A 72089-nucleotide genomic window follows, 5' to 3' on the forward strand; every position below is an offset into this window, starting at 1 on the left:
ATATAGTGCTAATGATATTGCTATTAAAGGTACATTGATCTGTGGGAATGAATCAGTATATTACATTATATCGAATGTAGATATAGTACTACTGATATGGGTATTAAATATATTGATCTGTGGGAATGAATCAGTATATTACATTATATCGAATGTAGATATGGTGATAATAATATTGTTATTAATTGTACATTACGTATGTAATGTAGATATACTACTATTGACGTTGTTATTAAATGTACATTGATCAGTGGGAATGAATCAGTATATTACATTATATCGAATGTAGATATAGTGCTAATGATATTGTTATGAAAGGTGTATTGATCTGTGGGAATGAATCAGTATATTACATTATATCGAATGTAGATATAGTACTAATGATATTGTCATTAAATGTACATTGATCTTTGGGGATCAACCAGTATATTACATTATATCTAATGTAGATATGGTAATAATGATATTGTTATTAATTGTACATTACATATGTAATGTAGATATACTACTAATGATATTGCTATTAAATGTACATTGATCTGTGGGAATGAATCAGTATATTACATTATATCGAATGTAGATATAGTGCGAATGATATTGTTATTAAAGGTACATTGATCTCTGGGTAATAATCAGGATATTACATTATATCTAATGTAGAATTGGTAATAATGATATTGTTATTAATTGTACATTACATATGTAATGTAGATATACTACTAATGATATTGCCATGTAATGTACATTGATCTGTGGGAATGAATCTGTATAGGACATTATACCCAATGTAGATATAGTAATAATGATATTGTTATTAAATGTACATTACATATCTAATGTAGATATGGTACTAATGATATGGATATTAAATGTACATTGATCTGTGGGAATCCATCGGTATATTACATTATATCGAATGTAGGTATGGTACTAATGATATGGTTATTAAAGGTATATTGATCTGTGGGAATGAATCAGTATATTACATTATATCTAATGTAGATATGGTAATAACGATATTGTTATTAATTGTACATAACGTATGTAACGTAGATATACTACTAATGATATTGTTATTAAATGTACATTGATCAGTGGGAATGAATCTGTATATGAAATTATATCTAATGTAGATATAGTAATAATGATATTGTTATTAAATGTACATTGATCTGTGGGAATCCATCGGTATATTACATTATATCGAATGTAGGTATGGTACTAATGATATGGTTATTATATGTACATATCTGTGGGAATGAATCAGTATATTACGTTATATCGAATGTAGATATAGTGCTAATGATATTCTTATTAAAGGTGCATTGGTCTGTGGGAATGGATCAGTACATTACATTATATCGAATGTAGATATACTACTAATGATATTGTTATTAAGGGTGCATTGCTCTGTGGGAATGAATCAGTATATTACATTATATCGAACGTAGATATAGTGCTAATGATATTGTTATTAAAGGCACATTGATCTGTGGGAATGAATCTGTATATGACATTATACCTAATGTAGATATAGTAATAATGATATTGTTATTAAATGTACATTACACATCTAATGTAGATATGGTACTAATGATATGGTTATTAAATGTACATTGATCTGTGGGAATGAATCAGTATATTACGTTATATCGAATGTAGATATAGTGCTAATGATATTGTTATTAAGGTGCATTGGTCTGTGGGAATGAATCAGTATATTACATTATATCGAATGCAGATATAGTACTAATGATATAGTTATTAAAGGTATATTGATCTGTGGGAATGAATCAGTATATTACATTATATCGGATGTAGATATAGTGCTAATGATATTGTTATTAAAGGTGCATTGGTCTGTGGGAACGAATAAGTATATCACATTATATCGAATGTAGATATAGTACTAATGATATTGTCATTAAATGTACATTGATCTTTGGGGATCAACCAGTATATTACATTATATCTAATGTAGATATGGTAATAATGATATTGTTATTAATTGTACATTACATATGTAATGTAGATATACTACTAATGATATTGCTATTAAATGTACATTGATCAGTGGGAATGAATCTGTATATGAAATTATATCTAATGTAGATATAGTAATAATGATATTGTTATTAAATGTACATTGACCTGTGGGAATGAATCAGTGTATTACATTATATCGAATGTAGATATAGTGCTAATGATATTGTTATTAAAGGTGCATTGATCTGTGGGAATGAATCAGTATATTACATTATATCGAATGTAGATATAGTACTAATGATACGGTTATTAAAGGTATATTGATCTCTGGGAATGAATCAGTATATTACATTATATCTAAGATAGATATGGTAATAATGATATTGTTATTAATTGTACATTACGTATTTAACGTAGATATACCGCTAATGATATTGTTAGTAAATGTACATTGATCAGTGGGAATGAATCTGTATATTACATTATATCGGATGTAGATATAGTACTAATGATATTGTTATTAAATGTACATTGATCTGTGGGAATGAATCAGTGTATTACATTATATCGAATGTAGATATAGTGCTAATGATATTGTTATTAAAGGCACATTGATCTGTGGGAAGGAATCAGTATATTACATTATATCGAATGTAGATATAGTGCTAATGATATTGTTATGAAAGGTATATTGATCTGTGGGAATCCATCAGTATATTACATTATATCGAATGTAGGTATGGTACTAATGATATGGTTATTATATGTACATATCTGTGGGAATGAATCCGTATATTACGTTATATCGAATGTAGATATAGTGCTAATGATATTGTTATTAAAGGTGCATTGGTCTGTGGGAGTGAATCAGTATATTACATTATATCGAATGTAGATATAGTGCTAATGATATTGTTATTAAAGGTGCACTGCTCTGTGGGAATGAATCAGTATATTACATTATATCGAATGTAGATATTGTGCTAATGATATTGTTATTAACGGTGCATTGGTCTGTGGGAATGAATCAGTATATTACATTATATCGAATGTAGATATAGTACTAATGATATTGTTATTAAATGTACATTGATCTGTGGGAATGAATCAGTATATTACAGTATATCGAATGTAGATAAGGTACTAATGATATGGTTATTAAAGGTATATTGATCTGTGGGAATGAATCAGTATATTACATTGTATCTAATGTAGATATGGTAATAACGATATTGTTATTAATTGTACATTACGTATGTAACGTAGATATACTACTAATGATATTGTTGTTAAATGTACATTGATCAGTGGGAATGAATCTGTATATGAAATTATATCTAATGTAGATATAGTAATAATGATATTGTTATTATATGTACATTGATCTGTGGGAATGAATCAGTATATTAGATTATATCGAATGCAGATATAGTACTACTGATATGGGTATTAAATATATTGATCTGTGGGAATGAATCAGTATAATACATTATATCGAATGTAGATATAGTACTACTGATATGGTTATTAAATATATTGATCTGTGGGAATGAATCAGTATATTACATTATATCGAACGTAGATATAGTGCTAATGATATTGTTATTAAAGGCACATTGATCAGTGGGAATGAATCTGTATATGACATTATACCTAATGTAGATATAGTAATAATGATATTGTTATTAAATGTACATTACACATCTAATGTAGATATGGTACTAATGATATGGTTATTAAATGTACATTGATCTGTGGGAATGAATCAGTATATTACGTTATATCGAATGTAGATATAGTGCTAATGATATTGTTATTAAGGTGCATTGGTCTGTGGGAATGAATCAGTATATTACATTATATCGAATGCAGATATAGTACTAATGATATAGTTATTAAAGGTATATTGATCTGTGGGAATGAATCAGTATATTACATTATATCCGATGTAGATATAGTACTAATGATATTGTCATTAAATGTACATTGATCTTTGGGGATCAATCAGTATATCACATTATATCTAATGTAGATATGGTGATAATAATATTGTTATTAATTGTACATTACGTATGTAATGTAGATATACTACTAATGATGTTGCTATTAAATGTACATTGATCAGTGGGAATGAATCTGTATATGAAATTATATCTAATGTAGTTATAGTAATAATGATATTGTTATTAAATGTACATTGATCTGTGGGAATGAATCCGTATATTACGTTATATCGAATGTAGATATAGTGCTAATGATATTGTTATTAAAGGTGCATTGGTCTGTGGGAGTGAATCAGTATATTACATTATATCGAATGTAGATATAGTGCTAATGATATTGTTATTAAAGGTGCACTGCTCTGTGGGAATGAATCAGTATATTACATTATATCGAATGTAGATATTGTGCTAATGATATTGTTATTAACGGTGCATTGGTCTGTGGGAATGAATCAGTATATTACATTATATCGAATGTAGATATAGTACTAATGATATTGTTATTAAATGTACATTGATCTGTGGGAATGAATCAGTATATTACAGTATATCGAATGTAGATAAGGTACTAATGATATGGTTATTAAAGGTATATTGATCTGTGGGAATGAATCAGTATATTACATTGTATCTAATGTAGATATGGTAATAACGATATTGTTATTAATTGTACATTACGTATGTAACGTAGATATACTACTAATGATATTGTTGTTAAATGTACATTGATCAGTGGGAATGAATCTGTATATGAAATTATATCTAATGTAGATATAGTAATAATGATATTGTTATTATATGTACATTGATCTGTGGGAATGAATCAGTATATTAGATTATATCGAATGCAGATATAGTACTACTGATATGGGTATTAAATATATTGATCTGTGGGAATGAATCAGTATAATACATTATATCGAATGTAGATATAGTACTACTGATATGGTTATTAAATATATTGATCTGTGGGAATGAATCAGTATATTACATTATATCGAACGTAGATATAGTGCTAATGATATTGTTATTAAAGGCACATTGATCAGTGGGAATGAATCTGTATATGACATTATACCTAATGTAGATATAGTAATAATGATATTGTTATTAAATGTACATTACACATCTAATGTAGATATGGTACTAATGATATGGTTATTAAATGTACATTGATCTGTGGGAATGAATCAGTATATTACGTTATATCGAATGTAGATATAGTGCTAATGATATTGTTATTAAGGTGCATTGGTCTGTGGGAATGAATCAGTATATTACATTATATCGAATGCAGATATAGTACTAATGATATAGTTATTAAAGGTATATTGATCTGTGGGAATGAATCAGTATATTACATTATATCCGATGTAGATATAGTACTAATGATATTGTCATTAAATGTACATTGATCTTTGGGGATCAATCAGTATATCACATTATATCTAATGTAGATATGGTGATAATAATATTGTTATTAATTGTACATTACGTATGTAATGTAGATATACTACTAATGATGTTGCTATTAAATGTACATTGATCAGTGGGAATGAATCTGTATATGAAATTATATCTAATGTAGTTATAGTAATAATGATATTGTTATTAAATGTACATTGATCTGTGGGAATGAACCAGTATATTACATTATATCGAATGTAGATTTAGTACTAATGATATTGTTATTAAATGTACATTGATCTTTGGGGATCAATCAGTATGTTACATTATATCTAATGTAGATATGGTGATAATAATATTGTTATTAATTGTGCATTACGTATGTAATGTAGATATACTACTAATGATGTTGCTATTAAATGTACATTGATCAGTGGGAATGAATCTGTATATGAAATTATATCTAATGTAGTTATAGTAATAATGATATTGTTATTAAATGTACATTGATCTGTGGGAATGAATCAGTATATTACATTATATCGAATGTAGATATAGTACTAATGATATGGTTATTAAAGGTATATTGATCTGTGGGAATGAATCAGTATATTACATTATATCTAAGATAGATATGGTAATAATGATATTGTTATTAATTGTACATTACGTATTTAACGTAGATATACCGCTAATGATATTGTTAGTAAATGTACATTGATCAGCGGGAATGAATCTGTATATTACATTATATCGGATGTAGATATAGTACTAATGATATTGTCATTAAATGCACATTGATCTGTGGGGATCAATCAGTATATTACATTATATCTACTGTAGATATGGTGATAATAATATTGTTATTAATTGTACATTACGTATGTAATGTAGATATACTACTAATGATGTTGTTATTAAATGTACATTGATCAGTGGGAATGAATCAGTATATTACATTATATCGAATGTAGATATAGTGCTAATGATATTGTTATGCAAGATGCATTGATCTGTGGGAATCCATCAGTATATTACATTATATCGAATGTAGGTATGGTACTAATGATATGGTTATTATATGTACATATCTGTGGGAATGAATCAGTATATTACGTTATATCGAATGTAGATATAGTGCTAATGATATTCTTATTAAAGGTGCATTGGTCTGTGGGAATGGATCAGTACATTACATTATATCGAATGTAGATATACTACTAATGATATTGTTATTAAGGGTGCATTGCTCTGTGGGAATGAATCAGTATATTACATTATATCGAACGTAGATATAGTGCTAATGATATTGTTATTAAAGGCACATTGATCTGTGGGAATGAATCTGTATATGACATTATACCTAATGTAGATATAGTAATAATGATATTGTTATTAAATGTACATTACACATCTAATGTAGATATGGTACTAATGATATGGTTATTAAATGTACATTGATCTGTGGGAATGAATCAGTATATTACGTTATATCGAATGTAGATATAGTGCTAATGATATTGTTATTAAGGTGCATTGGTCTGTGGGAAGGAATCAGTATATTACATTATATCGAATGTAGATATAGTGCTAATGATATTGTTATGAAAGGTATATTGATCTGTGGGAATCCATCAGTATATTACATTATATCGAATGTAGGTATGGTACTAATGATATGGTTATTATATGTACATATCTGTGGGAATGAATCAGTATGTTACGTTATATCGAATGTAGATATAGTGCTAACGATATTGTTATTAAAGGTGCATTGGTCTGTGGGAATGAATCAGTATATTACATTATATCGAATGTAGATATAGTGATAATGATATTGTTATTAAAGGCACATTGATCCGTGGGAATGAATCAGTATATTACATTATATCTAATGTAGATACAGTACTAATGATATGGTTATTAAAGGTATATTGATCTGAAGGAATGAATCTGTATATGACATTATACTTAATGTAGATATAGTAATAATGATATTGTTATTAAATGTACATTACATATCTAATGCAGATATGGTACTAATGATATGGTTATTAAATGTACATTGATCTGTGGGAATGAATCAGTATATTACATTATATCGAATGTAGATATAGTGCTAATGATATGGTTATTAAAGGTATATTGATCTGTGGGAATGAATCAGTATATGACAGTATACCTAATGTAGATATAGTAATAATGATATTGTTATTAAATGTACATTACATATGTAATGTAGATATGGTACTAATGATATGGTTATTAAATGTACATTGATCTGTGGGAATGAATCAGTATATTACATTATATCGAATGTAGATATAGTGCTAATGATATTGTTATTAACGGTGCATTGGTCTGTGGGAATGAATCAGTATATTACATTATATCGAAAGTAGATATAGTACTAATGATATTGTTATTAAATGTACATTGATCAGTGGGAATGAATCTGTATATGAAATTATATCGAATGTAGATATAGTAATAATGATATTGTTATTAAAGGCACATTGATCTGTGGGAATGAATCAGTATATTACATTATATCGAATGTAGATATAGTACTAATGATATTGTCATTAAATGTACATTGATCTTTGGGGATCAACCAGTATATTACAATATATCTAATGTAGATATAGTAATAATGATATTGTTATTAAAGGCACATTGATCTGTGGGAATGAATCAGTATATTACATTATATCGAATGTAGATATAGTACTAATGATATTGTCATTAAATGTACATTGATCTTTGGGGATCAACCAGTATATTACAATATATCTAATGTAGATATAGTAATAATGATATTGTTATTAAATGTACATTGATCTGTGGGAATGAATCAGTATATTACATTATATCGAATGTAGATATGGTACTAACAATATGGTTATTAAATGTACATTGATCTGTGGGAATGAATCAGTATATTACATTATATCTAATGCAGATATACTACTAATGATATTGCTATTAAATGTACATTGATCTGTGGGAATGAATCTGTATATGACAGTATACCTAATGTAGATATAGTAATAATGATATTGTTATTAAATGTACATTACATATCTATTGTAGATATGGTACTAATGATATGGTTATGAAATGTACATTGATCTGTGGGAAGGAATCTGTATACTACATTATATCGAATGTAGTTATAATGCTAATGATATTGCTATTAAAGGTACATTGATCTGTGGGAATGAATCAGTACATTACATTATATCGAATGTAGATATACTACTAATGATATTGTTATTAAGGGTGCATTGCTCTGTGGGAATGAATCAGTATATTACATTATATCGAACGTAGATATAGTGCTAATGATATTGCTATTAAAGGTACATTGATCTGTGGGAATGAATCAGTATATTACATTATATCGAATGTAGATATAGTACTACTGATATGGGTATTAAATATATTGATCTGTGGGAATGAATCAGTATATTACATTATATCGAATGTAGATATGGTGATAATAATATTGTTATTAATTGTACATTACGTATGTAATGTAGATATACTACTATTGACGTTGTTATTAAATGTACATTGATCAGTGGGAATGAATCAGTATATTACATTATATCGAATGTAGATATAGTGCTAATGATATTGTTATGAAAGGTGTATTGATCTGTGGGAATGAATCAGTATATTACATTATATCGAATGTAGATATAGTACTAATGATATTGTCATTAAATGTACATTGATCTTTGGGGATCAACCAGTATATTACATTATATCTAATGTAGATATGGTAATAATGATATTGTTATTAATTGTACATTACATATGTAATGTAGATATACTACTAATGATATTGCTATTAAATGTACATTGATCTGTGGGAATGAATCAGTATATTACATTATATCGAATGTAGATATAGTGCGAATGATATTGTTATTAAAGGTACATTGATCTCTGGGTAATAATCAGGATATTACATTATATCTAATGTAGAATTGGTAATAATGATATTGTTATTAATTGTACATTACATATGTAATGTAGATATACTACTAATGATATTGCCATGTAATGTACATTGATCTGTGGGAATGAATCTGTATAGGACATTATACCCAATGTAGATATAGTAATAATGATATTGTTATTAAATGTACATTACATATCTAATGTAGATATGGTACTAATGATATGGATATTAAATGTACATTGATCTGTGGGAATCCATCGGTATATTACATTATATCGAATGTAGGTATGGTACTAATGATATGGTTATTAAAGGTATATTGATCTGTGGGAATGAATCAGTATATTACATTATATCTAATGTAGATATGGTAATAACGATATTGTTATTAATTGTACATAACGTATGTAACGTAGATATACTACTAATGATATTGTTATTAAATGTACATTGATCAGTGGGAATGAATCTGTATATGAAATTATATCTAATGTAGATATAGTAATAATGATATTGTTATTAAATGTACATTGATCTGTGGGAATCCATCGGTATATTACATTATATCGAATGTAGGTATGGTACTAATGATATGGTTATTATATGTACATATCTGTGGGAATGAATCAGTATATTACGTTATATCGAATGTAGATATAGTGCTAATGATATTCTTATTAAAGGTGCATTGGTCTGTGGGAATGGATCAGTACATTACATTATATCGAATGTAGATATACTACTAATGATATTGTTATTAAGGGTGCATTGCTCTGTGGGAATGAATCAGTATATTACATTATATCGAACGTAGATATAGTACTAATGATATGGATATTAAATGTACATTGATCTTTTGGTATCAATCAGTATATTACATTATATCGAATGTAGATATTGTGCTAATGATATTGTTATTAACGGTGCATTGGTCTGTGGGAATGAATCAGTATATTACATTATATCGAATGTAGATATAGTACTAATGATATTGTTATTAAATGTACATTGATCTGTGGGAATGAATCAGTATATTACAGTATATCGAATGTAGATAAGGTACTAATGATATGGTTATTAAAGGTATATTGATCTGTGGGAATGAATCAGTATATTACATTGTATCTAATGTAGATATGGTAATAACGATATTGTTATTAATTGTACATTACGTATGTAACGTAGATATACTACTAATGATATTGTTGTTAAATGTACATTGATCAGTGGGAATGAATCTGTATATGAAATTATATCTAATGTAGATATAGTAATAATGATATTGTTATTATATGTACATTGATCTGTGGGAATGAATCAGAATATTACATTATTTCGAATGTAGATATAGTGCTAATGATATTGTTATGAAAGGTGCATTGATCTGTGGCAATCCATCAGTATATTACATTATATCGAATGTAGGTATGGTACTAATGATATGGTTATTATATGTACATATCTGTGGGAATGAATCAGTATGTTACGTTATATCGAATGTAGATATAGTGCTAATGATATTGTTATTAAAGGTGCATTGGTCTGTGGGAATGAATCAGTATATTACATTATATCGAATGTAGATATAGTGATAGTGATATTGTTATTAAAGGCACATTGATCCGTGGGAATGAATCAGTATATTACATTATATCTAATGTAGATACAGTACTAATGATATGGTTATTAAAGGTATATTGATCTGAGGGAATGAATCTGTATATGACATTATACTTAATGTAGATATAGTAATAATGATATTGTTATTAAATGTACATTACATATCTAATGCAGATATGGTACTAATGATATGGTTATTAAATGTACATTGATCTGTGGGAATGAATCAGTATATTACATTATATCGAATGTAGATATAGTGCTAATGATATGGTTATTAAAGGTATATTGATCTGTGGGAATGAATCAGTATATGACAGTATACCTAATGTAGATATAGTAATAATGATATTGTTATTAAATGTACATTACATATGTAATGTAGATATGGTACTAATGATATGGTTATTAAATGTACATTGATCTGTGGGAATGAATCAGTATATTACATTATATCGAATGTAGATATAGTGCTAATGATATTGTTATTAACGGTGCATTGGTCTGTGGGAATGAATCAGTATATTACATTATATCGAATGTAGATATAGTACTAATGATATGGATATTAAATGTACATTGATCTTTTGGTATCAATCAGTATATTACATTATGTCTAATGTAGATATGGTGATAATAATATTGCTATTAATTGTACATTACGTATGTAATGTAGATATACTACTAATGATGTTGTTATTAAATGTACATTGATCAGTGGGAATGAATCTGTATATGAAATTATATCTAATGTAGATATAGTAATAATGATATTGTTATTAAATGTACATTGATCTGTGGGGAACAATCAGCACATTACATTATATCTAATGTAGATATGGCAATAATGATATTGTTATTAATTGTACATTACATATGTAATGTAGATATACTACTAATGATATTGCTATTAAATGTACAATGATCTGTGGGAATGAATCTGTATATGACAGTATACCTAATGTAGATATAGTAATAATGATATTGTTATTAAATGTACATTACATATCTATTGTAGATATGGTACTAATGATATGGTTATGAAATGTACATTGATCTGTGGGAATGAATCAGTATATTACATTATATCGAATGTAGATATAGTGCTAATGACATTGTTATTAAAGGCACAATGATCTGTAGGAAGGAATCTGTATACTACATTATATCGAATGTAGATATAGTGCTAATGATATTGTTATGAAAGGTGTATTGATCTGTGAGAATCCATCAGTATATTACATTATATCGAATGTAGGTATGGTACTAATGATATGGTTATTATATGTACATATCTGTGGGAATGAATCAGTATATTACGTTATATCGAATGTAGATATAGTGCTAATGATATTCTTATTAAAGGTGCATTGGTCTGTGGGAATGAATCAGTACATTACATTATATCGAATGTAGATATAGTGCTAATGATATTGTTATTAAAGGTGCATTGCTCTGTGGGAATGAATCAGTATATTACATTATATCGAATGTAGATATAGTGCTAATGATATTGTTATTAAGGGTGCATTGCTCTGTGGGAATGAATCAGTATATTACATTATATCGAACGTAGATATAGTGCTAATGATATTGTTATTAAAGGCACATTGATCTGTGGGAATGAATCTGTATATGACATTATACCTAATGTAGATATAGTAATAATGATATTGTTAATAAATGTACATTACACATCTAATGTAGATATGGTACTAATGATATGGTTATTAGATGTACATTGATCTGTGGGAATGAATCAGTATATTACGTTATATCGAATGTAGATATAGTGCTAATGATATTGTTATTAAGGTGCATTGGTCTGTGGGAATGAATCAGTATATTACATTATATCGAATGCAGATATAGTACTAATGATATAGTTATTAAAGGTATATTGATCTGCGGGAATGAATCAGTATATTACATTATATCGGATGTAGATATAGTACTAATGATATTGTCATTAAATGTACATTGATCTTTGGGGATCAATCAGTATATCACATTATATCTAATGTAGATATGGTAATAATGATATTGTTATTAATTGTACATTACATATGTAATGTAGACATACTACTAATGATATTGCTATTAAATGTACATTGATCTGTGGGAATGAATCTGTATATGACAGTATACCTAATGTAGATATAGTAATAATGATATTGTTATTAAATGTACATTACATATCTATTGTAGATGTGGTACTAATAATATGGTTATGAAATGTACATTGATCTGTGGGAATGAATCAGTATATTACATTATATCGAATGTAGATATAGTGCTAATGATATTGTTATGAAAGGTGCATTGATCTGAGCGAATCCATCAGTATATTACATTATATCGAAAGTAGGTATGGTACTAATGATATGGTTATTATATGTACATATCTGTGGGAATGAATCAGTATATTACGTTATATCGAATGTAGATATAGTGCTAATGATATTGCTATTAAAGGTGCATTGGTCTGTGCGAATGAATCAGTATATCACATTATATCGAATGTAGATATAGTACTAATGATATGGTTATTAAATGTACATTGATCTTTGGGAATCCATCGGTATATTACATTATATCGAATGTAGGTATGGTACTAATGATATGGTTATTAAAGGTATATTGATCTGTGGGAATGAATCAGTATATTACATTATATCTAATGTAGATATAGTACTAATGATATTGTTATTAAAGGTACATTGATCTGTGGGAATGAATCAGTATATTAGATTATATCGAATGCAGATATAGTACTACTGATATGGGTATTAAATATATTGATCTGTGGGAATGAATCAGTATATTACATTATATCGAATGCAGATATAGTACTACTGATATGGTTATTAAATATATTGATCTGTGGGAATGAATCAGTATATTACATTATATCGAATGTAGATTTAGTACTAATGATATTGTTATTCAATGTACATTGATCTTTGGGGATCAATCAGTATATTACATTATATCTAATGTAGATATGGTGATAGTAATATTGTTATTAATTGTACATTACGTATGTAATGTAGATATACTACTAATGATGTTGTTATTAAATGTACATTGATCAGTGGGAATGAATCAGTATATTACATTATATCGAATGTAGATATAGTGCTAATGATATTGTTATGAAAGGTGCATTGATCTGTGGGAATCCATCAGTATATTACATTATATCGAATGTAGGTATGGTACTAATGATATGGTTATTATATGTACATATCTGTGGGAATGAATCAGTATATTACATTATATCGAATGTAGATATAGTGCTAATGATATTGTTATGAAAGGTGCATTGATCTGTGGGAATCCATCAGTATATTACATTATATCGAATGTAGGTATGGTAATAATAATATTGTTATTAATGATACATTACGTATGTAATGTAGATATACTACTAATGATGTTGTTATCAAATGCACATTGGTCAGTGGGAATGAATCAGTATATTACATTATATCGAATGTAGATATAGTGCTAATGATATTGTTATGAAAGGTGCATTGATCGGTGGGAATCCATCGGTATATTACATTATATCGAATGTATGTATGGTACTAATGATATGGTTATTAAATGTACATTGATCTGTGGGAATGGATCAGTATATTACATTATATCCAATGTAGAGTTGGTATTAATGATATTGTTATTAATTGTACATTACGTATGTAACGTAGATATACTACTAATGATATTGTTATTAAATGTACATTGATCAGTGGGAATGAATCAGTATATTACATTATATCTAATGTAGATATAGTACTAATGATATTGTTATTAAAGGTATATTGATCTGTGGGAATGAATCAGTATATTACATTATATCCGATGTAGATATAGTACTAATGATATAGTCATTAAATGTGCATTGATCTTTGGGGATCAATCAGTATATCACATTATATCTAATGTAGATATGGTAATAATGATATTGTTATTAATTGTACATTACATATGTAATGTAGACATACTACTAATGATATTGCTATTAAATGTACATTGATCTGTGGGAATGAATCAGTATATTACATTATATCGAATGTAGATATAGTGCTAATGATATTGTTATGAAAGGTGCATTGATCGGTGGGAATCCATCGGTATATTACATTATATCGAATGTAGGTATGGTACTAATGATATGGTTATTAAAGGTATATTGATCTGTGGGAATGAATCAGTATATTACATTATATCTAATGTAGATATGGTAATAACGATATTGTTATTAATTATACATAACGTATGTAACGTAGATATACTGCTAATGATGTTGCTATTAAATGTACATTGATCAGTGTGAATGAATCTGTATATGACATTATACCTAATGTAGATATAGTAATAATGATATTGTTATTAAATGTACATTACATATCTAATGTAGATATGGTGCTAATGATATGGTTATTAAATGTACATTGATCTGTGTGAATGGATCAGTATATTACATTATATCCAATGTAGAGTTGGTAATAATGATATTGTTATTAAATGTACATTACATATCTAATGTAGGTATGGTACTAATGATATGGTTATTAAAGGTACATTGATCTGTGGGAATGAATCAGTATATTAGATTATATCGAATGCAGATATAGTACTACTGATATGGGTATTAAATATATTGATCTGTGGGAATGAATCAGTATAATACATTATATCGAATGTAGATATAGTACTACTGATATGGTTATTAAATATATTGATCTGTGGGAATGAATCAGTATATTACATTATATCGAACGTAGATATAGTGCTAATGATATTGTTATTAAAGGCACATTGATCTGTGGGAATGAATCTGTATATGACATTATACCTAATGTAGATATAGTAATAATGATATTGTTATTAAATGTACATTACACATCTAATGTAGATATGGTACTAATGATATGGTTATTAAATGTACATTGATCTGTGGGAATGAATCAGTATATTACGTTATATCGAATGTAGATATAGTGCTAATGATATTGTTATTAAGGTGCATTGGTCTGTGGGAATGAATCAGTATATTACATTATATCGAATGCAGATATAGTACTAATGATATAGTTATTAAAGGTATATTGATCTGTGGGAATGAATCAGTATATTACATTATATCCGATGTAGATATAGTACTAATGATATTGTCATTAAATGTACATTGATCTTTGGGGATCAATCAGTATATCACATTATATCTAATGTAGATATGGTGATAATAATATTGTTATTAATTGTACATTACGTATGTAATGTAGATATACTACTAATGATATTGCTATTAAATGTACATTGATCAGTGGGAATGAATCTGTATATGAAATTATATCTAATGTAGATATAGTAATAATGATATTGTTATTAAATGTACATTGATCTGTGGGAGTGAATCAGTGTATTACATTATATCGAATGTAGATATAGTGCTAATGATATTGTTATTAAAGGTGCATTGATCTGTGGGAATGAATCAGTATATTACATTATATCGAATGTAGATATAGTACTAATGATACGGTTATTAAAGGTATATTGATCTCTGGGAATGAATCAGTATATTACATTATATCTAAGATAGATATGGTAATAATGATATTGTTATTAATTGTACATTACGTATTTAACGTAGATATACCGCTAATGATATTGTTAGTAAATGTACATTGATCAGTGGGAATGAATCTGTATATTACATTATATCGGATGTAGATATAGTACTAATGATATTGTCATTAAATGTACATTGATCTGTGGGAATGAATCAGTGTATTACATTATATCGAATGTAGATATAGTGCTAATGATATTGTTATTAAAGGCACATTGATCTGTGGGAAGGAATCAGTATATTACATTATATCGAATGTAGATATAGTGCTAATGATATTGTTATGAAAGGTATATTGATCTGTGGGAATCCATCAGTATATTACATTATATCGAATGTAGGTATGGTACTAATGATATGGTTATTATATGTACATATCTGTGGGAATGAATCCGTATATTACGTTATATCGAATGTAGATATAGTGCTAATGATATTGTTATTAAAGGTGCATTGGTCTGTGGGAGTGAATCAGTATATTACATTATATCGAATGTAGATATAGTGCTAATGATATTGTTATTAAAGGTGCACTGCTCTGTGGGAATGAATCAGTATATTACATTATATCGAATGTAGATATTGTGCTAATGATATTGTTATTAACGGTGCATTGGTCTGTGGGAATGAATCAGTATATTACATTATAACGGATGTAGATATAGTACTAATGATATTGTCATTAAATGTACATTGATCTTTGGGGATCAATCAGTATATCACATTATATCTAATGTAGATATGGTAATAATGATATTGTTATTAATTGTACATTACATATGTAATGTAGACATACTACTAATGATATTGCTATTAAATGTACATTGATCTGTGGGAATGAATCTGTATATGACAGTATAGCTAATGTAGATATAGTAATAATGATATTGTTATTAAATGTACATTACATATCTATTGTAGATATGGTACTAATAATATGGTTATGAAATGTACATTGATCTGTGGGAATGAATCAGTATATTACATTATATCGAATGTAGATATAGTGCTAATGATATTGTTATGAAAGGTGCATTGATCTGAGCGAATCCATCAGTATATTACATTATATCGAAAGTAGGTATGGTACTAATGATATGGTTATTATATGTACATATCTGTGGGAATGAATCAGTATATTACGTTATATCGAATGTAGATATAGTGCTAATGATATTGCTATTAAAGGTGCATTGGTCTGTGCGAATGAATCAGTATATCACATTATATCGAATGTAGATATAGTACTAATGATATGGTTATTAAATGTACATTGATCTTTGGGAATCCATCGGTATATTACATTATATCGAATGTAGGTATGGTACTAATGATATGGTTATTAAAGGTATATTGATCTGTGGGAATGAATCAGTATATTACATTATATCCGATGTAGATATAGTACTAATGATATTGTCATTAAATGTACATTGATCTTTGGGGATCAATCAGTATATCACATTATATCTAATGTAGATATGGTGATAATAATATTGTTATTAATTGTACATTACGTATGTAATGTAGATATACTACTAATGATGTTGCTATTAAATGTACATTGATCAGTGGGAATGAATCTGTATATGAAATTATATCTAATGTAGTTATAGTAATAATGATATTGTTATTAAATGTACATTGATCTGTGGGAATGAACCAGTATATTACATTATATCGAATGTAGATTTAGTACTAATGATATTGTTATTAAATGTACATTGATCTTTGGGGATCAATCAGTATGTTACATTATATTTAATGTAGATATGGTGATAATAATATTGTTATTAATTGTGCATTACGTATGTAATGTAGATATACTACTAATGATGTTGCTATTAAATGTACATTGATCAGTGGGAATGAATCTGTATATGAAATTATATCTAATGTAGTTATAGTAATAATGATATTGTTATTAAATGTACATTGATCTGTGGGAATGAATCAGTATATTACATTATATCGAATGTAGATATAGTACTAATGATATGGTTATTAAAGGTATATTGATCTGTGGGAATGAATCAGTATATTACATTATATCTAAGATAGATATGGTAATAATGATATTGTTATTAATTGTACATTACGTATTTAACGTAGATATACCGCTAATGATATTGTTAGTAAATGTACATTGATCAGCGGGAATGAATCTGTATATTACATTATATCGGATGTAGATATAGTACTAATGATATTGTCATTAAATGCACATTGATCTGTGGGGATCAATCAGTATATTACATTATATCTACTGTAGATATGGTGATAATAATATTGTTATTAATTGTACATTACGTATGCAATGTAGATATACTACTAATGATGTTGTTATTAAATGTACATTGATCAGTGGGAATGAATCAGTATATTACATTATATCGAATGTAGATATAGTGCTAATGATATTGTTATGCAAGATGCATTGATCTGTGGGAATCCATCAGTATATTACATTATATCGAATGTAGGTATGGTACTAATGATATGGTTATTATATGTACATATCTGTGGGAATGAATCAGTATATTACGTTATATCGAATGTAGATATAGTGCTAATGATATTCTTATTAAAGGTGCATTGGTCTGTGGGAATGGATCAGTACATTACATTATATCGAATGTAGATATACTACTAATGATATTGTTATTAAGGGTGCATTGCTCTGTGGGAATGAATCAGTATATTACATTATATCGAATGCAGATATAGTACTAATGATATAGTTATTAAAGGTATATTGATCTGTGGGAATGAATCAGTATATTACATTATATCGGATGTAGATATAGTGCTAATGATATTGTTATTAAAGGTGCATTGGTCTGTGGGAACGAATAAGTATATCACATTATATCGAATGTAGATATAGTACTAATGATATTGTCATTAAATGTACATTGATCTTTGGGGATCAACCAGTATATTACATTATATCTAATGTAGATATGGTAATAATGATATTGTTATTAATTGTACATTACATATGTAATGTAGATATACTACTAATGATATGGTTATTATATGTACATATCTGTGGGAATGAATCAGTATATTACGTTATATCGAATGTAGATATAGTGCTAATGATATTGTTATTAAAGGTGCATTGGTCTGTGGGAAGGAATCTGTATACTACATTATATCGAATGTAGATATAGTGCTAATGATATTGCTATTAAATGTGCATTGGTCTGTGGGAATGAATCAGTATATTACATTATATCTAATGTAGATATGGTGATAATAATATTGTTATTAATTGTACATTACGTATCTATTGTAGATATGGTACTAATAATATGGTTATGAAATGTACATTGATCTGTGGGAATGAATCAGTGTATTACATTATATCGAATGTAGATATAGTGCTAATGATATTGTTATTAAAGGCACATTGATCTGTGGGAAGGAATCAGTATATTACATTATATCGAATGTAGATATAGTGCTAATGATATTGTTATGAAAGGTATATTGATCTGTGGGAATCCATCAGTATATTACATTATATCGAATGTAGGTATGGTACTAATGATATGGTTATTATATGTACATATCTGTGGGAATGAATCAGTATGTTACGTTATATCGAATGTAGATATAGTGCTAATGATATTGTTATTAAAGGTGCATTGGTCTGTGGGAATGAATCAGTATATTACATTATATCGAATGTAGATATAGTGATAATGATATTGTTATTAAAGGCACATTGATCCGTGGGAATGAATCAGTATATTACATTATATCTAATGTAGATACAGTACTAATGATATGGTTATTAAAGGTATATTGATCTGAGGGAATGAATCTGTATATGACATTATACTTAATGTAGATATAGTAATAATGATATTGTTATTAAATGTACATTACATATCTAATGCAGATATGGTACTAATGATATGGTTATTAAATGTACATTGATCTGTGGGAATGAATCAGTATATTACATTATATCGAATGTAGATATAGTGCTAATGATATGGTTATTAAAGGTATATTGATCTGTGGGAATGAATCAGTCTATGACAGTATACCTAATGTAGATATAGTAATAATGATATTGTTATTAAATGTACATTACATATGTAATGTAGATATGGTACTAATGATATGGTTATTAAATGTACATTGATCTGTGGGAATGAATCAGTATATTACATTATATCGAATGTAGATATAGTGCTAATGATATTGTTATTAACGGTGCATTGGTCTGTGGGAATGAATCAGTATATTACATTATATCGAAAGTAGATATAGTACTAATGATATTGTTATTAAATGTACATTGATCAGTGGGAATGAATCTGTATATGAAATTATATCGAATGTAGATATAGTAATAATGATATTGTTATTAAAGGCACATTGATCTGTGGGAATGAATCAGTATATTACATTATATCGAATGTAGATATAGTACTAATGATATTGTCATTAAATGTACATTGATCTTTGGGGATCAACCAGTATATTACAATATATCTAATGTAGATATAGTAATAATGATATTGTTATTAAAGGCACATTGATCTGTGGGAATGAATCAGTATATTACATTATATCGAATGTAGATATAGTACTAATGATATTGTCATTAAATGTACATTGATCTTTGGGGATCAACCAGTATATTACAATATATCTAATGTAGATATAGTAATAATGATATTGTTATTAAATGTACATTGATCTGTGGGAATGAATCAGTATATTACATTATATCGAATGTAGATATGGTACTAACAATATGGTTATTAAATGTACATTGATCTGTGGGAATGAATCAGTATATTACATTATATCTAATGCAGATATACTACTAATGATATTGCTATTGAATGTACATTGATCTGTGGGAATGAATCTGTATATTACATTATATCGAATGTAGATATAGTACTAATGATATTGTCATTAAATGTACATTGATCTTTGGGGATCAACCAGTATATTACATTATATCTAATGTAGATATGGTAATAATGATATTGTTATTAATTGTACATTACATATGTAATGTAGATATACTACTAATGATATTGCTATTAAATGTACATTGATCTGTGGGAATGAATCATTATATTACATTATATCGAATGTAGATATAGTGCGAATGATATTGTTATTAAAGGTACATTGATCTCTGGGTAATAATCAGGATATTACATTATATCTAATGTAGAATTGGTAATAATGATATTGTTATTAATTGTACATTACATATGTAATGTAGATATACTACTAATGATATTGCCATGTAATGTACATTGATCTGTGGGAATGAATCTGTATAGGACATTATACCCAATGTAGATATAGTAATAATGATATTGTTATTAAATGTACATTACATATCTAATGTAGATATGGTACTAATGATATGGATATTAAATGTACATTGATCTGTGGGAATCCATCGGTATATTACATTATATCGAATGTAGGTATGGTACTAATGATATGGTTATTAAAGGTATATTGATTTGTGGGAATGAATCAGTATATTACATTATATCTAATGTAGATATGGTAATAACGATATTGTTATTAATTGTACATAACGTATGTAACGTAGATATACTACTAATGATATTGTTATTAAATGTACATTGATCAGTGGGAATGAATCTGTATATGAAATTATATCTAATGTAGATATAGTAATAATGATATTGTTATTAAATGTACATTGATCTGTGGGAATGAATCAGTGTATTACATTATATCGAATGTAGATATAGTGCTAATGATATTGTTATGAAAGGTGCATTGATCTGTGGCAATCAATCAGTATATTACATTATATCGAATGTAGGTATGGTACTAATGATATGGTTATTATATGTACATATCTGTGGGAATGAATCAGTATATTACGTTATATCGAATGTAGATATAGTGCTAATGATATTCTTATTAAAGGTGCATTGGTCTGTGGGAATGGATCAGTACATTACATTATATCGAATGTAGATATACTACTAATGATATTGTTATTAAGGGTGCATTGCTCTGTGGGAATGAATCAGTATATTACATTATATCGAACGTAGATATAGTGCTAATGATATTGTTATTAAAGGCACATTGATCTGTGGGAATGAATCTGTATATGACATTATACCTAATGTAGATATAGTAATAATGATATTGTTAATAAATGTACATTACACATCTAATGTAGATATGGTACTAATGATATGGTTATTAGATGTACATTGATCTGTGGGAATGAATCAGTATATTACGTTATATCGAATGTAGATATAGTGCTAATGATATTGTTATTAAGGTGCATTGGTCTGTGGGAATGAATCGGTATATTACATTATATCGAATGCAGATATAGTACTAATGATATAGTTATTAAAGGTATATTGATCTGTGGGAATGAATCAGTATATTACATTATAACGGATGTAGATATAGTACTAATGATATTGTCATTAAATGTACATTGATCTTTGGGGATCAATCAGTATATCACATTATATCTAATGTAGATATGGTAATAATGATATTGTTATTAATTGTACATTACATATGTAATGTAGACATACTACTAATGATATTGCTATTAAATGTACATTGATCTGTGGGAATGAATCTGTATATGACAGTATAGCTAATGTAGATATAGTAATAATGATATTGTTATTAAATGTACATTACATATCTATTGTAGATATGGTACTAATAATATGGTTATGAAATGTACATTGATCTGTGGGAATGAATCAGTATATTACGTTATATCGAATGTAGATATAGTGCTAATGATATTGCTATTAAAGGTGCATTGGTCTGTGCGAATGAATCAGTATATCACATTATATCGAATGTAGATATAGTACTAATGATATGGTTATTAAATGTACATTGATCTTTGGGAATCCATCGGTATATTACATTATATCGAATGTAGGTATGGTACTAATGATATGGTTATTAAAGGTATATTGATCTGTGGGAATGAATCAGTATATTACATTATATCTAATGTAGATATAGTACTAATGATATTGTTATTAAAGGTACATTGATCTGTGGGAATGAATCAGTATATTAGATTATATCGAATGCAGATATAGCACTACTGATATGGGTATTAGATATATTGATCTGTGGGAATGAATCAGTATATTACATTATATCGAATGCAGATATAGTACTACTGATATGGTTATTAAATATATTGATCTGTGGGAATGAATCAGTATATTACATTATATCGAATGTAGATTTAGTACTAATGATATTGTTATTCAATGTACATTGATCTTTGGGGATCAATCAGTATATTACATTATATCTAATGTAGATATGGTGATAGTAATATTGTTATTAATTGTACATTACGTATGTAATGTAGATATACTACTAATGATGTTGTTATTAAATGTACATTGATCAGTGGGAATGAATCAGTATATTACATTATATCGAATGTAGATATAGTGCTAATGATATTGTTATGAAAGGTGCATTGATCTGTGGGAATCCATCAGTATATTACATTATATCGAATGTAGGTATGGTACTAATGATATGGTTATTATATGTACATATCTGTGGGAATGAATCAGTATATTACATTATATCGAATGTAGATATAGTGCTAATGATATTGTTATGAAAGGTGCATTGATCTGTGGGAATCCATCAGTATATTACATTATATCGAATGTAGGTATGGTAATAATAATATTGTTATTAATGATACATTACGTATGTAATGTAGATATACTACTAATGATGTTGTTATCAAATGCACATTGGTCAGTGGGAATGAATCAGTATATTACATTATATCGAATGTAGATATAGTGCTAATGATATTGTTATGAAAGGTGCATTGATCGGTGGGAATCCATCGGTATATTACATTATATCGAATGTAGGTATGGTACTAATGATATGGTTATTAAAGGTATATTGATCTGTGGGAATGAATCAGTATATTACATTATATCTAATGTAGATATGGTAATAACGATATTGTTATTAATTATACATAACGTATGTAACGTAGATATACTGCTAATGATGTTGCTATTAAATGTACATTGATCAGTGTGAATGAATCTGTATATGACATTATACCTAATGTAGATATAGTAATAATGATATTGTTATTAAATGTACATTACATATCTAATGTAGATATGGTGCTAATGATATGGTTATTAAATGTACATTGATCTGTGGGAATGGATCAGTATATTACATTATATCCAATGTAGAGTTGGTAATAATGGTATTGTTATTAATTGTACATTACGTATGTAACGTAGATATACTACTAATGATATTGTTATTAAATGTACATTGATCAGTGGGAATGAATCAGTATATTACATTATATCTAATGTAGATATAGTACTAATGATATTGTTATTAAAGGTACATTGATCTGTGGGAATGAATCAGTATATTAGATTATATCGAATGCAGATATAGTACTACTGATATGGGTATTAAATATATTGATCTGTGGGAATGAATCAGTATAATACATTATATCGAATGTAGATATAGTACTACTGATATGGTTATTAAATATATTGATCTGTGGGAATGAATCAGTATATTACATTATATCGAACGTAGATATAGTGCTAATGATATTGTTATTAAAGGCACATTGATCTGTGGGAATGAATCTGTATATGACATTATACCTAATGTAGATATAGTAATAATGATATTGTTATTAAATGTACATTACACATCTAATGTAGATATGGTACTAATGATATGGTTATTAAATGTACATTGATCTGTGGGAATGAATCAGTATATTACGTTATATCGAATGTAGGTATGGTACTAATGATATGGTTATTATATGTACATATCTGTGGGAATGAATCAGTATATTACGTTATATCGAATGTAGATATAGTGCTAATGATATTCTTATTAAAGGTGCATTGGTCTGTGGGAATGGATCAGTACATTACATTATATCGAATGTAGATATACTACTAATGATATTGTTATTAAGGGTGCATTGCTCTGTGGGAATGAATCAGTATATTACATTATATCGAACGTAGATATAGTGCTAATGATATTGTTATTAAAGGCACATTGATCTGTGGGAATGAATCTGTATATGACATTATACCTAATGTAGATATAGTAATAATGATATTGTTATTAAATGTACATTACACATCTAATGTAGATATGGTACTAATGATATGGTTATTAAATGTACATTGATCTGTGGGAATGAATCAGTATATTACGTTATATCGAATGTAGATATAGTGCTAATGATATTGTTATTAAGGTGCATTGGTCTGTGGGAATGAATCAGTATATTACATTATATCGAATGCAGATATAGTACTAATGATATAGTTATTAAAGGCACATTGATCTGTGGGAATGAATCAGTATATTACATTATATCGAATGTAGATATAGTACTAATGATATTGTCATTAAATGTACATTGATCTTTGGGGATCAACCAGTATATTACAATATATCTAATGTAGATATAGTAATAATGATATTGTTATTAAAGGCACATTGATCTGTGGGAATGAATCAGTATATTACATTATATCGAATGTAGATATAGTACTAATGATATTGTCATTAAATGTACATTGATCTTTGGGGATCAACCAGTATATTACAATATATCTAATGTAGATATAGTAATAATGATATTGTTATTAAATGTACATTGATCTGTGGGAATGAATCAGTATATTACATTATATCGAATGTAGATATGGTACTAACAATATGGTTATTAAATGTACATTGATCTGTGGGAATGAATCAGTATATTACATTATATCTAATGCAGATATACTACTAATGATATTGCTATTGAATGTACATTGATCTGTGGGAATGAATCTGTATATTACATTATATCGAATGTAGATATAGTACTAATGATATTGTCATTAAATGTACATTGATCTTTGGGGATCAACCAGTATATTACATTATATCTAATGTAGATATGGTAATAATGATATTGTTATTAATTGTACATTACATATGTAATGTAGATATACTACTAATGATATTGCTATTAAATGTACATTGATCTGTGGGAATGAATCATTATATTACATTATATCGAATGTAGATATAGTGCGAATGATATTGTTATTAAAGGTACATTGATCTCTGGGTAATAATCAGGATATTACATTATATCTAATGTAGAATTGGTAATAATGATATTGTTATTAATTGTACATTACATATGTAATGTAGATATACTACTAATGATATTGCCATGTAATGTACATTGATCTGTGGGAATGAATCTGTATAGGACATTATACCCAATGTAGATATAGTAATAATGATATTGTTATTAAATGTACATTACATATCTAATGTAGATATGGTACTAATGATATGGATATTAAATGTACATTGATCTGTGGGAATCCATCGGTATATTACATTATATCGAATGTAGGTATGGTACTAATGATATGGTTATTAAAGGTATATTGATTTGTGGGAATGAATCAGTATATTACATTATATCTAATGTAGATATGGTAATAACGATATTGTTATTAATTGTACATAACGTATGTAACGTAGATATACTACTAATGATATTGTTATTAAATGTACATTGATCAGTGGGAATGAATCTGTATATGAAATTATATCTAATGTAGATATAGTAATAATGATATTGTTATTAAATGTACATTGATCTGTGGGAATGAATCAGTGTATTACATTATATCGAATGTAGATATAGTGCTAATGATATTGTTATGAAAGGTGCATTGATCTGTGGCAATCAATCAGTATATTACATTATATCGAATGTAGGTATGGTACTAATGATATGGTTATTATATGTACATATCTGTGGGAATGAATCAGTATATTACGTTATATCGAATGTAGATATAGTGCTAATGATATTCTTATTAAAGGTGCATTGGTCTGTGGGAATGGATCAGTACATTACATTATATCGAATGTAGATATACTACTAATGATATTGTTATTAAGGGTGCATTGCTCTGTGGGAATGAATCAGTATATTACATTATATCGAACGTAGATATAGTGCTAATGATATTGTTATTAAAGGCACATTGATCTGTGGGAATGAATCTGTATATGACATTATACCTAATGTAGATATAGTAATAATGATATTGTTAATAAATGTACATTACACATCTAATGTAGATATGGTACTAATGATATGGTTATTAGATGTACATTGATCTGTGGGAATGAATCAGTATATTACGTTATATCGAATGTAGATATAGTGCTAATGATATTGTTATTAAGGTGCATTGGTCTGTGGGAATGAATCGGTATATTACATTATATCGAATGCAGATATAGTACTAATGATATAGTTATTAAAGGTATATTGATCTGTGGGAATGAATCAGTATATTACATTATAACGGATGTAGATATAGTACTAATGATATTGTCATTAAATGTACATTGATCTTTGGGGATCAATCAGTATATCACATTATATCTAATGTAGATATGGTAATAATGATATTGTTATTAATTGTACATTACATATGTAATGTAGACATACTACTAATGATATTGCTATTAAATGTACATTGATCTGTGGGAATGAATCTGTATATGACAGTATAGCTAATGTAGATATAGTAATAATGATATTGTTATTAAATGTACATTACATATCTATTGTAGATATGGTACTAATAATATGGTTATGAAATGTACATTGATCTGTGGGAATGAATCAGTATATTACGTTATATCGAATGTAGATATAGTGCTAATGATATTGCTATTAAAGGTGCATTGGTCTGTGCGAATGAATCAGTATATCACATTATATCGAATGTAGATATAGTACTAATGATATGGTTATTAAATGTACATTGATCTTTGGGAATCCATCGGTATATTACATTATATCGAATGTAGGTATGGTACTAATGATATGGTTATTAAAGGTATATTGATCTGTGGGAATGAATCAGTATATTACATTATATCTAATGTAGATATAGTACTAATGATATTGTTATTAAAGGTACATTGATCTGTGGGAATGAATCAGTATATTAGATTATATCGAATGCAGATATAGCACTACTGATATGGGTATTAGATATATTGATCTGTGGGAATGAATCAGTATATTACATTATATCGAATGCAGATATAGTACTACTGATATGGTTATTAAATATATTGATCTGTGGGAATGAATCAGTATATTACATTATATCGAATGTAGATTTAGTACTAATGATATTGTTATTCAATGTACATTGATCTTTGGGGATCAATCAGTATATTACATTATATCTAATGTAGATATGGTGATAGTAATATTGTTATTAATTGTACATTACGTATGTAATGTAGATATACTACTAATGATGTTGTTATTAAATGTACATTGATCAGTGGGAATGAATCAGTATATTACATTATATCGAATGTAGATATAGTGCTAATGATATTGTTATGAAAGGTGCATTGATCTGTGGGAATCCATCAGTATATTACATTATATCGAATGTAGGTATGGTACTAATGATATGGTTATTATATGTACATATCTGTGGGAATGAATCAGTATATTACATTATATCGAATGTAGATATAGTGCTAATGATATTGTTATGAAAGGTGCATTGATCTGTGGGAATCCATCAGTATATTACATTATATCGAATGTAGGTATGGTAATAATAATATTGTTATTAATGATACATTACGTATGTAATGTAGATATACTACTAATGATGTTGTTATCAAATGCACATTGGTCAGTGGGAATGAATCAGTATATTACATTATATCGAATGTAGATATAGTGCTAATGATATTGTTATGAAAGGTGCATTGATCGGTGGGAATCCATCGGTATATTACATTATATCGAATGTAGGTATGGTACTAATGATATGGTTATTAAAGGTATATTGATCTGTGGGAATGAATCAGTATATTACATTATATCTAATGTAGATATGGTAATAACGATATTGTTATTAATTATACATAACGTATGTAACGTAGATATACTGCTAATGATGTTGCTATTAAATGTACATTGATCAGTGTGAATGAATCTGTATATGACATTATACCTAATGTAGATATAGTAATAATGATATTGTTATTAAATGTACATTACATATCTAATGTAGATATGGTGCTAATGATATGGTTATTAAATGTACATTGATCTGTGGGAATGGATCAGTATATTACATTATATCCAATGTAGAGTTGGTAATAATGGTATTGTTATTAATTGTACATTACGTATGTAACGTAGATATACTACTAATGATATTGTTATTAAATGTACATTGATCAGTGGGAATGAATCAGTATATTACATTATATCTAATGTAGATATAGTACTAATGATATTGTTATTAAAGGTACATTGATCTGTGGGAATGAATCAGTATATTAGATTATATCGAATGCAGATATAGTACTACTGATATGGGTATTAAATATATTGATCTGTGGGAATGAATCAGTATAATACATTATATCGAATGTAGATATAGTACTACTGATATGGTTATTAAATATATTGATCTGTGGGAATGAATCAGTATATTACATTATATCGAACGTAGATATAGTGCTAATGATATTGTTATTAAAGGCACATTGATCTGTGGGAATGAATCTGTATATGACATTATACCTAATGTAGATATAGTAATAATGATATTGTTATTAAATGTACATTACACATCTAATGTAGATATGGTACTAATGATATGGTTATTAAATGTACATTGATCTGTGGGAATGAATCAGTATATTACGTTATATCGAATGTAGGTATGGTACTAATGATATGGTTATTATATGTACATATCTGTGGGAATGAATCAGTATATTACGTTATATCGAATGTAGATATAGTGCTAATGATATTCTTATTAAAGGTGCATTGGTCTGTGGGAATGGATCAGTACATTACATTATATCGAATGTAGATATACTACTAATGATATTGTTATTAAGGGTGCATTGCTCTGTGGGAATGAATCAGTATATTACATTATATCGAACGTAGATATAGTGCTAATGATATTGTTATTAAAGGCACATTGATCTGTGGGAATGAATCTGTATATGACATTATACCTAATGTAGATATAGTAATAATGATATTGTTATTAAATGTACATTACACATCTAATGTAGATATGGTACTAATGATATGGTTATTAAATGTACATTGATCTGTGGGAATGAATCAGTATATTACGTTATATCGAATGTAGATATAGTGCTAATGATATTGTTATTAAGGTGCATTGGTCTGTGGGAATGAATCAGTATATTACATTATATCGAATGCAGATATAGTACTAATGATATAGTTATTAAAGGTATATTGATCTGTGGGAATGAATCAGTATATTACATTATATCGGATGTAGATATAGTGCTAATGATATTGTTATTAAAGGTGCATTGGTCTGTGGGAACGAATAAGTATATCACATTATATCGAATGTAGATATAGTACTAATGATATTGTCATTAAATGTACATTGATCTTTGGGGATCAACCAGTATATTACATTATATCTAATGTAGATATGGTAATAATGATATTGTTATTAATTGTACATTACATATGTAATGTAGATATACTACTAATGATATTGCTATTAAATGTACATTGATCAGTGGGAATGAATCTGTATATGAAATTATATCTAATGTAGATATAGTAATAATGATATTGTTATTAAATGTACATTGATCTGTGGGAGTGAATCAGTGTATTACATTATATCGAATGTAGATATAGTGCTAATGATATTGTTATTAAAGGTGCATTGATCTGTGGGAATGAATCAGTATATTACATTATATCGAATGTAGATATAGTACTAATGATACGGTTATTAAAGGTATATTGATCTCTGGGAATGAATCAGTATATTACATTATATCTAAGATAGATATGGTAATAATGATATTGTTATTAATTGTACATTACGTATTTAACGTAGATATACCGCTAATGATATTGTTAGTAAATGTACATTGATCAGTGGGAATGAATCTGTATATTACATTATATCGGATGTAGATATAGTACTAATGATATTGTCATTAAATGTACATTGATCTGTGGGAATGAATCAGTGTATTACATTATATCGAATGTAGATATAGTGCTAATGATATTGTTATTAAAGGCACATTGATCTGTGGGAAGGAATCAGTATATTACATTATATCGAATGTAGATATAGTGCTAATGATATTGTTATGAAAGGTATATTGATCTGTGGGAATCCATCAGTATATTACATTATATCGAATGTAGGTATGGTACTAATGATATGGTTATTATATGTACATATCTGTGGGAATGAATCCGTATATTACGTTATATCGAATGTAGATATAGTGCTAATGATATTGTTATTAAAGGTGCATTGGTCTGTGGGAGTGAATCAGTATATTACATTATATCGAATGTAGATATAGTGCTAATGATATTGTTATTAAAGGTGCACTGCTCTGTGGGAATGAATCAGTATATTACATTATATCGAATGTAGATATTGTGCTAATGATATTGTTATTAACGGTGCATTGGTCTGTGGGAATGAATCAGTATATTACATTATAACGGATGTAGATATAGTACTAATGATATTGTCATTAAATGTACATTGATCTTTGGGGATCAATCAGTATATCACATTATATCTAATGTAGATATGGTAATAATGATATTGTTATTAATTGTACATTACATATGTAATGTAGACATACTACTAATGATATTGCTATTAAATGTACATTGATCTGTGGGAATGAATCTGTATATGACAGTATAGCTAATGTAGATATAGTAATAATGATATTGTTATTAAATGTACATTACATATCTATTGTAGATATGGTACTAATAATATGGTTATGAAATGTACATTGATCTGTGGGAATGAATCAGTATATTACATTATATCGAATGTAGATATAGTGCTAATGATATTGTTATGAAAGGTGCATTGATCTGAGCGAATCCATCAGTATATTACATTATATCGAAAGTAGGTATGGTACTAATGATATGGTTATTATATGTACATATCTGTGGGAATGAATCAGTATATTACGTTATATCGAATGTAGATATAGTGCTAATGATATTGCTATTAAAGGTGCATTGGTCTGTGCGAATGAATCAGTATATCACATTATATCGAATGTAGATATAGTACTAATGATATGGTTATTAAATGTACATTGATCTTTGGGAATCCATCGGTATATTACATTATATCGAATGTAGGTATGGTACTAATGATATGGTTATTAAAGGTATATTGATCTGTGGGAATGAATCAGTATATTACATTATATCTAATGTAGATATAGTACTAATGATATTGTTATTAAAGGTACATTGATCTGTGGGAATGAATCAGTATATTAGATTATATCGAATGCAGATATAGTACTACTGATATGGGTATTAAATATATTGATCTGTGGGAATGAATCAGTATATTACATTATATCGAATGCAGATATAGTACTACTGATATGGTTATTAAATATATTGATCTGTGGGAATGAATCAGTATATTACATTATATTGAATGTAGATTTAGTACTAATGATATTGTTATTCAATGTACATTGATCTTTGGGGATCAATCAGTATATTACATTATATCTAATGTAGATATGGTGATAGTAATATTGTTATTAATTGTACATTACGTATGGAATGTAGATATACTACTAATGATGTTGTTATTAAATGTACATTGATCAGTGGGAATGAATCAGTATATTACATTATATCGAATGTAGATATAGTGCTAATGATATTGTTATGAAAGGTGCATTGATCTGTGGGAATCCATCAGTATATTACATTATATCGAATGTAGGTATGGTACTAATGATATGGTTATTATATGTACATATCTGTGGGAATGAATCAGTATATTACATTATATCGAATGTAGATATAGTGCTAATGATATTGTTATGAAAGGTGCATTGATCTGTGGGAATCCATCAGTATATTACATTATATCGAATGTAGGTATGGTAATAATAATATTGTTATTAATGATACATTACGTATGTAATGTAGATATACTACTAATGATGTTGTTATCAAATGCACATTGGTCAGTGGGAATGAATCAGTATATTACATTATATCGAATGTAGATATAGTGCTAATGATATTGTTATGAACGGTGCATTGATCGGTGGGAATCCATCGGTATATTACATTATATCGAATGTAGGTATGGTACTAATGATATGGTTATTAAAGGTATATTGATCTGTGGGAATGAATCAGTATATTACATTATATCTAATGTAGATATGGTAATAACGATATTGTTATTAATTGTACATAACGTATGTAACGTAGATATACTACTAATGATGTTGCTATTAAATGTACATTGATCAGTGTGAATGAATCTGTATATGACATTATACCTAATGTAGATATAGTAATAATGATATTGTTATTAAATGTACATTACATATCTAATGTAGATATGGTGCTAATGATATGGTTATTAAATGTACATTGATCTGTGGGAATGGATCAGTATATTACATTATATCCAATGTAGAGTTGGTAATAATGATATTGTTATTAATTGTACATTACGTATGTAACGTAGATATACTACTAATGATATTGTTATTAAATGTACATTGATCAGTGGGAATGAATCAGTATATTACATTATATCTAATGTAGATATAGTACTAATGATATTGTTATTAAAGGTACATTGATCTGTGGGAATGAATCAGTATATTAGATTATATCGAATGCAGATATAGTACTACTGATATGGGTATTAAATATATTGATCTGTGGGAATGAATCAGTATAATACATTATATCGAATGTAGATATAGTACTACTGATATGGTTATTAAATATATTGATCTGTGGGAATGAATCAGTATATTACATTATATCGAACGTAGATATAGTGCTAATGATATTGTTATTAAAGGCACATTGATCTGTGGGAATGAATCTGTATATGACATTATACCTAATGTAGATATAGTAATAATGATATTGTTATTAAATGTACATTACACATCTAATGTAGATATGGTACTAATGATATGGTTATTAAATGTACATTGATCTGTGGGAATGAATCAGTATATTACGTTATATCGAATGTAGATATAGTGCTAATGATATTGTTATTAAGGTGCATTGGTCTGTGGGAATGAATCAGTATATTACATTATATCGAATGCAGATATAGTACTAATGATATAGTTATTAAAGGTATATTGATCTGTGGGAATGAATCAGTATATTACATTATATCCGATGTAGATATAGTACTAATGATATTGTCATTAAATGTACATTGATCTTTGGGGATCAATCAGTATATCACATTATATCTAATGTAGATATGGTGATAATAATATTGTTATTAATTGTACATTACGTATGTAATGTAGATATACTACTAATGATGTTGCTATTAAATGTACATTGATCAGTGGGAATGAATCTGTATATGAAATTATATCTAATGTAGTTATAGTAATAATGATATTGTTATTAAATGTACATTGATCTGTGGGAATGAACCAGTATATTACATTATATCGAATGTAGATTTAGTACTAATGATATTGTTATTAAATGTACATTGATCTTTGGGGATCAATCAGTATGTTACATTATATCTAATGTAGATATGGTGATAATAATATTGTTATTAATTGTGCATTACGTATGTAATGTAGATATACTACTAATGATGTTGCTATTAAATGTACATTGATCAGTGGGAATGAATCTGTATATGAAATTATATCTAATGTAGTTATAGTAATAATGATATTGTTATTAAATGTACATTGATCTGTGGGAATGAATCAGTATATTACATTATATCGAATGTAGATATAGTACTAATGATATGGTTATTAAAGGTATATTGATCTGTGGGAATGAATCAGTATATTACATTATATCTAAGATAGATATGGTAATAATGATATTGTTATTAATTGTACATTACGTATTTAACGTAGATATACCGCTAATGATATTGTTAGTAAATGTACATTGATCAGCGGGAATGAATCTGTATATTACATTATATCGGATGTAGATATAGTACTAATGATATTGTCATCAAATGCACATTGATCTGTGGGGATCAATCAGTATATTACATTATATCTACTGTAGATATGGTGATAATAATATTGTTATTAATTGTACATTACGTATGCAATGTAGATATACTACTAATGATGTTGTTATTAAATGTACATTGATCAGTGGGAATGAATCAGTATATTACATTATATCGAATGTAGATATAGTGCTAATGATATTGTTATGCAAGATGCATTGATCTGTGGGAATCCATCAGTATATTACATTATATCGAATGTAGGTATGGTACTAATGATATGGTTATTATATGTACATATCTGTGGGAATGAATCAGTATATTACGTTATATCGAATGTAGATATAGTGCTAATGATATTCTTATTAAAGGTGCATTGGTCTGTGGGAATGGATCAGTACATTACATTATATCGAATGTAGATATACTACTAATGATATTGTTATTAAGGGTGCATTGCTCTGTGGGAATGAATCAGTATATTACATTATATCGAATGCAGATATAGTACTAATGATATAGTTATTAAAGGTATATTGATCTGTGGGAATGAATCAGTATATTACATTATATCGGATGTAGATATAGTGCTAATGATATTGTTATTAAAGGTGCATTGGTCTGTGGGAACGAATAAGTATATCACATTATATCGAATGTAGATATAGTACTAATGATATTGTCATTAAATGTACATTGATCTTTGGGGATCAACCAGTATATTACATTATATCTAATGTAGATATGGTAATAATGATATTGTTATTAATTGTACATTACATATGTAATGTAGATATACTACTAATGATATGGTTATTATATGTACATATCTGTGGGAATGAATCAGTATATTACGTTATATCGAATGTAGATATAGTGCTAATGATATTGTTATTAAAGGTGCATTGGTCTGTGGGAAGGAATCTGTATACTACATTATATCGAATGTAGATATAGTGCTAATGATATTGCTATTAAATGTGCATTGGTCTGTGGGAATGAATCAGTATATTACATTATATCTAATGTAGATATGGTGATAATAATATTGTTATTAATTGTACATTACGTATCTATTGTAGATATGGTACTAATAATATGGTTATGAAATGTACATTGATCTGTGGGAATGAATCAGTGTATTACATTATATCGAATGTAGATATAGTGCTAATGATATTGTTATTAAAGGCACATTGATCTGTGGGAAGGAATCAGTATATTACATTATATCGAATGTAGATATAGTGCTAATGATATTGTTATGAAAGGTATATTGATCTGTGGGAATCCATCAGTATATTACATTATATCGAATGTAGGTATGGTACTAATGATATGGTTATTATATGTACATATCTGTGGGAATGAATCAGTATGTTACGTTATATCGAATGTAGATATAGTGCTAATGATATTGTTATTAAAGGTGCATTGGTCTGTGGGAATGAATCAGTATATTACATTATATCGAATGTAGATATAGTGATAATGATATTGTTATTAAAGGCACATTGATCCGTGGGAATGAATCAGTATATTACATTATATCTAATGTAGATACAGTACTAATGATATGGTTATTAAAGGTATATTGATCTGAGGGAATGAATCTGTATATGACATTATACTTAATGTAGATATAGTAATAATGATATTGTTATTAAATGTACATTACATATCTAATGCAGATATGGTACTAATGATATGGTTATTAAATGTACATTGATCTGTGGGAATGAATCAGTATATTACATTATATCGAATGTAGATATAGTGCTAATGATATGGTTATTAAAGGTATATTGATCTGTGGGAATGAATCAGTATATGACAGTATACCTAATGTAGATATAGTAATAATGATATTGTTATTAAATGTACATTACATATGTAATGTAGATATGGTACTAATGATATGGTTATTAAATGTACATTGATCTGTGGGAATGAATCAGTATATTACATTATATCGAATGTAGATATAGTGCTAATGATATTGTTATTAACGGTGCATTGGTCTGTGGGAATGAATCAGTATATTACATTATATCGAAAGTAGATATAGTACTAATGATATTGTTATTAAATGTACATTGATCAGTGGGAATGAATCTGTATATGAAATTATATCGAATGTAGATATAGTAATAATGATATTGTTATTAAAGGCACATTGATCTGTGGGAATGAATCAGTATATTACATTATATCGAATGTAGATATAGTACTAATGATATTGTCATTAAATGTACATTGATCTTTGGGGATCAACCAGTATATTACAATATATCTAATGTAGATATAGTATTAATGATATTGTTATTAAAGGCACATTGATCTGTGGGAATGAATCAGTATATTACATTATATCGAATGTAGATATAGTACTAATGATATTGTCATTAAATGTACATTGATCTTTGGGGATCAACCAGTATATTACAATATATCTAATGTAGATATAGTAATAATGATATTGTTATTAAATGTACATTGATCTGTGGGAATGAATCAGTATATTACATTATATCTAATGCAGATATACTACTAATGATATTGCTATTAAATGTACATTGATCTGTGGGAATGAATCTGTATATGACAGTATACCTAATGTAGATATAGTAATAATGATATTGTTATTAAATGTACATTACATATCTATTGCAGATATGGTACTAATGATATGGTTATGAAATGTACATTGATCTGTGGGAAGGAATCTGTATACTACATTATATCGAATGTAGTTATAATGCTAATGATATTGCTATTAAAGGTACATTGATCTGTGGGAATGAATCAGTACATTACATTATATCGAATGTAGATATACTACTAATGATATTGTTATTAAGGGTGCATTGCTCTGTGGGAATGAATCAGTATATTACATTATATCGAACGTAGATATAGTGCTAATGATATTGCTATTAAAGGTACATTGATCTGTGGGAATGAATCAGTATATTACATTATATCGAATGTAGATATAGTACTACTGATATGGGTATTAAATATATTGATCTGTGGGAATGAATCAGTATATTACATTATATCGAATGTAGATATGGTGATAATAATATTGTTATTAATTGTACATTACGTATGTAATGTAGATATACTACTATTGACGTTGTTATTAAATGTACATTGATCAGTGGGAATGAATCAGTATATTACATTATATCGAATGTAGATATAGTGCTAATGATATTGTTATGAAAGGTGTATTGATCTGTGGGAATGAATCAGTATATTACATTATATCGAATGTAGATATAGTACTAATGATATTGTCATTAAATGTACATTGATCTTTGGGGATCAACCAGTATATTACATTATATCTAATGTAGATATGGTAATAATGATATTGTTATTAATTGTACATTACATATGTAATGTAGATATACTACTAATGATATTGCTATTAAATGTACATTGATCTGTGGGAATGAATCAGTATATTACATTATATCGAATGTAGATATAGTGCGAATGATATTGTTATTAAAGGTACATTGATCTCTGGGTAATAATCAGGATATTACATTATATCTAATGTAGAATTGGTAATAATGATATTGTTATTAATTGTACATTACATATGTAATGTAGATATACTACTAATGATATTGCCATGTAATGTACATTGATCTGTGGGAATGAATCTGTATAGGACATTATACCCAATGTAGATATAGTAATAATGATATTGTTATTAAATGTACATTACATATCTAATGTAGATATGGTACTAATGATATGGATATTAAATGTACATTGATCTGTGGGAATCCATCGGTATATTACATTATATCGAATGTAGGTATGGTACTAATGATATGGTTATTAAAGGTATATTGATTTGTGGGAATGAATCAGTATATTACATTATATCTAATGTAGATATGGTAATAACGATATTGTTATTAATTGTACATAACGTATGTAACGTAGATATACTACTAATGATATTGTTATTAAATGTACATTGATCAGTGGGAATGAATCTGTATATGAAATTATATCTAATGTAGATATAGTAATAATGATATTGTTATTAAATGTACATTGATCTGTGGGAATGAATCAGTGTATTACATTATATCGAATGTAGATATAGTGCTAATGATATTGTTATGAAAGGTGCATTGATCTGTGGCAATCAATCAGTATATTACATTATATCGAATGTAGGTATGGTACTAATGATATGGTTATTATATGTACATATCTGTGGGAATGAATCAGTATATTACGTTATATCGAATGTAGATATAGTGCTAATGATATTCTTATTAAAGGTGCATTGGTCTGTGGGAATGGATCAGTACATTACATTATATCGAATGTAGATATACTACTAATGATATTGTTATTAAGGGTGCATTGCTCTGTGGGAATGAATCAGTATATTACATTATATCGAACGTAGATATAGTGCTAATGATATTGTTATTAAAGGCACATTGATCTGTGGGAATGAATCTGTATATGACATTATACCTAATGTAGATATAGTAATAATGATATTGTTATTAAATGTACATTACACATCTAATGTAGATATGGTACTAATGATATGGTTATTAAATGTACATTGATCTGTGCGAATGAATCAGTATATTACGTTATATCGAATGTAGATATAGTGCTAATGATATTGTTATTAAGGTGCATTGGTCTGTGGGAATGAATCAGTATATTACATTATATCGAATGCAGATATAGTACTAATGATATAGTTATTAAAGGTATATTGATCTGTGGGAATGAATCAGTATATTACATTATATCGGATGTAGATATAGTGCTAATGATATTGTTATTAAAGGTGCATTGGTCTGTGGGAACGAATAAGTATATCACATTATATCGAATGTAGATATAGTACTAATGATATTGTCATTAAATGTACATTGATCTTTGGGGATCAACCAGTATATTACATTATATCTAATGTAGATATGGTAATAATGATATTGTTATTAATTGTACATTACATATGTAATGTAGATATACTACTAATGATATTGCTATTAAATGTACATTGATCAGTGGGAATGAATCTGTATATGAAATTATATCTAATGTAGATATAGTAATATTGATATTGTTATTAAATGTACATTGATCTGTGGGGAACAATCAGCACATTACATTATATCTAATGTAGATATGGCAATAATGATATTGTTATTAATTGTACATTACATATGTAATGTAGATATACTACTAATGATATTGCTATTAAATGTACATTGATCAGTGGGAATGAATCTGTATATGAAATTATATCTAATGTAGATATAGTAATAATGATATGGTTATTAGATGTACATTGATCTGTGGGAATGAATCAGTATATTACGTTATATCGAATGTAGATATAGTGCTAATGATATTGTTATTAAGGTGCATTGGTCTGTGGGAATGAATCGGTATATTACATTATATCGAATGCAGATATAGTACTAATGATATAGTTATTAAAGGTATATTGATCTGTGGGAATGAATCAGTATATTACATTATAACGGATGTAGATATAGTACTAATGATATTGTCATTAAATGTACATTGATCTTTGGGGATCAATCAGTATATCACATTATATCTAATGTAGATATGGTAATAATGATATTGTTATTAATTGTACATTACATATGTAATGTAGACATACTACTAATGATATTGCTATTAAATGTACATTGATCTGTGGGAATGAATCTGTATATGACAGTATAGCTAATGTAGATATAGTAATAATGATATTGTTATTAAATGTACATTACATATCTATTGTAGATATGGTACTAATAATATGGTTATGAAATGTACATTGATCTGTGGGAATGAATCAGTATATTACGTTATATCGAATGTAGATATAGTGCTAATGATATTGCTATTAAAGGTGCATTGGTCTGTGCGAATGAATCAGTATATCACATTATATCGAATGTAGATATAGTACTAATGATATGGTTATTAAATGTACATTGATCTTTGGGAATCCATCGGTATATTACATTATATCGAATGTAGGTATGGTACTAATGATATGGTTATTAAAGGTATATTGATCTGTGGGAATGAATCAGTATATTACATTATATCTAATGTAGATATAGTACTAATGATATTGTTATTAAAGGTACATTGATCTGTGGGAATGAATCAGTATATTAGATTATATCGAATGCAGATATAGTACTACTGATATGGGTATTAAATATATTGATCTGTGGGAATGAATCAGTATATTACATTATATCGAATGCAGATATAGTACTACTGATATGGTTATTAAATATATTGATCTGTGGGAATGAATCAGTATATTACATTATATTGAATGTAGATTTAGTACTAATGATATTGTTATTCAATGTACATTGATCTTTGGGGATCAATCAGTATATTACATTATATCTAATGTAGATATGGTGATAGTAATATTGTTATTAATTGTACATTACGTATGGAATGTAGATATACTACTAATGATGTTGTTATTAAATGTACATTGATCAGTGGGAATGAATCAGTATATTACATTATATCGAATGTAGATATAGTGCTAATGATATTGTTATGAAAGGTGCATTGATCTGTGGGAATCCATCAGTATATTACATTATATCGAATGTAGGTATGGTACTAATGATATGGTTATTATATGTACATATCTGTGGGAATGAATCAGTATATTACATTATATCGAATGTAGATATAGTGCTAATGATATTGTTATGAAAGGTGCATTGATCTGTGGGAATCCATCAGTATATTACATTATATCGAATGTAGGTATGGTAATAATAATATTGTTATTAATGATACATTACGTATCTAATGTAGATATACTACTAATGATGTTGTTATCAAATGCACATTGGTCAGTGGGAATGAATCAGTATATTACATTATATCGAATGTAGATATAGTGCTAATGATATTGTTATGAAAGGTGCATTGATCGGTGGGAATCCATCGGTATATTACATTATATCGAATGTAGGTATGGTACTAATGATATGGTTATTAAAGGTATATTGATCTGTGGGAATGAATCAGTATATTACATTATATCTAATGTAGATATGGTAATAACGATATTGTTATTAATTGTACATAACGTATGTAACGTAGATATACTACTAATGATGTTGCTATTAAATGTACATTGATCAGTGTGAATGAATCTGTATATGACATTATACCTAATGTAGATATAGTAATAATGATATTGTTATTAAATGTACATTACATATCTAATGTAGATATGGTGCTAATGATATGGTTATTAAATGTACATTGATCTGTGGGAATGGATCAGTATATTACATTATATCCAATGTAGAGTTGGTAATAATGATATTGTTATTAATTGTACATTACGTATGTAACGTAGATATACTACTAATGATATTGTTATTAAATGTACATTGATCAGTGGGAATGAATCAGTATATTACATTATATCTAATGTAGATATAGTACTAATGATATTGTTATTAAAGGTACATTGATCTGTGGGAATGAATCAGTATATTAGATTATATCGAATGCAGATATAGTACTACTGATATGGGTATTAAATATATTGATCTGTGGGAATGAATCAGTATAATACATTATATCGAATGTAGATATAGTACTACTGATATGGTTATTAAATATATTGATCTGTGGGAATGAATCAGTATATTACATTATATCGAACGTAGATATAGTGCTAATGATATTGTTATTAAAGGCACATTGATCTGTGGGAATGAATCTGTATATGACATTATACCTAATGTAGATATAGTAATAATGATATTGTTATTAAATGTACATTACACATCTAATGTAGATATGGTACTAATGATATGGTTATTAAATGTACATTGATCTGTGGGAATGAATCAGTATATTACGTTATATCGAATGTAGATATAGTGCTAATGATATTGTTATTAAGGTGCATTGGTCTGTGGGAATGAATCAGTATATTACATTATATCGAATGCAGATATAGTACTAATGATATAGTTATTAAAGGTATATTGATCTGTGGGAATGAATCAGTATATTACATTATATCCGATGTAGATATAGTACTAATGATATTGTCATTAAATGTACATTGATCTTTGGGGATCAATCAGTATATCACATTATATCTAATGTAGATATGGTGATAATAATATTGTTATTAATTGTACATTACGTATGTAATGTAGATATACTACTAATGATGTTGCTATTAAATGTACATTGATCAGTGGGAATGAATCTGTATATGAAATTATATCTAATGTAGTTATAGTAATAATGATATTGTTATTAAATGTACATTGATCTGTGGGAATGAACCAGTATATTACATTATATCGAATGTAGATTTAGTACTAATGATATTGTTATTAAATGTACATTGATCTTTGGGGATCAATCAGTATGTTACATTATATCTAATGTAGATATGGTGATAATAATATTGTTATTAATTGTGCATTACGTATGTAATGTAGATATACTACTAATGATATTGCTATTAAATGTACATTGATCTGTGGGAATGAATCTGTATATGACAGTATAGCTAATGTAGATATAGTAATAATGATATTGTTATTAAATGTACATTACATATCTATTGTAGATATGGTACTAATAATATGGTTATGAAATGTACATTGATCTGTGGGAATGAATCAGTATATTACGTTATATCGAATGTAGATATAGTGCTAATGATATTGCTATTAAAGGTGCATTGGTCTGTGCGAATGAATCAGTATATCACATTATATCGAATGTAGATATAGTACTAATGATATGGTTATTAAATGTACATTGATCTTTGGGAATCCATCGGTATATTACATTATATCGAATGTAGGTATGGTACTAATGATATGGTTATTAAAGGTATATTGATCTGTGGGAATGAATCAGTATATTACATTATATCTAATGTAGATATAGTACTAATGATATTGTTATTAAAGGTACATTGATCTGTGGGAATGAATCAGTATATTAGATTATATCGAATGCAGATATAGTACTACTGATATGGGTATTAAATATATTGATCTGTGGGAATGAATCAGTATATTACATTATATCGAATGCAGATATAGTACTACTGATATGGTTATTAAATATATTGATCTGTGGGAATGAATCAGTATATTACATTATATTGAATGTAGATTTAGTACTAATGATATTGTTATTCAATGTACATTGATCTTTGGGGATCAATCAGTATATTACATTATATCTAATGTAGATATGGTGATAGTAATATTGTTATTAATTGTACATTACGTATGGAATGTAGATATACTACTAATGATGTTGTTATTAAATGTACATTGATCAGTGGGAATGAATCAGTATATTACATTATATCGAATGTAGATATAGTGCTAATGATATTGTTATGAAAGGTGCATTGATCTGTGGGAATCCATCAGTATATTACATTATATCGAATGTAGGTATGGTACTAATGATATGGTTATTATATGTACATATCTGTGGGAATGAATCAGTATATTACATTATATCGAATGTAGATATAGTGCTAATGATATTGTTATGAAAGGTGCATTGATCTGTGGGAATCCATCAGTATATTACATTATATCGAATGTAGGTATGGTAATAATAATATTGTTATTAATGATACATTACGTATCTAATGTAGATATACTACTAATGATGTTGTTATCAAATGCACATTGGTCAGTGGGAATGAATCAGTATATTACATTATATCGAATGTAGATATAGTGCTAATGATATTGTTATGAAAGGTGCATTGATCGGTGGGAATCCATCGGTATATTACATTATATCGAATGTAGGTATGGTACTAATGATATGGTTATTAAAGGTATATTGATCTGTGGGAATGAATCAGTATATTACATTATATCTAATGTAGATATGGTAATAACGATATTGTTATTAATTGTACATAACGTATGTAACGTAGATATACTACTAATGATGTTGCTATTAAATGTACATTGATCAGTGTGAATGAATCTGTATATGACATTATACCTAATGTAGATATAGTAATAATGATATTGTTATTAAATGTACATTACATATCTAATGTAGATATGGTGCTAATGATATGGTTATTAAATGTACATTGATCTGTGGGAATGGATCAGTATATTACATTATATCCAATGTAGAGTTGGTAATAATGATATTGTTATTAATTGTACATTACGTATGTAACGTAGATATACTACTAATGATATTGTTATTAAATGTACATTGATCAGTGGGAATGAATCAGTATATTACATTATATCTAATGTAGATATAGTACTAATGATATTGTTATTAAAGGTACATTGATCTGTGGGAATGAATCAGTATATTAGATTATATAGAATGCAGATATAGTACTACTGATATGGGTATTAAATATATTGATCTGTGGGAATGAATCAGTATAATACATTATATCGAATGTAGATATAGTACTACTGATATGGTTATTAAATATATTGATCTGTGGGAATGAATCAGTATATTACATTATATCGAACGTAGATATAGTGCTAATGATATTGTTATTAAAGGCACATTGATCTGTGGGAATGAATCTGTATATGACATTATACCTAATGTAGATATAGTAATAATGATATTGTTATTAAATGTACATTACACATCTAATGTAGATATGGTACTAATGATATGGTTATTAAATGTACATTGATCTGTGGGAATGAATCAGTATATTACGTTATATCGAATGTAGATATAGTGCTAATGATATTGTTATTAAGGTGCATTGGTCTGTGGGAATGAATCAGTATATTACATTATATCGAATGCAGATATAGTACTAATGATATAGTTATTAAAGGTATATTGATCTGTGGGAATGAATCAGTATATTACATTATATCCGATGTAGATATAGTACTAATGATATTGTCATTAAATGTACATTGATCTTTGGGGATCAATCAGTATATCACATTATATCTAATGTAGATATGGTGATAATAATATTGTTATTAATTGTACATTACGTATGTAATGTAGATATACTACTAATGATGTTGCTATTAAATGTACATTGATCAGTGGGAATGAATCTGTATATGAAATTATATCTAATGTAGTTATAGTAATAATGATATTGTTATTAAATGTACATTGATCTGTGGGAATGAACCAGTATATTACATTATATCGAATGTAGATTTAGTACTAATGATATTGTTATTAAATGTACATTGATCTTTGGGGATCAATCAGTATGTTACATTATATCTAATGTAGATATGGTGATAATAATATTGTTATTAATTGTGCATTACGTATGTAATGTAGATATACTACTAATGATATTGCTATTAAATGTACATTGATCTGTGGGAATGAATCTGTATATGACAGTATAGCTAATGTAGATATAGTAATAATGATATTGTTATTAAATGTACATTACATATCTATTGTAGATATGGTACTAATAATATGGTTATGAAATGTACATTGATCTGTGGGAATGAATCAGTATATTACGTTATATCGAATGTAGATATAGTGCTAATGATATTGCTATTAAAGGTGCATTGGTCTGTGCGAATGAATCAGTATATCACATTATATCGAATGTAGATATAGTACTAATGATATGGTTATTAAATGTACATTGATCTTTGGGAATCCATCGGTATATTACATTATATCGAATGTAGGTATGGTACTAATGATATGGTTATTAAAGGTATATTGATCTGTGGGAATGAATCAGTATATTACATTATATCTAATGTAGATATAGTACTAATGATATTGTTATTAAAGGTACATTGATCTGTGGGAATGAATCAGTATATTAGATTATATCGAATGCAGATATAGTACTACTGATATGGGTATTAAATATATTGATCTGTGGGAATGAATCAGTATATTACATTATATCGAATGCAGATATAGTACTACTGATATGGTTATTAAATATATTGATCTGTGGGAATGAATCAGTATATTACATTATATTGAATGTAGATTTAGTACTAATGATATTGTTATTCAATGTACATTGATCTTTGGGGATCAATCAGTATATTACATTATATCTAATGTAGATATGGTGATAGTAATATTGTTATTAATTGTACATTACGTATGGAATGTAGATATACTACTAATGATGTTGTTATTAAATGTACATTGATCAGTGGGAATGAATCAGTATATTACATTATATCGAATGTAGATATAGTGCTAATGATATTGTTATGAAAGGTGCATTGATCTGTGGGAATCCATCAGTATATTACATTATATCGAATGTAGGTATGGTACTAATGATATGGTTATTATATGTACATATCTGTGGGAATGAATCAGTATATTACATTATATCGAATGTAGATATAGTGCTAATGATATTGTTATGAAAGGTGCATTGATCTGTGGGAATCCATCAGTATATTACATTATATCGAATGTAGGTATGGTAATAATAATATTGTTATTAATGATACATTACGTATCTAATGTAGATATACTACTAATGATGTTGTTATCAAATGCACATTGGTCAGTGGGAATGAATCAGTATATTACATTATATCGAATGTAGATATAGTGCTAATGATATTGTTATGAAAGGTGCATTGATCGGTGGGAATCCATCGGTATATTACATTATATCGAATGTAGGTATGGTACTAATGATATGGTTATTAAAGGTATATTGATCTGTGGGAATGAATCAGTATATTACATTATATCTAATGTAGATATGGTAATAACGATATTGTTATTAATTGTACATAACGTATGTAACGTAGATATACTACTAATGATGTTGCTATTAAATGTACATTGATCAGTGTGAATGAATCTGTATATGACATTATACCTAATGTAGATATAGTAATAATGATATTGTTATTAAATGTACATTACATATCTAATGTAGATATGGTGCTAATGATATGGTTATTAAATGTACATTGATCTGTGGGAATGGATCAGTATATTACATTATATCCAATGTAGAGTTGGTAATAATGATATTGTTATTAATTGTACATTACGTATGTAACGTAGATATACTACTAATGATATTGTTATTAAATGTACATTGATCAGTGGGAATGAATCAGTATATTACATTATATCTAATGTAGATATAGTACTAATGATATTGTTATTAAAGGTACATTGATCTGTGGGAATGAATCAGTATATTAGATTATATCGAATGCAGATATAGTACTACTGATATGGGTATTAAATATATTGATCTGTGGGAATGAATCAGTATAATACATTATATCGAATGTAGATATAGTACTACTGATATGGTTTTTAAATATATTGATCTGTGGGAATGAATCAGTATATTACATTATATCGAACGTAGATATAGTGCTAATGATATTGTTATTAAAGGCACATTGATCTGTGGGAATGAATCTGTATATGACATTATACCTAATGTAGATATAGTAATAATGATATTGTTATTAAATGTACATTACACATCTAATGTAGATATGGTACTAATGATATGGTTATTAAATGTACATTGATCTGTGGGAATGAATCAGTATATTACGTTATATCGAATGTAGATATAGTGCTAATGATATTGTTATTAAGGTGCATTGGTCTGTGGGAATGAATCAGTATATTACATTATATCGAATGCAGATATAGTACTAATGATATAGTTATTAAAGGTATATTGATCTGTGGGAATGAATCAGTATATTACATTATATCCGATGTAGATATAGTACTAATGATATTGTCATTAAATGTACATTGATCTTTGGGGATCAATCAGTATATCACATTATATCTAATGTAGATATGGTGATAATAATATTGTTATTAATTGTACATTACGTATGTAATGTAGATATACTACTAATGATGTTGCTATTAAATGTACATTGATCAGTGGGAATGAATCTGTATATGAAATTATATCTAATGTAGTTATAGTAATAATGATATTGTTATTAAATGTACATTGATCTGTGGGAATGAACCAGTATATTACATTATATCGAATGTAGATTTAGTACTAATGATATTGTTATTAAATGTACATTGATCTTTGGGGATCAATCAGTATGTTACATTATATCTAATGTAGATATGGTGATAATAATATTGTTATTAATTGTGCATTACGTATGTAATGTAGATATACTACTAATGATGTTGCTATTAAATGTACATTGATCAGTGGGAATGAATCTGTATATGAAATTATATCTAATGTAGTTATAGTAATAATGATATTGTTATTAAATGTACATTGATCTGTGGGAATGAATCAGTATATTACATTATATCGAATGTAGATATAGTACTAATGATATGGTTATTAAAGGTATATTGATCTGTGGGAATGAATCAGTATATTACATTATATCTAAGATAGATATGGTAATAATGATATTGTTATTAATTGTACATTACGTATTTAACGTAGATATACCGCTAATGATATTGTTAGTAAATGTACATTGATCAGCGGGAATGAATCTGTATATTACATTATATCGGATGTAGATATAGTACTAATGATATTGTCATTAAATGCACATTGATCTGTGGGGATCAATCAGTATATTACATTATATCTACTGTAGATATGGTGATAATAATATTGTTATTAATTGTACATTACGTATGCAATGTAGATATACTACTAATGATGTTGTTATTAAATGTACATTGATCAGTGGGAATGAATCAGTATATTACATTATATCGAATGTAGATATAGTGCTAATGATATTGTTATGCAAGATGCATTGATCTGTGGGAATCCATCAGTATATTACATTATATCGAATGTAGGTATGGTACTAATGATATGGTTATTATATGTACATATCTGTGGGAATGAATCAGTATATTACGTTATATCGAATGTAGATATAGTGCTAATGATATTCTTATTAAAGGTGCATTGGTCTGTGGGAATGGATCAGTACATTACATTATATCGAATGTAGATATACTACTAATGATATTGTTATTAAGGGTGCATTGCTCTGTGGGAATGAATCAGTATATTACATTATATCGAATGCAGATATAGTACTAATGATATAGTTATTAAAGGTATATTGATCTGTGGGAATGAATCAGTATATTACATTATATCGGATGTAGATATAGTGCTAATGATATTGTTATTAAAGGTGCATTGGTCTGTGGGAACGAATAAGTATATCACATTATATCGAATGTAGATATAGTACTAATGATATTGTCATTAAATGTACATTGATCTTTGGGGATCAACCAGTATATTACATTATATCTAATGTAGATATGGTAATAATGATATTGTTATTAATTGTACATTACATATGTAATGTAGATATACTACTAATGATATGGTTATTATATGTACATATCTGTGGGAATGAATCAGTATATTACGTTATATCGAATGTAGATATAGTGCTAATGATATTGTTATTAAAGGTGCATTGGTCTGTGGGAAGGAATCTGTATACTACATTATATCGAATGTAGATATAGTGCTAATGATATTGCTATTAAATGTGCATTGGTCTGTGGGAATGAATCAGTATATTACATTATATCTAATGTAGATATGGTGATAATAATATTGTTATTAATTGTACATTACGTATCTATTGTAGATATGGTACTAATAATATGGTTATGAAATGTACATTGATCTGTGGGAATGAATCAGTGTATTACATTATATCGAATGTAGATATAGTGCTAATGATATTGTTATTAAAGGCACATTGATCTGTGGGAAGGAATCAGTATATTACATTATATCGAATGTAGATATAGTGCTAATGATATTGTTATGAAAGGTATATTGATCTGTGGGAATCCATCAGTATATTACATTATATCGAATGTAGGTATGGTACTAATGATATGGTTATTATATGTACATATCTGTGGGAATGAATCAGTATGTTACGTTATATCGAATGTAGATATAGTGCTAATGATATTGTTATTAAAGGTGCATTGGTCTGTGGGAATGAATCAGTATATTACATTATATCGAATGTAGATATAGTGATAATGATATTGTTATTAAAGGCACATTGATCCGTGGGAATGAATCAGTATATTACATTATATCTAATGTAGATACAGTACTAATGATATGGTTATTAAAGGTATATTGATCTGAGGGAATGAATCTGTATATGACATTATACTTAATGTAGATATAGTAATAATGATATTGTTATTAAATGTACATTACATATCTAATGCAGATATGGTACTAATGATATGGTTATTAAATGTACATTGATCTGTGGGAATGAATCAGTATATTACATTATATCGAATGTAGATATAGTGCTAATGATATGGTTATTAAAGGTATATTGATCTGTGGGAATGAATCAGTATATGACAGTATACCTAATGTAGATATAGTAATAATGATATTGTTATTAAATGTACATTACATATGTAATGTAGATATGGTACTAATGATATGGTTATTAAATGTACATTGATCTGTGGGAATGAATCAGTATATTACATTATATCGAATGTAGATATAGTGCTAATGATATTGTTATTAACGGTGCATTGGTCTGTGGGAATGAATCAGTATATTACATTATATCGAAAGTAGATATAGTACTAATGATATTGTTATTAAATGTACATTGATCAGTGGGAATGAATCTGTATATGAAATTATATCGAATGTAGATATAGTAATAATGATATTGTTATTAAAGGCACATTGATCTGTGGGAATGAATCAGTATATTACATTATATCGAATGTAGATATAGTACTAATGATATTGTCATTAAATGTACATTGATCTTTGGGGATCAACCAGTATATTACAATATATCTAATGTAGATATAGTATTAATGATATTGTTATTAAAGGCACATTGATCTGTGGGAATGAATCAGTATATTACATTATATCGAATGTAGATATAGTACTAATGATATTGTCATTAAATGTACATTGATCTTTGGGGATCAACCAGTATATTACAGTATATCTAATGTAGATATAGTAATAATGATATTGTTATTAAATGTACATTGATCTGTGGGAATGAATCAGTATATTACATTATATCGAATGTAGATATGGTACTAACAATATGGTTATTAAATGTACATTGATCTGTGGGAATGAATCAGTATATTACATTATATCTAATGCAGATATACTACTAATGATATTGCTATTAAATGTACATTGATCTGTGGGAATGAATCTGTATATGACAGTATACCTAATGTAGATATAGTAATAATGATATTGTTATTAAATGTACATTACATATCTATTGTAGATATGGTACTAATGATATGGTTATGAAATGTACATTGATCTGTGGGAAGGAATCTGTATACTACATTATATCGAATGTAGTTATAATGCTAATGATATTGCTATTAAAGGTACATTGATCTGTGGGAATGAATCAGTACATTACATTATATCGAATGTAGATATACTACTAATGATATTGTTATTAAGGGTGCATTGCTCTGTGGGAATGAATCAGTATATTACATTATATCGAACGTAGATATAGTGCTAATGATATTGTTATTAAAGGCACATTGATCTGTGGGAATGAATCTGTATATGACATTATACCTAATGTAGATATAGTAATAATGATATTGTTATTAAATGTACATTACACATCTAATGTAGATATGGTACTAATGATATGGTTATTAAATGTACATTGATCTGTGGGAATGAATCAGTATATTACGTTATATCGAATGTAGATATAGTGCTAATGATATTGTTATTAAGGTGCATTGGTCTGTGGGAATGAATCAGTATATTACATTATATCGAATGCAGATATAGTACTAATGATATAGATATTAAAGGTATATTGATCTGTGGGAATGAATCAGTATATTACATTATATCGGATGTAGATATAGTGCTAATGATATTGTTATTAAAGGTGCATTGGTCTGTGGGAACGAATAAGTATATCACATTATATCGAATGTAGATATAGTACTAATGATATTGTCATTAAATGTACATTGATCTTTGGGGATCAACCAGTATATTACATTATATCTAATGTAGATATGGTAATAATGATATTGTTATTAATTGTACATTACATATGTAATGTAGATATACTGCTAATGATATTGCTATTAAATGTACATTGATCAGTGGGAATGAATCTGTATATGAAATTATATCTAATGTAGATATAGTAATAATGATATTGTTATTAAATGTACATTGATCTGTGGGAATGAATCAGTGTATTACATTATATCGAATGTAGATATAGTGCTAATGATATTGTTATTAAAGGTGCATTGATCTGTGGGAATGAATCAGTATATTACATTATATCGAATGTAGATATAGTACTAATGATACGGTTATTAAAGGTATATTGATCTCTGGGAATGAATCAGTATATTACATTATATCTAAGATAGATATGGTAATAATGATATTGTTATTAATTGTACATTACGTATTTAACGTAGATATACCGCTAATGATATTGTTAGTAAATGTACATTGATCAGTGGGAATGAATCTGTATATTACATTATATCGGATGTAGATATAGTACTAATGATATTGTTATTAAATGTACATTGATCTGTGGGAATGAATCAGTGTATTACATTATATCGAATGTAGATATAGTGCTAATGATATTGTTATTAAAGGCACATTGATCTGTGGGAAGGAATCAGTATATTACATTATATCGAATGTAGATATAGTGCTAATGATATTGTTATGAAAGGTATATTGATCTGTGGGAATCCATCAGTATATTACATTATATCGAATGTAGGTATGGTACTAATGATATGGTTATTATATGTACATATCTGTGGGAATGAATCCGTATATTACGTTATATCGAATGTAGATATAGTGCTAATGATATTGTTATTAAAGGTGCATTGGTCTGTGGGAGTGAATCAGTATATTACATTATATCGAATGTAGATATAGTGCTAATGATATTGTTATTAAAGGTGCACTGCTCTGTGGGAATGAATCAGTATATTACATTATATCGAATGTAGATATTGTGCTAATGATATTGTTATTAACGGTGCATTGGTCTGTGGGAATGAATCAGTATATTACATTATATCGAATGTAGATATAGTACTAATGATATTGTTATTAAATGTACATTGATCTGTGGGAATGAATCAGTATATTACAGTATATCGAATGTAGATAAGGTACTAATGATATGGTTATTAAAGGTATATTGATCTGTGGGAATGAATCAGTATATTACATTGTATCTAATGTAGATATGGTAATAACGATATTGTTATTAATTGTACATTACGTATGTAACGTAGATATACTACTAATGATATTGTTGTTAAATGTACATTGATCAGTGGGAATGAATCTGTATATGAAATTATATCTAATGTAGATATAGTAATAATGATATTGTTATTATATGTACATTGATCTGTGGGAATGAATCAGAATATTACATTATTTCGAATGTAGATATAGTGCTAATGATATTGTTATGAAAGGTGCATTGATCTGTGGCAATCCATCAGTATATTACATTATATCGAATGTAGGTATGGTACTAATGATATGGTTATTATATGTACATATCTGTGGGAATGAATCAGTATGTTACGTTATATCGAATGTAGATATAGTGCTAATGATATTGTTATTAAAGGTGCATTGGTCTGTGGGAATGAATCAGTATATTACATTATATCGAATGTAGATATAGTGATAGTGATATTGTTATTAAAGGCACATTGATCCGTGGGAATGAATCAGTATATTACATTATATCTAATGTAGATACAGTACTAATGATATGGTTATTAAAGGTATATTGATCTGAGGGAATGAATCTGTATATGACATTATACTTAATGTAGATATAGTAATAATGATATTGTTATTAAATGTACATTACATATCTAATGCAGATATGGTACTAATGATATGGTTATTAAATGTACATTGATCTGTGGGAATGAATCAGTATATTACATTATATCGAATGTAGATATAGTGCTAATGATATGGTTATTAAAGGTATATTGATCTGTGGGAATGAATCAGTATATGACAGTATACCTAATGTAGATATAGTAATAATGATATTGTTATTAAATGTACATTACATATGTAATGTAGATATGGTACTAATGATATGGTTATTAAATGTACATTGATCTGTGGGAATGAATCAGTATATTACATTATATCGAATGTAGATATAGTGCTAATGATATTGTTATTAACGGTGCATTGGTCTGTGGGAATGAATCAGTATATTACATTATATCGAATGTAGATATAGTACTAATGATATGGATATTAAATGTACATTGATCTTTTGGTATCAATCAGTATATTACATTATGTCTAATGTAGATATGGTGATAATAATATTGCTATTAATTGTACATTACGTATGTAATGTAGATATACTACTAATGATGTTGTTATTAAATGTACATTGATCAGTGGGAATGAATCTGTATATGAAATTATATCTAATGTAGATATAGTAATAATGATATTGTTATTAAATGTACATTGATCTGTGGGGAACAATCAGCACATTACATTATATCTAATGTAGATATGGCAATAATGATATTGTTATTAATTGTACATTACATATGTAATGTAGATATACTACTAATGATATTGCTATTAAATGTACAATGATCTGTGGGAATGAATCTGTATATGACAGTATACCTAATGTAGATATAGTAATAATGATATTGTTATTAAATGTACATTACATATCTATTGTAGATATGGTACTAATGATATGGTTATGAAATGTACATTGATCTGTGGGAATGAATCAGTATATTACATTATATCGAATGTAGATATAGTGCTAATGACATTGTTATTAAAGGCACAATGATCTGTAGGAAGGAATCTGTATACTACATTATATCGAATGTAGATATAGTGCTAATGATATTGTTATGAAAGGTGTATTGATCTGTGAGAATCCATCAGTATATTACATTATATCGAATGTAGGTATGGTACTAATGATATGGTTATTATATGTACATATCTGTGGGAATGAATCAGTATATTACGTTATATCGAATGTAGATATAGTGCTAATGATATTCTTATTAAAGGTGCATTGGTCTGTGGGAATGAATCAGTACATTACATTATATCGAATGTAGATATAGTGCTAATGATATTGTTATTAAAGGTGCATTGCTCTGTGGGAATGAATCAGTATATTACATTATATCGAATGTAGATATAGTGCTAATGATATTGTTATTAAGGGTGCATTGCTCTGTGGGAATGAATCAGTATATTACATTATATCGAACGTAGATATAGTGCTAATGATATTGTTATTAAAGGCACATTGATCTGTGGGAATGAATCTGTATATGACATTATACCTAATGTAGATATAGTAATAATGATATTGTTATTAAATGTACATTACACATCTAATGTAGATATGGTACTAATGATATGGTTATTAAATGTACATTGATCTGTGGGAATGAATCAGTATATTACGTTATATCGAATGCAGATATAGTGCTAATGATATTGTTATTAAGGTGCATTGGTCTGTGGGAATGAATCAGTATATTACATTATATCGAATGCAGATATAGTACTAATGATATAGTTATTAAAGGTATATTGATCTGTGGGAATGAATCAGTATATTACATTATATCCGATGTAGATATAGTACTAATGATATAGTCATTAAATGTACATTGATCTTTGGGGATCAATCAGTATATCACATTATATCTAATGTAGATATGGTAATAATGATATTGTTATTAATTGTACATTACATATGTAATGTAGACATACTACTAATGATATTGCTATTAAATGTACATTGATCTGTGGGAATGAATCTGTATATGACAGTATACCTAATCTAGATATAGTAATAATGATATTGTTATTAAATGTACATTACATATCTATCGTAGATATGGTACTAATAATATGGTTATGAAATGTACATTGATCTGTGGGAATGAATCAGTATATTACATTATATCGAATGTAGATTTAGTACTAATGATATTGTTATTAAATGTACATTGATCTTTGGGGATCAATCAGTATATTACATTATATCTAATGTAGATATGGTGATAATAATATTGTTATTAATTGTACATTACGTATGTAATGTAGATATACTACTAATGATGTTGCTATTAAATGTACATTGCTCAGTGGGAATGAATCTGTATATGAAATTATATCTAATGTAGTTATAGTAATAATGATATTGTTATTAAATGTACATTGATCTGTGGGCATGAACCAGTATATTACATTATATCGAATGTAGATTTAGTACTAATGATATTGTTATTAAATGTACATTGATCTTTGGGGATCAATCAGTATGTTACATTATATCTAATGTAGATATGGTGATAATAATATTGTTATTAATTGTGCATTGCTCTGTGGGAATGAATCAGTATATTACATTATATCGAACGTAGATATAGTGCTAATGATATTGTTATTAAAGGCACATTGATCTGTGGGAATGAATCTGTATATTACATTATATCGGATGTAGATATAGTACTAATGATATTGTCATTAAATGTACATTGATCTGTGGGGATCAATCAGTATATTACATTATATCTACTGTAGATATGGTGATAATAATATTGTTATTAATTGTACATTACGTATGTAATGTAGATATACTACTAATGATGTTGTTATTAAATGTACATTGATCAGTGGGAATGAATCAGTATATTACATTATATCGAATGTAGATATAGTGCTAATGATATTGTTATGCAAGATGCATTGATCTGTGGGAATCCATCAGTATATTACATTATATCGAATGTAGGTATGGTACTAATGATATGGTTATTATATGTACATATCTGTGGGAATGAATCAGTATATTACGTTATATCGAATGTAGATATAGTGCTAATGATATTCTTATTAAAGGTGCATTGGTCTGTGGGAATGGATCAGTACATTACATTATATCGAATGTAGATATACTACTAATGATATTGTTATTAAGGGTGCATTGCTCTGTGGGAATGAATCAGTATATTACATTATATCGAACGTAGATATAGTGCTAATGATATTGTTATTAAGGTGCATTGGTCTGTGGGAATGAATCAGTATATTACATTATATCGAATGCAGATATAGTACTAATGATATAGTTATTAAAGGTATATTGATCTGTGGGAATGAATCAGTATATTACATTATATCGGATGTAGATATAGTGCTAATGATATTGTTATTAAAGGTGCATTGGTCTGTGGGAACGAATAAGTATATCACATTATATCGAATGTAGATATAGTACTAATGATATTGTCATTAAATGTACATTGATCTTTGGGGATCAACCAGTATATTACATTATATCTAATGTAGATATGGTAATAATGATATTGTTATTAATTGTACATTACATATGTAATGTAGATATACTACTAATGATATTGCTATTAAATGTACATTGATCAGTGGGAATGAATCTGTATATGAAATTATATCTAATGTAGATATAGTAATAATGATATTGTTATTAAATGTACATTGATCTGTGGGAATGAATCAGTGTATTACATTATATCGAATGTAGATATAGTGCTAATGATATTGTTATTAAAGGTGCATTGATCTGTGGGAATGAATCAGTATATTACATTATATCGAATGTAGATATAGTACTAATGATACGGTTATTAAAGGTATATTGATCTCTGGGAATGAATCAGTATATTACATTATATCTAAGATAGATATGGTAATAATGATATTGTTATTAATTGAACATTACGTATTTAACGTAGATATACCGCTAATGATATTGTTAGTAAATGTACATTGATCAGTGGGAATGAATCTGTATATTACATTATATCGGATGTAGATATAGTACTAATGATATTGTCATTAAATGTACATTGATCTGTGGGGATCAATCAGTATATTACATTATATCTAATGTAGATATGGCAATAATGATATTGTTACTAATTGTACATTACATATGTAATGTAGATATACTACTAATGATATGGTTATTATATGTACATATCTGTGGGAATGAATCAGTATATTACGTTATATCGAATGTAGATATAGTGCTAATGATATTGTTATTAAAGGTGCATTGGTCTGTGGGAAGGAATCTGTATACTACATTATATCGAATGTAGATATAGTGCTAATGATATTGCTATTAAATGTGCATTGGTCTGTGGGAATGAATCAGTATATTACATTATATCTAATGTAGATATGGTGATAATAATATTGTTATTAATTGTACATTACGTATCTATTGTAGATATGGTACTATTAATATGGTTATGAAATGTACATTGATCTGTGGGAATGAATCAGTGTATTACATTATATCGAATGTAGATATAGTGCTAATGATATTGTTATTAAAGGCACATTGATCTGTGGGAAGGAATCAGTATATTACATTATATCGAATGTAGATATAGTGCTAATGATATTGTTATGAAAGGTATATTGATCTGTGGGAATCCATCAGTATATTACATTATATCGAATGTAGGTATGGTACTAATGATATGGTTATTATATGTACATATCTGTGGGAATGAATCAGTATGTTACGTTATATCGAATGTAGATATAGTGCTAATGATATTGTTATTAAAGGTGCATTGGTCTGTGGGAATGAATCAGTATATTACATTATATCGAATGTAGATATAGTGATAATGATATTGTTATTAAAGGCACATTGATCCGTGGGAATGAATCAGTATATTACATTATATCTAATGTAGATACAGTACTAATGATATGGTTATTAAAGGTATATTGATCTGAGGGAATGAATCTGTATATGACATTATACTTAATGTAGATATAGTAATAATGATATTGTTATTAAATGTACATTACATATCTAATGCAGATATGGTACTAATGATATGGTTATTAAATGTACATTGATCTGTGGGAATGAATCAGTATATTACATTATATCGAATGTAGATATAGTGCTAATGATATGGTTATTAAAGGTATATTGATCTGTGGGAATGAATCAGTCTATGACAGTATACCTAATGTAGATATAGTAATAATGATATTGTTATTAAATGTACATTACATATGTAATGTAGATATGGTACTAATGACATGGTTATTAAATGTACATTGATCTGTGGGAATGAATCAGTATATTACATTATATCGAATGTAGATATAGTGCTAATGATATTGTTATTAACGGTGCATTGGTCTGTGGGAATGAATCAGTATATTACATTATATCGAAAGTAGATATAGTACTAATGATATTGTTATTAAATGTACATTGATCAGTGGGAATGAATCTGTATATGAAATTATATCGAATGTAGATATAGTAATAATGATATTGTTATTAAAGGCACATTGATCTGTGGGAATGAATCAGTATATTACATTATATCGAATGTAGATATAGTACTAATGATATTGTCATTAAATGTACATTGATCTTTGGGGATCAACCAGTATATTACAATATATCTAATGTAGATATAGTAATAATGATATTGTTATTAAAGGCACATTGATCTGTGGGAATGAATCAGTATATTACATTATATCGAATGTAGATATAGTACTAATGATATTGTCATTAAATGTACATTGATCTTTGGGGATCAACCAGTATATTACAATATATCTAATGTAGATATAGTAATAATGATATTGTTATTAAATGTACATTGATCTGTGGGAATGAATCAGTATATTACATTATATCGAATGTAGATATGGTACTAACAATATGGTTATTAAATGTACATTGATCTGTGGGAATGAATCAGTATATTACATTATATCTAATGCAGATATACTACTAATGATATTGCTATTAAATGTACATTGATCTGTGGGAATGAATCTGTATATGACAGTATACCTAATGTAGATATAGTAATAATGATATTGTTATTAAATGTACATTACATATCTATTGTAGATATGGTACTAATGATATGGTTATGAAATGTACATTGATCTGTGGGAAGGAATCTGTATACTACATTATATCGAATGTAGTTATAATGCTAATGATATTGCTATTAAAGGTACATTGATCTGTGGGAATGAATCAGTACATTACATTATATCGAATGTAGATATACTACTAATGATATTGTTATTAAGGGTGCATTGCTCTGTGGGAATGAATCAGTATATTACATTATATCGAACGTAGATATAGTGCTAATGATATTGCTATTAAAGGTACATTGATCTGTGGGAATGAATCAGTATATTACATTATATCGAATGTAGATATAGTACTACTGATATGGGTATTAAATATATTGATCTGTGGGAATGAATCAGTATATTACATTATATCGAATGTAGATATGGTGATAATAATATTGTTATTAATTGTACATTACGTATGTAATGTAGATATACTACTATTGACGTTGTTATTAAATGTACATTGATCAGTGGGAATGAATCAGTATATTACATTATATCGAATGTAGATATAGTGCTAATGATATTGTTATGAAAGGTGTATTGATCTGTGGGAATGAATCAGTATATTACATTATATCGAATGTAGATATAGTACTAATGATATTGTCATTAAATGTACATTGATCTTTGGGGATCAACCAGTATATTACATTATATCTAATGTAGATATGGTAATAATGATATTGTTATTAATTGTACATTACATATGTAATGTAGATATACTACTAATGATATTGCTATTAAATGTACATTGATCTGTGGGAATGAATCAGTATATTACATTATATCGAATGTAGATATAGTGCTAATGATATGGTTATTAAAGGTATATTGATCTGTGGGAATGAATCAGTCTATGACAGTATACCTAATGTAGATATAGTAATAATGATATTGTTATTAAATGTACATTACATATGTAATGTAGATATGGTACTAATGACATGGTTATTAAATGTACATTGATCTGTGGGAATGAATCAGTATATTACATTATATCGAATGTAGATATAGTGCTAATGATATTGTTATTAACGGTGCATTGGTCTGTGGGAATGAATCAGTATATTACATTATATCGAAAGTAGATATAGTACTAATGATATTGTTATTAAATGTACATTGATCAGTGGGAATGAATCTGTATATGAAATTATATCGAATGTAGATATAGTAATAATGATATTGTTATTAAAGGCACATTGATCTGTGGGAATGAATCAGTATATTACATTATATCGAATGTAGATATAGTACTAATGATATTGTCATTAAATGTACATTGATCTTTGGGGATCAACCAGTATATTACAATATATCTAATGTAGATATAGTAATAATGATATTGTTATTAAAGGCACATTGATCTGTGGGAATGAATCAGTATATTACATTATATCGAATGTAGATATAGTACTAATGATATTGTCATTAAATGTACATTGATCTTTGGGGATCAACCAGTATATTACAATATATCTAATGTAGATATAGTAATAATGATATTGTTATTAAATGTACATTGATCTGTGGGAATGAATCAGTATATTACATTATATCGAATGTAGATATGGTACTAACAATATGGTTATTAAATGTACATTGATCTGTGGGAATGAATCAGTATATTACATTATATCTAATGCAGATATACTACTAATGATATTGCTATTAAATGTACATTGATCTGTGGGAATGAATCTGTATATGACAGTATACCTAATGTAGATATAGTAATAATGATATTGTTATTAAATGTACATTACATATCTATTGTAGATATGGTACTAATGATATGGTTATGAAATGTACATTGATCTGTGGGAAGGAATCTGTATACTATATTATATCGAATGTAGTTATAATGCTAATGATATTGCTATTAAAGGTACATTGATCTGTGGGAATGAATCAGTACATTACATTATATCGAATGTAGATATACTACTAATGATATTGTTATTAAGGGTGCATTGCTCTGTGGGAATGAATCAGTATATTACATTATATCGAACGTAGATATAGTGCTAATGATATTGCTATTAAAGGTACATTGATCTGTGGGAATGAATCAGTATATTACATTATATCGAATGTAGATATAGTACTACTGATATGGGTATTAAATATATTGATCTGTGGGAATGAATCAGTATATTACATTATATCGAATGTAGATATGGTGATAATAATATTGTTATTAATTGTACATTACGTATGTAATGTAGATATACTACTATTGACGTTGTTATTAAATGTACATTGATCAGTGGGAATGAATCAGTATATTACATTATATCGAATGTAGATATAGTGCTAATGATATTGTTATGAAAGGTGTATTGATCTGTGGGAATGAATCAGTATATTACATTATATCGAATGTAGATATAGTACTAATGATATTGTCATTAAATGTACATTGATCTTTGGGGATCAACCAGTATATTACATTATATCTAATGTAGATATGGTAATAATGATATTGTTATTAATTGTACATTACATATGTAATGTAGATATACTACTAATGATATTGCTATTAAATGTACATTGATCTGTGGGAATGAATCAGTATATTACATTATATCGAATGTAGATATAGTGCGAATGATATTGTTATTAAAGGTACATTGATCTCTGGGTAATAATCAGGATATTACATTATATCTAATGTAGAATTGGTAATAATGATATTGTTATTAATTGTACATTACATATGTAATGTAGATATACTACTAATGATATTGCCATGTAATGTACATTGATCTGTGGGAATGAATCTGTATAGGACATTATACCCAATGTAGATATAGTAATAATGATATTGTTATTAAATGTACATTACATATCTAATGTAGATATGGTACTAATGATATGGATATTAAATGTACATTGATCTGTGGGAATCCATCGGTATATTACATTATATCGAATGTAGGTATGGTACTAATGATATGGTTATTAAAGGTATATTGATTTGTGGGAATGAATCAGTATATTACATTATATCTAATGTAGATATGGTAATAACGATATTGTTATTAATTGTACATAACGTATGTAACGTAGATATACTACTAATGATATTGTTATTAAATGTACATTGATCAGTGGGAATGAATCTGTATATGAAATTATATCTAATGTAGATATAGTAATAATGATATTGTTATTAAATGTACATTGATCTGTGGGAATGAATCAGTGTATTACATTATATCGAATGTAGATATAGTGCTAATGATATTGTTATGAAAGGTGCATTGATCTGTGGCAATCAATCAGTATATTACATTATATCGAATGTAGGTATGGTACTAATGATATGGTTATTATATGTACATATCTGTGGGAATGAATCAGTATATTACGTTATATCGAATGTAGATATAGTGCTAATGATATTCTTATTAAAGGTGCATTGGTCTGTGGGAATGGATCAGTACATTACATTATATCGAATGTAGATATACTACTAATGATATTGTTATTAAGGGTGCATTGCTCTGTGGGAATGAATCAGTATATTACATTATATCGAACGTAGATATAGTGCTAATGATATTGTTATTAAAGGCACATTGATCTGTGGGAATGAATCTGTATATGACATTATACCTAATGTAGATATAGTAATAATGATATTGTTATTAAATGTACATTACACATCTAATGTAGATATGGTACTAATGATATGGTTATTAAATGTACATTGATCTGTGGGAATGAATCAGTATATTACGTTATATCGAATGTAGATATAGTGCTAATGATATTGTTATTAAGGTGCATTGGTCTGTGGGAATGAATCAGTATATTACATTATATCGAATGCAGATATAGTACTAATGATATAGTTATTAAAGGTATATTGATCTGTGGGAATGAATCAGTATATTACATTATATCGGATGTAGATATAGTGCTAATGATATTGTTATTAAAGGTGCATTGGTCTGTGGGAACGAATAAGTATATCACATTATATCGAATGTAGATATAGTACTAATGATATTGTCATTAAATGTACATTGATCTTTGGGGATCAACCAGTATATTACATTATATCTAATGTAGATATGGTAATAATGATATTGTTATTAATTGTACATTACATATGTAATTTAGATATACTACTAATGATATTGCTATTAAATGTACATTGATCAGTGGGAATGAATCTGTATATGAAATTATATCTAATGTAGATATGGTAGTAATGATATTGTTATTAAATGTACATTGATCTGTGGGAATGAATCAGTGTATTACATTATATCGAATGTAGATATAGTGCTAATGATATTGTTATTAAAGGTGCATTGATCTGTGGGAATGAATCAGTATATTACATTATATCGAATGTAGATATAGTACTAATGATACGGTTATTAAAGGTATATTGATCTCTGGGAATGAATCAGTATATTACATTATATCTAAGATAGATATGGTAATAATGATATTGTTATTAATTGTACATTACGTATTTAACGTAGATATACCGCTAATGATATTGTTAGTAAATGTACATTGATCAGTGGGAATGAATCTGTATATTACATTATATCGGATGTAGATATAGTACCAATGATATTGTCATTAAATGTACATTGATCTGTGGGGATCAATCAGTATATTACATTATATCTAATGTAGATATGGCAATAATGATATTGTTACTAATTGTACATTACATATGTAATGTAGATATACTACTAATGATATGGTTATTATATGTACATATCTGTGGGAATGAATCAGTATATTACGTTATATCGAATGTAGATATAGTGCTAATGATATTGTTATTAAAGGTGCATTGGTCTGTGGGAAGGAATCTGTATACTACATTATATCGAATGTAGATATAGTGCTAATGATATTGCTATTAAATGTGCATTGGTCTGTGGGAATGAATCAGTATATTACATTATATCTAATGTAGATATGGTGATAATAATATTGTTACTAATTGTACATTACGTATCTATTGTAGATATGGTACTAATAATATGGTTATGAAATGTACATTGATCTGTGGGAATGAATCAGTGTATTACATTATATCGAATGTAGATATAGTGCTAATGATATTGTTATTAAAGGCACATTGATCTGTGGGAAGGAATCAGTATATTACATTATATCGAATGTAGATATAGTGCTAATGATATTGTTATGAAAGGTATATTGATCTGTGGGAATCCATCAGTATATTACATTATATCGAATGTAGGTATGGTACTAATGATATGGTTATTATATGTACATATCTGTGGGAATGAATCCGTATATTACGTTATATCGAATGTAGATATAGTGCTAATGATATTGTTATTAAAGGTGCATTGGTCTGTGGGAGTGAATCAGTATATTACATTATATCGAATGTAGATATAGTGCTAATGATATTGTTATTAAAGGTGCACTGCTCTGTGGGAATGAATCAGTATATTACATTATATCGAATGTAGATATTGTGCTAATGATATTCTTATTAACGGTGCATTGGTCTGTGGGAATGAATCAGTATATTACATTATATCGAATGTAGATATAGTACTAATGATATTGTTATTAAATGTACATTGATCTGTGGGAATGAATCAGTATATTACAGTATATCGAATGTAGATAAGGTACTAATGATATGGTTATTAAAGGTATATTGATCTGTGGGAATGAATCAGTATATTACATTGTATCTAATGTAGATATGGTAATAACGATATTGTTATTAATTGTACATTACGTATGTAACGTAGATATACTACTAATGATATTGTTGTTAAATGTACATTGATCAGTGGGAATGAATCTGTATATGAAATTATATCTAATGTAGATATAGTAATAATGATATTGTTATTATATGTACATTGATCTGTGGGAATGAATCAGAATATTACATTATTTCGAATGTAGATATAGTGCTAATGATATTGTTATGAAAGGTGCATTGATCTGTGGCAATCCATCAGTATATTACATTATATCGAATGTAGGTATGGTACTAATGATATGGTTATTATATGTACATATCTGTGGGAATGAATCAGTATGTTACGTTATATCGAATGTAGATATAGTGCTAATGATATTGTTATTAAAGGTGCATTGGTCTGTGGGAATGAATCAGTATATTACATTATATCGAATGTAGATATAGTGATAATGATATTGTTATTAAAGGCACATTGATCCGTGGGAATGAATCAGTATATTACATTATATCTAATGTAGATACAGTACTAATGATATGGTTATTAAAGGTATATTGATCTGAGGGAATGAATCTGTATATGACATTATACTTAATGTAGATATAGTAATAATGATATTGTTATTAAATGTACATTACATATCTAATGCAGATATGGTACTAATGATATGGTTATTAAATGTACATTGATCTGTGGGAATGAATCAGTATATTACATTATATCGAATGTAGATATAGTGCTAATGATATGGTTATTAAAGGTATATTGATCTGTGGGAATGAATCAGTATATGACAGCATACCTAATGTAGATATAGTAATAATGATATTGTTATTAAATGTACATTACATATGTAATGTAGATATGGTACTAATGATATGGTTATTAAATGTACATTGATCTGTGGGAATGAATCAGTATATTACATTATATCGAATGTAGATATAGTGCTAATGATATTGTTATTAACGGTGCATTGGTCTGTGGGAATGAATCAGTATATTACATTATATCGAAAGTAGATATAGTACTAATGATATTGTTATTAAATGTACATTGATCAGTGGGAATGAATCTGTATATGAAATTATATCGAATGTAGATATAGTAATAATGATATTGTTATTAAAGGCACATTGATCTGTGGGAATGAATCAGTATATTACATTATATCGAATGTAGATATAGTACTAATGATATTGTCATTAAATGTACATTGATCTTTGGGGATCAACCAGTATATTACAATATATCTAATGTAGATATAGTAATAATGATATTGTTATTAAAGGCACATTGATCTGTGGGAATGAATCAGTATATTACATTATATCGAATGTAGATATAGTACTAATGATATTGTCATTAAATGTACATTGATCTTTGGGGATCAACCAGTATATTACAATATATCTAATGTAGATATAGTAATAATGGTATTGTTATTAAATGTACATTGATCTGTGGGAATGAATCAGTATATTACATTATATCGAATGTAGATATGGTACTAACAATATGGTTATTAAATGTACATTGATCTGTGGGAATGAATCAGTATATTACATTATATCTAATGCAGATATACTACTAATGATATTGCTATTAAATGTACATTGATCTGTGGGAATGAATCTGTATATGACAGTATACCTAATGTAGATATAGTAATAATGATATTGTTATTAAATGTACATTACATATCTATTGTAGATATGGTACTAATGATATGGTTATGAAATGTACATTGATCTGTGGGAAGGAATCTGTATACTACATTATATCGAATGTAGTTATAATGCTAATGATATTGCTATTAAAGGTACATTGATCTGTGGGAATGAATCAGTATATTACATTATATCGAATGTAGATATAGTACTACTGATATGGGTATTAAATATATTGATCTGTGGGAATGAATCAGTATATTACATTATATCGAATGTAGATATAGTACTACTGATATGGGTATTAAATATATTGATCTGTGGGAATGAATCAGTATATTACATTATATCGAATGTAGATATGGTGATAATAATATTGTTATTAATTGTACATTACGTATGTAATGTAGATATACTACTATTGACGTTGTTATTAAATGTACATTGATCAGTGGGAATGAATCAGTATGTTACGTTATATCGAATGTAGATATAGTGCTAATGATATTGTTATTAAAGGTGCATTGGTCTGTGGGAATGAATCAGTATATTACATTATATCGAATGTAGATATAGTGATAATGATATTGTTATTAAAGGCACATTGATCCGTGGGAATGAATCAGTATATTACATTATATCTAATGTAGATACAGTACTAATGATATGGTTATTAAAGGTATATTGATCTGAGGGAATGAATCTGTATATGACATTATACTTAATGTAGATATAGTGCTAATGATATGGTTATTAAATATATTGATCTGTGGGAATGAATCAGTATATTACATTATATCGAATGTAGATTTAGTACTAATGATATTGTTATTAAATGTACATTGATCTTTGGGGATCAATCAGTATATTACATTATATCTAATGTAGGTGTGGTGATAATAATATTGTTATTAATTGTACATTACGTATGTAATGTAGATATACTACTAATGATGTTGTTATTAAATGTACATTGATCAGTGGGAATGAATCTGTATATGAAATTATATCGAATGTAGATATAGTAATAATGATATTGTTATTAAAGGCACATTGATCTGTGGGAATGAATCAGTATATTACATTATATCGAATGTAGATATAGTACTAATGATATTGTCATTAAATGTACATTGATCTTTGGGGATCAACCAGTATATTACAATATATCTAATGTAGATATAGTAATAATGATATTGTTATTAAATGTACATTGATCTGTGGGAATGAATCAGTATATTACATTATATCGAATGTAGATATGGTACTAACGATATGGTTATTAAATGTACATTGATCTGTGGGAATGAATCTGTATATTACATTATATCTAATGCAGATATGCTAATAATGATATTGTTGTTAAATGTACATTGATCTGTGGGGATCAATCAGTATATTACATTATATCTAATGTAGATATGGCAATAATGATATTGTTATTAATTGTGCATTATATATGTAATGTAGATATACTACTAATGATGTTGTTATTAAATGTACATTGATCAGTGGGAATGAATCAGTATATTACATTATATCGAGTGTAGATATAGTGCTAATGATATTGTTATTAAAGGTGCATTGGTCTGTGGGAATCCATCAGTATATTACATTATATCGAATATAGGTATGGTACTAATGATATGGTTATTATATGTACATATCTGCGGGAATGAATCAGTATAATACGTTATATCTAATGTAGATATGTTAATAATGATATTGTTATTAATTGTACATTATATATGTAATGTAGATATACTCTTAATGATATTGCTATTAAATGTACATTGATCTGTGGGAATGGATCAGTATATTACATTATATCGAATGTAGATATTGGCTGATGATATTGTTATTAATGGTACATTGATCTCTGGGTAATAATCAGGATATTACATTATACCTAATGTAGAATTGGTAATAATGATATTGTTATTAAATGTACATTACATATGCAATGTAGATATACTACTAATGATATTGCTATTTAGTGTACATTGATCTGTGGGAATGAATCTGTATATGACATTATACCTAATGTAGATATAGTAATAATGATATTGTTATTAAATGTACATTGATCTGTGGGAATGAATCAGTATATTACATTATATCGAACGTAGATATAGTGCTAATGATATTGTTATTAAATGTACATTACATATCTAATGTAGACATGGTAGTAATGATATGGTTATTAAATGTACATTGATCTGTGGGAATGAATCAGTATATTACATTATATCGAATGTAGATATAGTGCTAATGATATTGTTATTAAAGGCACATTGATCTGTGGGAATGAATCAGTATATTACAGTATATCGAATGTAGATAAGGTACTAATGATATGGTTAATAAAGGTATATTGATCTGTGGGAATGAATCAGTATATTACATTGTATTTAATGTAGATATGGTAATAACGATATTGTTATTAATTGTACATTACGTATGTAACGTAGATATACTACTAATGATATTGTTGTTTAATGTACATTGATCAGTGGGAATGAATCTGTATATGAAATTATATCTAATGTAGATATAGTAATAATGATATTGTTATTATATGTACATTGATCTGTGGGAATGAATCAGAATATTACATTATTTCGAATGTAGATATAGTGCTAATGATATTGTTATGAAAGGTGCATTGACCTGTGGCAATCCATCAGT

The sequence above is a fragment of the Osmia lignaria genome, chromosome 2 (assembly GCF_051020975.1).
Source record: "Osmia lignaria lignaria isolate PbOS001 chromosome 2, iyOsmLign1, whole genome shotgun sequence".
NCBI classification, from domain to species: Eukaryota; Metazoa; Arthropoda; class Insecta; order Hymenoptera; family Megachilidae; genus Osmia; species Osmia lignaria.